The 72,089-nt window shown below is 41.4% G+C and overlaps 2 protein-coding genes and 1 long non-coding RNA gene across 6 annotated transcripts in view; 2 read left to right on the forward strand and 1 right to left on the reverse strand.

Moving 5' to 3' along the window:
• Positions 1–13,475: 13,475 nt before the first annotated feature.
• On the reverse strand, positions 13,476–45,770 carry LOC126262948 (uncharacterized). 4 transcript variants are annotated; one of them, XR_007546787.1, is made up of 4 exons: positions 45,614–45,770; positions 15,665–15,936; positions 15,235–15,430; positions 13,476–15,052 (listed from the first exon to the last, which is right to left on the reverse strand). It is a non-coding gene; the product is annotated as an uncharacterized LOC126262948 (long non-coding RNA). The 4 variants fall into 4 exon arrangements; XR_007546788.1 differs by lacking the exon at positions 15,665–15,936 and adding an exon at positions 35,297–35,362; XR_007546786.1 differs by lacking the exon at positions 45,614–45,770 and adding an exon at positions 16,105–16,278.
• Positions 43,656–53,357, forward strand: LOC126262946 (chondroitin proteoglycan-2-like). Its single transcript, XM_049959888.1, has 3 exons — positions 43,656–43,726; positions 48,655–48,734; positions 51,917–53,357. Exons 1-3 carry the CDS (start codon positions 43,660–43,662, stop codon positions 52,991–52,993), a joined length of 1,224 nt encoding a protein of 407 aa, XP_049815845.1. The 5' UTR covers positions 43,656–43,659; the 3' UTR covers positions 52,994–53,357.
• Positions 53,358–67,858: 14,501 nt separating this feature from the next.
• Positions 67,859–72,089, forward strand: part of LOC126262947 (probable chitinase 10) — a 4,854-nt gene continuing 623 nt past the window's right edge. The window contains exons 1-2 of the mRNA XM_049959889.1: positions 67,859–67,934; positions 69,162–69,241. Of these exons, the coding sequence (XP_049815846.1) occupies positions 67,910–67,934; positions 69,162–69,241 (105 nt within the window). The 5' untranslated portion in view covers positions 67,859–67,909. The remainder of the gene's footprint in view (positions 67,935–69,161; positions 69,242–72,089) is intronic.

A 72,089-nucleotide genomic window follows, 5' to 3' on the forward strand; every position in this document is an offset into this window, starting at 1 on the left:
TTTTTGTCTCCTTGATGTCCTGGAGCCGTTGTGACCGAGCGGTTCTAGGCGCTTTAGTCCGGAAGCGCGATGCTGCTACGGTCGCAGGTTCGAATCCTGCCTCGGGCGTGGATGTGTGTGCTGTCCTGAGGTTAGTTAGGTTTAAGTAGTTCAGGGGACTGATGACCTCAGGTGTTAAGTCCCATAGTGCTCAGAGCCATTTGGTGTCCTGGTGGAATCATTCTCATTGTCCTGCACTGAAATCACCACTATTTGCATCAACAAGAAATCAATCTGTGACTGTAGAAAATGAAGCTTCACTCACCTGTTACACTTTAATTTCATGAAACTTTGCGACATTGTTTTAAACACGATTTTAAAATTTGGATGTTTGATATTGCCAAAATTTGGCTACTAGATTCATTGGACTTTCAAACAAATTGTCTTTTATTAAATTTCTGATCTGCGACCCCACAAAGATCACTTCCTGAAGTTTCTCATAAGATACTTTTGGAAATTTTGTTTCCAAGTACACCAAGCAGGCACCATCTTTTGGAGGCGCTTTAGTTGATCTGAAGAGAAGGCAATAAAATCTTCTTCGATTGAAGAATGGGTTGATTTAACATATTCTGTGAATCGGATTGGAGGGTAATTCTTTCGGGCCATTTGATTACCTTCCAGTGCTTGTCTTTGGCTCGACTGTCCGATTCACATATGAAACAGGAAATTTTTGTGTAGTCGGATTATTAACCAAATAATATATCAGCTGCTTTCAAATCCCCACATTTTTCCAAGAGTGTTTTTAAGGATTAGGAACCTCAACACGGCTTGAGATTTTCGTACGTCCCCTTGCGGTGTACTGAATGTACATTTCTTGTGTGGTACCCAATTTTGGTTTTGACCACCAAGAAGTGACTAGTAGTAATTTTTCACGAAACATTTAACGTGCGGCCTTTGCTTGGCAACAACGTAGCTACCACAAAAATAAGAGAATACGTTAGAGTTATTCGAACACTTTCGGAATTCTCTTCTAAGAAATTGGAAAACAACATTTAACAGCCCATGTATTCTCTCCGTGGGAATTAGGTTTAAATGGAAAGTAAGTTTCTTCAAAAAAATGGTTCAAATGGCTCTGAGCACTATGGGACTCAACTGCTGAGGTCATTAGTCCCCTAGAACTTAGAACTAGTTAAACCTAACTAACCTAAGGACATCACAAACATCCATGCCCGAGGCAGGATTCGAACCTGCGACCGTAGCGGCCTCGCGGTGCCAGACTGCAGCGCCTTTAACCGCTCGGCCACTTCGGCCGGCAGTAAGTTTCTTGATTTGTGATAAAACTGTACTAATAGAAAAAAAAAACGAGTAAGAAATCTGAAATCATGCGGAAATATGCTTCAGGAATAGTGAAAATTATGCAAACATCAAATGCCATGTTGCGCTGTGTGATATATAAACAGTGACAAACTCCTTCTTGGACAAATCACGGACGATTGTTTAATGTATTTACGAAGTCGCTCAAGTGGCAGACAATTGCTTGTTATGAAACATAACCAGCTTACAAACTCAAATTTCATATGCACTGTCCAGTCGAGATCTGATAATGCCTCAAATAATCATTTCCGATCATGGTTTCCTGATCGTAAAATAGTTTGGTATCCACTACTTCCCGTATGGACCTTAAAAAATATTATTGCACCTTTACATGGCCATTTGCTTACCGTCAAGATCGTGTCTTCCATACCGATAATACTCCAGTGCGAACTGCTTGCGTTGACATTGGCTCCAAGAAATTTCGTTGAACAGGGTGTTTACCTGCTTTCCTATAACCTTGTATTAAATACACCATCACTTCTATTATGTGAAAATTGTACGTATGGGTAACGTTTCTAGGCGCGCAGTCCGGAACCGTGCGCCTGCTACGGTCGCAGGTTCGAATCCTGCCTCGGGCATGGATGTGTGTGATGTCCTTAGGTTAGTTAGGTTTAAGTAGTTCTAAGTTCTAGGGGACTGATGACCACAGCAGTTGAGTCCCATAGTGCTCAGAGCCATTTGAACCTTTTTTTTGGGTAACGTTTCTGGGTACTCAGTTTTCGTTTACTAGTACATATGTTGATGTTTCTTTGTAACTCTAGACCCTGACACAATGATGATACACTACTGAGATGGACAGAGAGGGTTGCTGCAGGGATTAAAAACCTGGACTTATACTCCGGAGGACAGTTGTTCTTATCCCCGTCTGACAATCTAGAGTAAAATTTTCTTCGGTTCCCCACTTTCTTTGTGTGATTTCAGAATGAAAACAGTCTTGGTTGAAAGTCATTTAATGTCAATAATGCAATTCGCCCTTTTGAGGCATCATAAGATTGTGCACAACCCATCTGTCATAAAGAGATATAAAATGGATTGCGGACGCAAAAGTAACTGGATATGTAACCTAGCCGTCATAATATCATATAAAATGGGAAGTAGACCTTTAACACACCAGCAGACGCTGCCATAGGAACAGAGGACCAGGCTGACAAAATGAAGGCGGTATCAGCAGCACACAGCATATAATGCCTGTTTGGCAATAACACGAGTATTTACGTCGACTTTCCATATTAAGTGATCAGCTTCCCATTTGATCTCCATGCACTGATGATCATTTCAAGGTGTTACAAGGTCTTCCTCTACTTCAGCATCTATTCCTTGAGTTCCACCAAAGTGCTGATTTAGAGATTCTTCCATCCTTAACACGCAGACCATCCCTCTAAAACTTCAGTCTTCTTTCAGCAAGGATCTTGTACAGCGTTCGTAGAAAACTTCTTCTCAGCACTTCATCATTTGAAATGTGATTATATACACACCAAAAACAAGTTTTGCATCACCTCGGTTCCGCGAGTTCCGGAACCTGTACAAAAAATTGGAATAGAGATCAACGTGAACATCATTTCCGCCCTTTTTATTGCTCATGAAAAGCACACAATGCATGTTGTACCATCATACAGGGAGACCTTCATAGGTGGAGGTCCAGATTGCCTCTAACACCCAGTAGCACGTCCTCTTGCATTGATGCATGCCTGTATTCATCGTAGCATACTATCCACAACTTCATCAAGGGACTGTTGGTCCAGATTGTCCCACTCCTCAACGGCCCTTCACCGTAGGTCCCTCAGAGTGATTGGTGGGTCACGTCGTCCATAAACAGCCCTTTGCAATCTATCTCAGGCATGTTCGATAGGGTTCATCTCTGGAAAACATGCTGGCCACTCTGGTCGAACGATGTCATTATCCTGAAGGAACTCATTGAAAAGATGTGCACGATGGGGGCCCGAATTGTCGTCCATGAAGACGAATGCCTTGCCAATTTGCTGCCGATGTGGTTGCACTATCGATCGGAGGATGCCATTCACGTATCGTACAGCCGTTACGGCGCCTTCCATGACCACCAGCGGCGTACGTCGGCACACATAATGCCACCCGAAAGCATCAGGGAACCTCCACCTTGCTGCATTCGCTTTACAGTGTGTCTAAGGCGTTCAGCCTGACCCGGTTGCCTCCACACACGTCTCCGACGATTGTCTGGTTGAAGGCATATGCGACACTCATCGGTGAATAGAACGTGAAACCAATCATGAGCGGTCCATTAGGCTTGTTGTTGGGCCCATCGGTACCGCGCTGCATGGTATCGTGGTTGCAAAGATGGACCTCGCCATGGACGTCGGGAGTGAAGTTGCGCATCATGCAGCCTATTGCGCACAGTTTGAGTCGTAACACGACGTCCTGTGGCTGCACGAAAAGCATTATTCAACTTTTATGGCGTTGCTGTCAGGGTTCCTCCTAGCCATAACCCGTAGGTAGCGGTCATCCACTGCAGTAGTAGCCGTTAGGCGGCCTGATCAAGGCATGTCATAGACAGTTGCTTCTCTCTATATCTCCTCCATGTCCGAACAACATTGCTTTGGTTCACTCCGAGATGCCTGGACTCTACTTCCCTTGTTGAGAGCTCTTCCTAGCATAAAGCAACAATACGGACGCGATCGAACTGCGATAATGACCGTGTAGGCATGGTTGAACTGCAGGCAACACGAGCCGTGTACCTTCTTCCTGGTGGAATGACTGGAACTGATCGGCTGTCTGAATCCGTCCATCTAATAGGCGCTGCTCATGCATGGTTGTTTACATATTTGGGGGGGTTTAGTTTAATCACTGAACAATCAAAGGGACTGTGTCTGCATAAAATATCCACAGTGAACGTCTTTCTTCAGGAGTTCTGGGAACTGGGGTGATGCGAAACTTTTTTTGATGTGTGTAATAACTGGTCGTATAAGTTCACCTTAAGTACAAGGCGTTTATAAATGAATAGCGGGGTTTTTACGTTTTATAATATTTATTACATTAAACTTACAGTTTTAAATGATACGTCAAATGAAAGAGCAACTCAAACAGTTTTACCAAGAACCTTATAAATGTTCAATGTGAGCACCATTTGTCACACAGCACACATCAAGTCTATAGCCGAGTTCTTCCCAAACGTTGATAAATGTGTCTTCAGGGACTGTAGTAACAGCTGCTTCAATCCGGTTTCTAAATTCAGGGAGATCTGCTGGTAGCGGAGGCACGTGCACACGGATCTTGATGAAGCCCCAAAGGAAAAAAATCACGTGGCGTTAGATCGGGTGAACGTGGAGGCCATGCAAAGCAAGCCCTGTCACTGGACCCATTTTGGCCCGCTTGGGCAATAGACTTGATGTGTGCTGTATGACAAATGGTGCTCACATTGAACATTTATAAGGTTCTTGGTAAAACTATTTGAGTTGCTCTTTCATTTGACATATCATTTATAACTGTTAGTTTAATGTAAAAAAATATTATAAAGCGTTAAAACCCCAATATTGGTTTATAAACACGCTGTATTGGATGTGAAAAGCATTATTCAACTTTTTTGCTGATGTTATTGAAAATTTTCACAAGGTCTCACACACGTGTGTCGCCATCTGTAGGATGATAGAGACGTGCAGCCGAAGTTTTGTGGACATACTTATAGAGTGTAATTGACATATGACTGGTTTCCTAGTTGTACTGTTGATGTCTGCATGTACGTTTCCATTATTACGGATTAGGTTGCCAAGATATGGAAAACTTCCATGTCATTCTGTTATACTGTTCTTTGATTAGATAGATTTCCGATATTTATGCAGAGTATGTTTATCTTATCATCCATCTCGCTCTACGATCGATTAATCTGTACATCCCTATATATGTACTATTTTCAGCACCCTCCATAACCCGTTCTAAATTTTTATTCTAATCTACATTCAATTTTAACGACGACTTCTGACTGTGTTACCCTTGCGCATCTAGACCTGTCGTAGGACTGCAGTCACGCTGACTCAAATTCGTTGGAATTTCTTCCTTTGGAGCACCTTATGTGGCGAAATGCAGTACTCGATAACTGAACTGACTACACATCGTGTGATGGAAGGAAATGATTGGGACTACCTAGCCAATAAGGAGCAACCAAATGTTATTTATGGATGTTGTCGGAGGGCCGCTTGAACTAGCACTGAATAACAGTGGAAAATCACACCGGGGTAATAAAGCAAGAGATAACTTCTGCAGGAGTATAAAGATAATACACTTATCACATGACTGGCATATACTTCTTTGAATGTCAGCTCTGACGCACAACTTTCTCGAAGTAACTGATTCCATTTATAGACCCCAAGAGAAATTTATTTTTGCTAACAAAGATACTGAATACTTTACGTCATATTTAAGAAACAGTAAAAAGAAATGGTAGTGAAAGAAAGGCACATACCCACTAGCTCATAAAAACTCAACACCTACAAAGAATGAGCTGAACATTTTTTAATTTATTTTTTAGACAGTAAAAAAGAATAAATGATGAGACCCGAAAGCGGTACTAGTAGATTTGTGGTGCGCCACTTCAGTAAGCTGCGCTAACATTATTGCTCGACGATTAGCGCTCTCGTATGGTAGTCATGAGATTCGTGATACTTTGAACTTCGATATTTCGAAAACGATTGAGTAGTGCATTGTACTGGAAGAAAATTTGTTTTGCAAGGTATCCCAAGAGGAATAGTCAGTATTTGGGGACACGACAGCAACGTTCATTCGGAGCGAAAATATCGAGTAAACATGGCCACTAAAACTCATTCATTAAGAGCTATGAACAGTTCGCATCTTCGATGTTGTAAAAAAGTCACTCTTACTGCAAGGTCTTTGCTTTTCATATTTTGGGAGAAGTTGATATAGAGAGCTATGCGCACTAGTTCAGTAGAAGTGATATGTTTCAAAGTAGCGAAGATGAATATGTGCTCGTAGCTCATAAGGTTTGCAGTTAAAAGTCCATGTTTAGTGGAGATTTTTTTTCTTGCTTTAGTCCATAATCCGTCTCTCAAAATATCGAAACCAAAGAGTTTACAGTAGAACAATCTGTTTGAGAGTATGGAGTACCAAGAAGAGCTGACATCTCTTATGGTATGCATTTTAGAGTCCATGTTTACTAGACTTTCTTGCTTCGAATGATAGTTACTGTTATATCCCTGAATACTGACCACTCATCTTGGGACCTCCTGTAACTACTAATGTTGTAAATCCGTGAAAAAGATAAGCAAATGGGTGTGCTTTCTTTGTTGTGTGTGGATGTGTGCTTTCTTTGTACGTCACCTCTGACGTTATAGAAAATTCGCTCCTGTTTCGTGTCTTGATTGGTCAGCTAAGATTCTTTGTACCACCAAGCGAATAAGTTCTCTTAAATTTGTTGTTCTTGAGTAATGCCCTTTTCATAAGTTGAATGCACTTATTTGATAAAAATGTTCCATTCTAAAAGCAGCAAACAATAATATATTGACTGCATCTCTCTCATAACGACTACAAACTCCATGTCCTGTACAACAATAAGTCGTTGAAGGTGCCTTTCCTCATAGCTGTGCCCTGCCCATTGTGTATTATCCTTAATGACCAGCTGGGAAAATAAAGGGGGTTCATTCAGAACACGCAATTGTGTTTAGGGGCTTGACTAGAGTGCTATCTGTGAGAGGCAAGGTTCCCATCATGCACACACATTACTTGCTTCGTTATCAGGAGAAACAATGAGTCAAGTGAAGTGAAAAGAAGTTATACTGTTGGTGTAAGAGATTAAGGAGAAAGGAGGATTATGTTTACATCCTTACAGTGCAAGTCTGCTGATAATAAATAATACATAATTGGTAAACAGATCATAGACATAAAAATGCTGTATTACGCAGTTTGTAAAAGAGCTTTAACACACAAAATAGTAGTAACGACAGATATAGCGGTGTGAGAGGTACACCATTCATAATGTTTTGACGACAGCTTTAATTCATGACGACACTCCTCGAATCATTGAAGTAGGTCTGATTTTTAGATGGAAAGGATAAACATTAATCAACATCTCTAATTGTGGTAAACAATTATCATCATACATAAAGTAATGCAAGTACATTACATCACATTATTAATCTCTTTCGCACAATGATTACCAGGTGTCTCGGTTGAGAAAGGGCACTGAGGAATGGCTTTGTGGTCTTCTGAAAGCGATGCGTGTGATGTCTCCGGGTATACATAGAGAAAGAAAGTTGTGAATTTCACCAGTACATACTCTCTGGGAAAACGGAGGTCATTTACGTATTCCATAGCGAGTAGTAATCACTTATCCCATCTCCACAGCAAGTAATAATATCCATTATTATAGGAGATAGATACTGTTAAACACCGATGCAATAGGCATAAGAAATATGTTCTTATTTTACATGATATTTAAAAATATTAGGACAGCGAAGATTACAGCCAAATATTTCGTCAACACGGCGGTGTTATCTGTGACGAAACGCTACCACAAGAACATTACAATGAATGTCAATCAACAAAAAACTTTCTGTCAGTACAATCGATCTTAATTTGTATATCCTTTCAAAACATTACAATCTGAATATACTTCGCGATATTCTAAATTTAATAATTCTATCTAGTTTATTTTTAAGCAGGTATGACATGAAATAACATCCATTACACTAGGAAACATTGCACCGTTACGAAGAGAAGACGTCGCGCATTGTCCACTTTAAGTGACTACCGACGTCTCGTTTTTGTAACTTAGCAAGAATGCATCTGAATGTGAGTACAGCCTTAATTGAGAGAGCACATCCTTTTGGGTACGTGAGACGATCTTCACGAGTGTGACAATACATAAATGATGAACCTACAGAACAGTACTTTATCCTCGGCTTCGAAAAGATAAGAACGACTTGAATTCCACGCGATCACAGCTTCTAATCGCAATAAAACGGAAATAAAGAGAGCTTTTACTTACATGTTCCTTTTATATCCTTCAGCTTGCCGTAAAGGTGAAAATCGTATCATGTAAGTTCTTGACTTCCCGAGCAGCATCACTCAGGTCTGTGCAGCCCTGGTCAAATTCTTGGCACCAACTCACTACGGCTAAACGCGAGATTGCGTTTGCTTCTTGTACTGCTAGAACATCACCGTGAATCGGTGTCTTGTTGAATCTTCTTAATTTAATAATTTTTTTCTTATTTGGACTGAAATAACTGAGAAAGTGAAACTTCTAAATTTGATTTTTCTTAAACTGCTGAATGATTCCTCAATGTTCTTAAACTGCTGAAGTACTGTCACTTCGCTTGTTTTTATCATTTCATACCTGACCTACAGAATTATTCCTGACAAATACAACTCAAACACAATCTAACTGCTGAAATAATTAACACAAAAGAATGGCCCTGAGTTAGAAGAAATCCTAACAATAACCTATTCATTTCATGAGACACTTACCTCACAAAAAATCTTCATTACACGAACTTCAGCGATTCAGCAAGCAGCAATACAGCCAGCTCAATAAAAGATCCTAACTACTGTAGTCTTTAACTACTAATAGGCAAGTGGCTGCAAAGGAAAGATTTTGTTGCAGAGCAAACAATGTATTCAGCAAATTTTACTTTAATAATGTGACATCCAGATCAAAAAATTATGCAATCGTCCATGACATCCAGTTCCAAAAAAATTATATTAAAGTAGTAGTAGCTTTATTCATCCTTAGATCTCTTTTTACAATGATATAGGAAATGTCAAAGTGTTTACAAGTTTAGACCAATTTAAAATAAGATAATTCGTATTCACAAACACATACAGACTTCTAGTTAGAGACAAACAATAGATTTACTCCTGGTATACAATAATATTTGTTACATAATGTAATGCCACACTATTCCCTCATATCTCACTACCAGTCACTGCACACACTATACACACGTTGTTTCATAGCACTTGACTTACTACACACACACACACACACACACACACACACACACACACACACTGGTGATCTCTGGGCCATTTTCTGTACCACAACCTACCGTTTGCTACCCTGAAAAACTGAGTCAGCTTCTCTTTATAATGAGTAAGATGTTGAGCTCAGAAAGAGGAAGGTGTGTTAGTATTTTCGTATGCATAGCTTGGGGGTAAGTTTTCTAGAAAAGGAAAAAAAGGAGGAAAAAACAAAGTGTGAAGGTGTTCTGTGGAATGTTCGATGTTTTATAATCATTATTATTACTTCTTTATATAAATTTTTTAACCAGCCCCCTACTCTGTTTTGTCTAAGCAGTTTTTCAGTGTATAAAATGTGTTGCATAACAAGTACGTTTTAGCTGCCTTTTCAAATAAGTGTATTTTTGAAATTTCTTTAATCTCGTTTGGTAATTTATTCCTTGGTAGAAAACGCTGTTTTGAGTTTTATGTTTATTTTTTCTTGTTAAATGTAAGTTGAGTCTAGCTCTTGTTCCATGGTCATGGACAGAGTTGTTTGTGCAGTAATTACCAATGTTATATTTGATGTGGACAACTGACTGGTAAATGTATTCACACAGAGCAGTTAAAATCCTCAGTGTTTTGAACAGATCTTTACAAAGAGTTCGACTACTATTTTTGGTTATTATTCTTATGGCTCTTTTCTGGAGTTTGAAAATAGTGTTCATATTTTGTGAATTTGTTCCCCCCAAAAAATGCCATAGCTAAGAATTGAGTGTACATATGGATAGTATGTAACTAAAAGACACCTCATGTTACACACTGATGATAGGATTCTAAGGGCATAACATGTTGATGACATTCTGTTTGCAAGTACCTTTGTGTTCACACCACTTCAACTGGGAATCAATATTCATTCCTAGAAATTTTGCGTTTGTTACACAGTCTGTAGAGGTACCATTTACATTTAATTTAACATTATCATTTTCCCTCTTCAAACTGAAATTCATGACTTTAGTTTTCATTATGTTCAGCGTCACTTTATTGCTTATTGACCATTCGTAAACGTCCTTGAGAGTTTCATTTGCTTTCTCTGCAAGGAGTTCTCTTGTTTTCTCAGTGACTATGATATTGCTGTCATCAGCGAAGAGAATTTTTTCACCATGAGTAACACTACTGGGAAATTTTAATAATTAACAGCCTCAGTAGCACCGTTTGCCTAGAATTTACCTAGGTTTCAGTCGGGATAACTCAACCTTCTTCAGAATAACAGTAACTACCGTCTTTCCATAGTGTACATCGTCAAACTAAAACTACAAATCCATAAATTATCGTCAGACTATAAAACTTATCTGGAACTGGCTCGGCCCCACTTCGCGACCGCGATGCGGCAGCCATGAGTGCGTACTGGAACTGCAGGATTTGTAGTTCTAGATAAACTGTGCAACTGAGGCTGTTAATTACTAAAATTAAAATTAATACTTACACAGTTGCTGTCAGGTCCGCGAAATGTTGAAGATATTTAACTACTGGGAAAGTCATTGATGTATACCAGGAATAGTTTTGGTCCTAATATGCTATGTTGTGGAACCCCTATATTAATGTACTTTGGTAAGATATAATCATCAGCAATCCTACATTTCCATGACGGACAGACGTCCAGACCATCCGCTCGCGCCAACACTTCAAACCTCTAACCTCCATCACTGCTAACTATTAACTTCCAACCTCCATCGCTGCTAGCTATACACTCCCAAGTGCGAGTCCGACCAGCCACAGAGCATCTCTTACAGAGGGCGCACTTCGCTGTCAGAGTTATTAATGCAGAATATCGCGCTGCCAACATATAAACAGGTTTTACCCCCAAGAATCGCTCTACCATGCGTACTTTAACTTTGAAGTACGTTTTTAGTAACTGTGTTAGTTGAATCGCACCATGATATGCGCATGTTATCCGCACAGAAGCAAATGTTTGTCTGCAGGTAACCTGGAACATACACTTGCTTGTGATAAAGGTCTGCTTCTGTTGCGCTGTGGTCTTGACATGGGGCGCTAAGTGAAATTTACTTTTTGAAGTCCGTACGTTTGTTGTTCTGCGCATCCTCTTTGTTTCGTTAGGCCTATTTTTCCAGCTATTGCAAGGTCACAAACGAGAGTGTAACATTAGTAAGGTATCTCGTATCGGACGTTTCGATGATGATGAAATCTCAATCTGGCCGCTTAGCTCCGTTGAGAATGCTAACTTCGAACACAGATCGACAAGGGACGCGTGAAATGTGAAATTTATGAAGAATTCGTCGTAATGCAGCCCAGTATTATCTATTTAGTAAAACAAACAGTTAAGTGCAGAGGGGTGGGGATAGTGACCGTAGGATCCTTAGTTTATGACGATCTGCCAAGAATAAACAGATTAAATGATGTAGTATGTGGAAATGAATTCGAAACCGAAACCTAGAAGATTTTCAATTTGCATGAAATATTATACGTTTCGACTGTTCCAGCTTCGAATACCATTAGGAAGCCTGTGCTGTTCGCACTAGCAAATCCTGCCTCGTAAAATTAAATAGCAAGCAGCTCAGTTAAAGAACCTTACACTGATACATGCTTCTTAACAGATCACGGCCAGGGAGGGAAAAGGTGAAGTATCAAATGAAGGATGGGTGAAAAAGACGGACACTGTTTAACAATGAAAGCTTATTTTCTCAACTGATTATTCCAGGCCTTACGCATTATGACTGCATGTTTCAAATACATGGGTTCTTTCTTCATAACACTAAAAAATTGGTTTTATCGAGACACAAAATAAATTATTAATGTGTTGTTATGCAACCCCGTTCTTTTGAGGTAAGGAAATGATAATATTTACTTGACGAAATCAAACTCAGAAGTATTTCACTAATTCCAAATGTCCATAAACGATAAATATTTAGTAGCTCAATTAGACCAAAAGTTGAAATAAGTATTTATCTGTAGGCAGAAATAGAGTCTTTCAATACTTTCCTTATCAGACCCACGCATTGTTCAAATACATATACATAAAAGATAATACTGTTCTTCATTATGATGAGTTGCCAACTCGTTCAGTAGCTCTTGAATTTCCAATAGTCACATCAGTTACACAATTATCCCAAGTAACAACTGTAGTCTACACTTAGTTATTTTGATTATTTATCGCGCAGCGCCAAAATCTTAGTGGCTTGGTTACTGTTTTAGTCTTTTATCTGAAATGTTGGGATAAAAATTAATTGGTCATAACATTTGAGCGAACGTTAAATGGGAGTTTCAACTGGATAGGGCCTACAACGTGTGCGTTGCAAACGACGGAGTAGGTGCGAGAGTACAGATGCCACCGCATCATGGGTATCTTAGGACCCAATATCGGAAGCCACGTCAATGGGGGAAGATATTGTCGGAAGTACACCAACAGGCCGTTCGGGACAGGATTACAGGAGATTATGAAGACGTCTGTATTCGATCGATTACAGGAAAAAATTGGCACGTATTAGAGTAGTTGCGCACATGAGATACCTGCGTGTGCGACAAGAAAAGTTTATTCTCGTTATTTTATGGTACAGTATATTTGTTTCCTTCTTGTGCGATAATGGTCATTGTTAACTACATCAGCATATATTTGTAAGGAATTCTCGTGAATATAAATTTGCGGCCAATGTACTCATGCATGTCTGTACCAGTCTCAGTCTCACTTTCGCACAGTTTATTTACGGAATACTGCAGAAGACAGTTCTTAGTTCACTTTCTTTACTAAATGTTCTGTCTAGGGATAACTAGTCACAGATGTAGCATACAGTGTCTTTGTGCAACGTTTTGTAATTTTAAATAACTTTTATTGGTCCGTTGGACGGTAGAGATACAGGCTTCTGAATCATAACACGGACAACAATTGAGGCGTTGAGATCAAAAAGGGGATATGTCACTCAATTGAAATAGCGTTATTCCCAAACCTTATAGTTAGTCCCACAGACTCTTGAGGGAGAATGCAATGTTATACTACCAATCTGTAATCATAGGGTGAAGGTAACTAATAGAAAATTGTAATAGAAAATGTATGACACATCCCCTTTTTGATTTAAACAACAGTCATTGTACTGAAATGTTGTATAACGAAATAAAATACCACATCTACAAGCAAAATATTATTTTTAATCATTTCAACATGGTCATTCACATGTAACATGGAAGAGTTAATTCCACACGTTTTACTTATTAAAAAAACATTTTTGTATTGACAGAGATATATGTTCATAAATTTGTCACTCTTGATCACTGTCCCAAACTTCACTTCCAGATTCACTCATCCTCTCAACGAGGCAGTCTGTTAATGTCGCATTGATATAGATGCCTATCAAAATACCCACGAAACTGCAAAGGGATAACGTCAATCATGCGTGAAATATCCTTCAGTTTCTCAGGTTTCACTGGAATGACGTCCACGTATGCTCTCGGCACATTATGGAAATGGGGGACTGTCCCAGCCTTAACCAAACAAAAATCATATTTGAACATTCCACTGCTATTGGGTGAAACAGAGACGCATTTTGACTGGTCAGTGTACTCAAAATAGTTTGTAACGCGTAACAATCCATTTTTCTCCTTTCACAGTTACAGATTTCTTAAAAAATGAATCTAGATGTTTCTGATAGTCAAGAAACGCGCCTTGTGTGCATAGTTCAATATGAATTCGTTTCCTTGCTTCCTGTAGTACTGTGAACCATTGGTGGGGAGTATACACTGTGTCCTGTTTCCTTTTCCGTAATTCCATACCCGTTAAGTCCCTATCACAGGCATTGTAGGAATGCCCACAGGTTGGGAACATGTGGAAAACGTTGGAAAATCTACCACTATGAACTGAAGTGTACCAAAATTGAACCACTGTGCGATTCCGATTCTGTCCTGTACTGACATCTGAAAATGGATACAACCTTTTCACACTAGAAGCCACATGTTTAGTTATGAAATCCATAAGGAGAGAAACCACTGCATTGGGACCTTTCTTAGCGGTTACTTCATCAAACATATAAATGAAAGCTTTGTTATCAGAAAATCTATGAATACCAAATATAAATACCCATGGATGCCGCAAATAGAACATATCACATACCGGTAAGTCTGGGATAGGTACGTTCTGCATGAAAATGAATGTGATTATTTCTGATTCTCCCACCTCTTCTCCTTGTACAGTTTTTCACAACGTGACATGTTATCATAGAACTGACGTGCCCAAAGCTTATGGAGTTTCAACTCATTTTGCGCTGCAATCTTGGTAGCAGGGTTGTTCTTCTATTATACATGTTAGCCTTTCACATTCACCACAGACCTCGACTCTAGGACGACCAAAGCCACAGTTGTAATTATTCTTGAAATAATCATAAAAATAAAAATATCGAACCTTTGGTTTGAACAACCCTGGGTCAGTAGTGTTACTTTGAGACCTATAAATTATGTACATTTCGGGGTTGTATTTTTCAAGAAAGATTTCCCACACGGTTTTCACAGATAAAGAACTTGAGAGGGATCTCTTCTTCCTACCACAACGTCCATAATGTGCTACCCTTACTGGAAACGACTCAATGAATTCCGCTACCATGACATTGGTATTTTCTGGAACGGAATAATTGTTTTGGTGTCACCCACGACCATCATGTGGCGAAGTCACTCCTCCTTGACTTAAGTGGTACAGTCTCTCCACTCGTCGTTTCGTTATGCCATGGAGTGCACTAAAAGGTTTCTTGAATACCACAGTTTCCTTGAAGCCAACTTTAACCTGCAAATACAAGTGAATTAGTATCATAAAACAAAAATCTGCGTGATCGTAATACTGTAACCATATAAAAAATACGCCTTAACTATTTGCCTTAAAGATTTTACAAAACGTGGATCAAAGGTGTACATAATTCGGGAACGAAGTTGTTAATAAAATAATATTACAGTTGTCATGCCAGTTACCTTATAACAATAGTTTACTGTCCTTCCACGATTGGTAATGAAATTTAGGCGTGGTCTCCTTGCTTTTGGAATGAAGGGAGGAATGTGAGCACTCAAGTACCCATCCTGTCCATCTTTGTTGGGCATATTGTTGAATTCTGTCAACAATAGTTCCTTCTCAGCAAATGATAACTTCCCAAAACATTTACGCCGGCATCTGTAAACAGATATTAGCGTACTATTAACCTGTATACTCGGCGAATAACATATTTTTGGCGATTTCCTGTATTACAACTAAAACATAAACTGCAACTCTGCGTCCATGAAAGGAATTTATATTCACATTTTAGTACAATGTTCCTACACAACTTGCCTGTGCTACAGAATATTACGTTATGTACACAGAATTAAAAAAACGAACATTGTATTACTATTTATCTGCAATCTGCACCTGTTTTCCTCCTAGGAACAATGTTTCCTTTGCAGTTGGTATGCTCCAAACCCTAGACCTTCTTTTGTTTAATCACATTCGTCTTCCACAGTTCGGGGCGCCTTTTCTTCCTTCTAAATTCGTGTAAATCGTCTTCAGACTCGTCTGACGGTTCCATCACCAAAGTCATTTTGAAATCTCACAGCTCATTACTGCAAACCGCTACAGTGCTGCCCTCACGCCACACGTTCTTTCGTGCCATATATGAACTTTTCTCTTGAGAAGTACTCTTTCTGCAAGAAACATAATTTCAACACTGGTTTTGACAGAGAATAAAACACTGAACACGTCCCATTTTAGATGCGGAATCGTGTGAAAGTACCAACTACAGTAATAACACATATACCCCAAAAATGATGACAAGTCCCGTTTCTGATCTCAACGCCGCAATTGTGTCTTACCTCACCACATCGGGCAGCCCACTGTTTGGTTTGCCACACGCTGCCACGCTGGCGCATATACAAATGGCGTTGATTTAGTGATTTTTCAAGATGTGTATATCACCAGCAATTCACAGTATTTGGCGTCATTCAATGGACGAAGCGAAGATTCCTTTTGTGACTGCAATTGCCGTTCGCCTCTGCAACGTGTCACCATCGGCAAGTGAAATTTGCTTTCAATTCACATAGTTTATTCAGAATACAACACAATTACTTCACACCATCACATATCGCAGTTTTACATTTTATGCATCACAAACAGTCTTAGATCACGTAACTCCGTTAGTTGCAAAGACCGAATCAAACGAATTTATTCTTTGCTCCTCACCTTACTTATAGAACATTTTATGCGCTTTTAGGCCTCACACCAGAGTAGATGACTATTATGTAGCTAAGAGTTCATCTGATACTTTTACATTACGTTACAAAATTTTATACATTTACGACTTTCTTTTTCTGTGCGGAGAGGTCATCCGAGTGTTCGGAGTATTAATATTTCGCACTTCAATTCCGCTGAGATGGGGACACAGTATAGTAAAAATATCGTACTCATCAATTATACTTAGTAAGGCAATACATCATCATTGATTTACTGAAAAGTGAGGACAATAAATTGTCAGTGCGCGAACAAAAGAATTGCAAGCATTTAGGTGTGCAAAAATCGGTCTCAACAATTGAAGCAAAGAAGGAAAATTCATGCTACAGAGCATACCGAAAGAAAAATAGTAAAAAGTCTAGTTATATGAGACTTGTACATGGAATTTCGTAGTACCTCTCATTTACTCATTTGTCTCTCTGGATAAGTAGGAAAACTAGTATAAGTTTATTTCATCTGATTATTTCCACTTAGCATTTTAAAACCATAACTTACTCACGTATTGGGTGCTACTCTAATAACAATTCTAATGCTTTATTATGTACTTATTAACCACACACACACACACACACACACACACACACACACACACACTTAACATACCTCGTGGAAGTAAGAGATACGTCAGTCATCAACCTCCGCACTGATGTTGTACACTAAGAATGGTATTAAATTTTCCTTCTTACAGTGAGGTGACAAAAATCATGGGATAGCGAATGCACGTATAAAGATGGCGGTAGTATCTCTTGCACAGAATATAAAATGGCGGAGCTGTCATTCGTACTCAGGTGATACATACGAAATGGTTTCCTTCATTGTTGACAAACTGAATCAGATGATAAAGTTGCTGAAAGGTTCAAAGAAAGCTTGAGTTTGACTTGAAACACGTACCCGACTCATACAATTATACTAGGTGGTGACGTTAATTTACCGTCGATACGTCGGCGAAAATACATGTTTAATTTCGGAGGTACGCATCAAACATCATCCGAAATTGTGCTAAACGAACTCTCTGAAAATTTTCGAGCAGTTAGTACATGAGCCCACGCGAATAGTAAACGATTGTGAAAATACACTTGACCTCTTAGCAACAAATAATCCTGAGTTAATAACGAGCATCCAGCCGGATACAGGGATTAGTGAACAAAGGGTTGCTGTGGCAACATTGAATATTGTAACCCCCAAATCTTCCAAAAATAAACGAAAAATATATCTATTCAAAAAAGCAGATAAAAATTCCCTTGACGCCCTTACCGAGAGACAATTCCACTCCATCCAAATTAACAATATAAGTGTAGACCAGATGTGGCTTCAATTCAAAGAAATAGTAGCGGCAATAATTGAGAGATTTATTCCAAATAACTTAACAAACGACGGAGCTCATCCTGCTTGGTACACAAAACGGGTCAGAACACTTGCAGAATCAACGAAACAAATTTAAAGAGACAGAAAATGCCCAAGATTGGTGATGTTTTACAAAAGCTCGAAATTTAGCGTGGACTTCAATGTGAGATGCTTATAATGGTTTCCATAACGAAAGTTTCTGTCGAAACCTGGTAGAAAATCCATAAGAGATTCTGGTCGTATGTGAAGTATGCTAGCGGAAAGACACAATCAATGCCTTCTCTGTGCGATAGCAATGGAGATACTACTGAATACAGTGCTGCCAAAGCAAAGTTACTAAATACACGTTTCCGAAATGCCTTCACATAAGAGTACGAAGTGAATATTCCAGAATTCGAATCAAGAACACCTGCCAACATGAGTAACGTAGAAGTAAATATCCTCGGAGTAGTGAACCAACTTAAATCACTTAATAAAAGCAAGTCTTCTGGTCCAGACTGTATACCAGTTAGGTTCCTTTCAGAGTATGCTGATGCAATAGCTCCATACTTAGCAATCTTATACAACCGTTCGCTCGATGAAAGATCCATACCCAAAGACTGGAAAGTTGCGCGGGTCACACCAATATTCAAGAAAGCTAGGAGAAATCCACTAAATTACAGGCCCATATCATTAACGTTGATATGCAGTAGGATTTTGGAATATATTGTGTTCGAACATTATAAATTACTTCGAAGGAAACGGTCTATTGACATACAGTCAACATGGATTTAGATAACATCGTTCTTGTGAAACACAACTAGCTCTTTACTCACATGAACTGTTGAGTGCTATTGACAAGGGATTTAAGATTGATTCCATATTCCTGGATTTTCTGAAGGCTTTTGACACTGTACCACACAAGCGGCTTGTACTGAAATTGCCTGCTTATGGAATATCGTTTCAGTTATGTGACTGGGTTCGTGATTTCCTGTTAGAGAGGTCACAGTCCGTAGTAACTGACGGAAAGTCATCGAGTTAAACAGAAGAGATTTCTGGCGTTCCCGAAGGTAGATTTATAGGTACTTTGCTGTTCCTTGTCTATATGAACGATTTGGGAGACAATCTGAGCAGCCGTCTTAGGTTGTTTGCAGATGAAGCTGTCGTTTATCGACTAATAAAGTCATCAGAAGGTAAAAACAAATTGCAAAACTATGTAGAAAATATATCTGTATGGTGCGAAAATTGGCAATTGACCCTAAATAACGAAAGGTGTGTGGTTCCCCACATGAGTGCTAAAAGGAAACAGTTAAACTTCGGTTACACTATAAATCTGTCAAATCTAAAGGCCGTTAATTGAACTGAGTACCTAGGAATTACAATTAGGTTAGGTTCAAGTCTAGGAAGTTCGGTGGCCAGCGGAAGCGTTTAAACTCAGAAGAGTGCTACTAGAGCCACTTTGTAACAATTATGCATGTGTGATGTATCGCATTGTCCTACTGAAATTGCCCAAGCCCGTCGGGATGCACGATGAACGTGAGTGGATGCAGGTGATCAGAAGGGATGCTTACGTACGAGTCACCTGTCACAGTCGTCTCTAACCGTATCAAGAATCCCCTGTCACTCCAACTGCACACGCCCCACAGCACTACAGAGCCTCCACTAGCTTGAACAGCCCCCTACTGACATGCAGGGTCCATGGATTCACGAGGTTGTATCCTCGATGCAATTTGGAACGAGACTCGTCCGACCACGCAACTTGTTTCTAGTCATCAACAGTCCATTGTCGGTGTTGATGGGCCCAGGCGAGGCGTAAAGCTTTTTGTCGTGTAGTCATCAAGGGTACACGTGTGGGCCTTTTCGTTGAATGCTTCGCATGCTGCCATTTTTTGACTGCTCAGCTTTGAAATATGCAGCGATTTGCGGAAGGGTTGCACTTCTGTCATGTTGAACGATTCTCTTCAATCTTCGTTGGTCCCGTTATAGCATAATCTTTTTCCGGCAGTAGCGATGTCGGAGATTTGATGTTTTACCGGATTCCTGATATTCACGGTACAGTCGTGAAATTGTCGTACGGAAAAATCCCCACTTCATCACTACCTCGGAGATCCTGTGTCACATCGCTGGTGCGGCGACTATAACACCATGTTTAAACGCACTTAAATCTTGATAAGCTGTCATTGTAGCAGCAGTAACCGACGTAACAACTGCGCCGTACACTTATTGTCTTATACAGGCGTTGCCGACCTCTGCGCCATATGCTGCCTATTTACATGTCTCTGTATTTGAATACGCTTGCCTATATCAGTTGCTTTGGCGCTTCAGTGTAATACACGCTATAACACGCAGCTATCATTACATATGCATGGTATCGTCCTAGAGGATGTTACTGTTCCTCATACTTCATGCCCCAGCGCCCTCTTCGTACTGTTGTGTCCGATTCACTTCTCTTGCTGACTCACCTTGTAGTTGCAGGCCGGAGTGGCAGAGCGGTTCTAGACGCTTCAGTCTGGAACCGCGCGACTGCTACTGTCGCAGGTTCGAATCCTGCCTCTGGCATGGATGTGTGTGTCGTCCTTAGGTTAGTTAGGTTTAAGCAGTTCTAAGTTCTAGGGGACTGATGACAAACAAATGTTAAGTCCCATAGTACTCAGAACCATTTGAACCATCACCTTGAGTAGTTGATGTTATACAATGGTTCAGGATTCGAATCGAGAGCTTGGCGACATGGTGTTTACATATGGAGAGGGAAATACCAATGGGCGGCAGGCAGAAAGGTCGTATCAGGAGATCTATCCCCGCCGACAACAACCTCAGCATTCAATGTTTGCAACAGTGTTTCATTGGTTATATGAGACAGGGTCGTTTCAGGAAACAGGAAATGATGAAGGAGGTACCCGAAATGTTCGGACACCAGACTGGAGGACAATGTGATTAACACTGTGGAACGCGACCGCCACACCAGTATGAGGCAGTTGGTTCGCCATTACATGGTAAGCCAGACGACCGTGTGGAATATTCCCCATGAGAACTGGTACTATCCTTATCACTTACAGCGTGTGCAGGACTTACTAGTAACAGATTTTCCATATCGGAAGCAGTTTCGTCACTGATTTCTTCACCAGGCAACCACGATTCCGGGATATGTGTCATCCATCCAATTCACAGATGAGGCCACCTTTACACGGAGTGTTATAACTTTCAAAACAATCATCTGTGTGATAGTATGCAGAACCCCTATGGCATGGTGACAGCGAATCATCAGCATCGTTTGAGCCACAATGTGTAAGCTGGGATAACTGGCGACCGTATTTTAAGACTAGTCTTCCTTCCATGTCGGCTAACTGGCCGGGACTATTGGTGTTTTTTGTGGATGACCCTACCGGAAGAAATATCATTGATGATGCGAAGGGGTATGTAGCTGCTACATGATGCAGCTCCAGCCACTTCGCCGTTAACATTCGGACGCATCACAATCGTGTCTTCCCTGGTCGATGGATCGGACGAGGGGGTCCCATTGCATGGCCTGCTCGTTCACCGGATCTCAATTCGTGCGATTTCTGGTTATGGGGCCATCTCAAAAGTATCGTGCATGCAGAGCCCATTCCAGATGTAGAGACACTGGTGCAGAACATTCAGCTGCCTTTGGAACTGTTTGGATGCAGCGTGGCCGATCCGAACATGTGGGACAGGACACGCTATGGTGCGTACACGCATCCGTTGAGACATGTAGAAACCATTTTCAACACATACTCGTACTGTAACTGTAGTTGCATCGTACAGCGCATATTAGACAGCAGTCTCTGAAAATAAAAAAAAGTTCAAATGTGTGTGAAATTTTATGGGACGTAACTGCTAAGGTCATCAGTCCCTAAGCTTACACACTACTTAATCTAAATTATCCTAAGGACAAACATACACACACCCATGCTCGAGGGAGGACTCGAACCTCCACCGGGACCAGTTGCACAGTCCATGACTGCAGTGCCCCACACCGCTCGGCTAATACCTCGCGGCTTTTTCTGTAACTATGTATGATTGAAGAAATGGTCTTTAGCATGGAAACCATGCATTTCCGGACAAGAGACCTTTCTTGTTCCATATCCTCTCATCGATCAATCCCTAGAGTTTGTACACAGTTGAAAAAATCACGTCGCATAATAATATATCTGCTAGACAGAGCACAGGTTGCTCCTACTAATTATAATGACTTAAGTCTGTTTACCCTCTTGATTTTTTTTTTTTGGTCATCAGTCTACTGACTGGTTTGATGCGGCCCACCACGAATTCCTTTCCTGTGCTAACCTCTTCATCTCAGAGTAGCACTTGCAACCTACGTCCTCAATTATTTGCTTGACGTATTCCAATCTCTGTCTTCCTCTACATTTTTTGCCCTCTACAGCTCCCTCTAGTACCATGGAAGTCATTCCCTCTTGCCTTAGCAGATGTTCTATCATCCTGTCCCTTCTCCTTATCAGTGTTTTCCACATATTCCTTTCCTCTCCGATTCTGCATAGAACCTCCTCATTCCTTAGCTTATCAGTCCACCTAATTTTCAACATTCGTCTATAGCACCACATCTCAAATGCTTCGATTCTCTTCTGTTCCGGTTTTCCCACAGTCCATGTTTCACTACCATACAATGCTGTACTCCAGACGTACATCCTCAGAAATTTCTTCCTCAAATTGAAGCCGGTATTTGATATTAGTAGACTTCCCTTGGCCAGAAATGCCTTTTTTGCCATAGCGAGTCTGCTTTTCATGTCCTCCTTGCTCCGTCCGTCATTTGTTATTTTACTGCCTAGGTAGCAGAATTCCTTAACTTCATTGACTTCGTGACCATCAATCCTGATGTTAAGTTTCTTGCTGTTCTTATTTCTACTACTTCTCATTACCTTCGTCTTTCTCCGATTTACTCTCAAACCATACTGTGTACTCTTATTATTCCCTCTTGGTTGTACATATTGCATATGACCCGTCTCTCCCTATAGTTTACCCCTACTTTTTTCAGAATCTCGAACAGCTTGCACCATTTTATATTGTCGAACGCTTTTTCCAGGTCGACAAATCCTATGAACGTGTCTTGATTTTTCTTTAGCCTTGCTTCCATTATTAGCCGTAACGTCAGAATTGCCTCTCTCGTTCCTTTACTTTTCCTAAAGCCAAACTGATCGTCACCTAGCGCATTCTCTATTTTCTTTTCCATTCTTCTGTATATTATTCTTGTAAGCAGCTTCGATGCATGAGCTGTTAAGCTGATTGTGCGATAATCCTCGCACTTGACAGCTCTTGCCGTCTTCGGAATTGTATGGATGATGCTTTTCCGAAAGTCAGATGGTATGTCGCCAGACTCATATATTCTACACACCAACGTGAATAGTCGTTTTGTTGCCACTTCCCCCAAAGATTTTAGAAATTCTGATGTAATGTTATCTATCCCTTCTGCCTTATTTGACCGTAAGTCCTCCAAAGCTCTTTTAATTCCGATTCTAATACTGGATCCCCTATCTCTTCTAAATCGACTCCTGTTTCTTCTTCTATCACATCAGACAAATCTTCAACCTCATAGAGGCTTTCAATGTATTCTTTCCACCTATCTATTCTCTCCTCTGCATTTAACAGTGGAATTCCCGTTGCACTCTTAATGTTACCACCGTTGCTTTTAATGTCACCAAAGGCCTGCACTTCCTATTTATTTAATTCCTCAGCGACTTGTATTTCTGTATTCCTGATTTTCCCGGAACATGTTTGTACTTCCTCCTTTCATCAATCAACTGAAGTATTTCTTCTGTTACCCATGGTTTCTTCGCAGCTACCTTCTTTGTACCTATGTTTTCCTTCCCAACTTCTGTGATGGCCCTCTTTAGAGATGTCCATTCCTCTTCAACTGTACTGCCTACTGCGCTAGTCCTTATTGCTGTATCTATAGCGTTAGAGAACTTCAAACGTATCTCGTCATTTCAGAGTACTTCCGTATCCCACTTCTTTGCGTATTGATTCTTCCTGACTAATGTCTTGAACTTCAGCCTACTCTTCATCACTACTATATTGTGATCTGAGTCTATATCTGCTCCTGGGTACGCCTTACAATCCAGTATCTGATTTCGGAATCTCTGTCTGACCATGATGTAATCTAATTGAAATCTTCCCGTATCTCCAGGCCCTTTCCAAGTATACCTCCTCCTCTTGTGATTCTTGAACAGGGTATTCGCTATTACTAGCTGCAACTTGTTACAGAACTCAATTAGTCTTTCTCCTCTTTCATTCCTTGTCCCAAGTCCATATTCTCCTGTAACCTTTTCTTCTACTCCTTCCCCTACAACTGCATTCCAGTCGCCCATGACTATTAGGTTTTCGTCCCCCTTTACATACTGCATTACCCTTTCAATATCCTCATACACTTTCTCTATCTGTTCATCTTCAGCTTGCGACGTCGGAATGTATACCTGAACTATCGTTGTCGGTGTTGGTCTGCTGTCGATTCTGATTAGAACAACCCAGTCACTGAACTGTTCACAGTATCACACCCTCTGCCCTACCTTCCTATTCATAACGAATCCCACACCGGTTATACCATTTTCTGCTGCTCTTTGTATTACCCGATACTCATCCGACCAGAAATCCTTGTCTTCCTTCCACTTCACTTCACTGACCCCTAGTATATCTAGATTGAGCCTTTGAATTTCCCTTTTCAGATTTCTAGGTTCCCTACCACCTTCAAGCTTCTGACATTCCACGCCCTGACTCGTCGAACGTTATCCTTTCGTTGATTATTCAATCTTTTTCTCATGGTAACCTCCCCCTTGGCAGTCCCCTCCCGGAGATCCGAATGGGGCACTATGGCGGAATCTTTTGCCAATGGAGAGATCATCATGACAGTTCTTCAATTACAGGCCACATGTCCTGTGGATACACGTTACGTTTCGTCGGCACCTTGCGTCACAAGGCGTCACACGTGGTTTCCATTGCCTTCCGCATCCTCATGTCGTTGATCATTGCTGATTCTTCCACCTTTAGGGGCAATTTCCCACCCCTAGGACAAGAGAGTGCCCTGAACCTCTATCCACTCCTCTGCCCTCTTTGACAAGGCCGTTGGCAGAATGAGGCTGACTTCTTATGCCGGAAGTCTTCGGCCGCCAATGCTGATTATTTATCAAAATTTAGGCAGTGGCGGGGATCGACCCCGGGACCAAAGACGTTTTGATTATGAATCAAAGACGCTACCCCTAGACCACGGGTACGAAGCCGCTCTTGATTATCACTCGGGGTTAATTAGAAATGCTTTTACAGCTTTCATTTGTTAACTTGAGGTAGGTACTTATATATATTTATCAAAGAGATCCTCATATCACTACAAGATAACATTCCATAATTAAATTACTCCCATTTTAATTGGTTCTATATTTTATTACTGTTTGGTCAGAGTCTTGCATGAATGTATAGTGTAGAAATGGATTATTTTCGAAAATAACCTGTAAATGAACGTCACTTGAAGTTTTATAATCAAGGCTGCAGACTCTTTATTCATATTAATTTTATCAGTTGACACAGTTAAATCTAAATCCATACGGGTGTTTGTTACCGTATTACGTATTCATTGAGACGTCTGAAAATGCTAGTATTTACATTTAGCCATGGCAGATATGAAACCTTACGTATCCTACATGAGACAACACCTGTTTTATTAGGCACTCATTTAATAAAAGTCCTTACATATCTGTTTACACGTCCCTTAGTTATTTTTAAGTCCTTGTGGAAGGTCAATCCATTCTACCCTCCCAAAAATTCTATACTCTCAACCAACGTGCACCATAATACCTAGTTGGGCCGTGTTGTTTGACTCCGATTCCATTTTACAAACTCATCTTGAAAATTACAGTGGCTGTATACCTATTCTTACTCAAGACAACAAGTGTGTGCCTACTGAATAACAGAAGCTAGCCACCAATGTATTCTAGTTACTTAGAAAACAGTATTATGATTCACTTAGCAAAACATAAGGAAAGTTTCACAGTGCCAACATATGGCGTTATTCATTTCATTTGAGTTAGTTCAGCCATAATTTGAGACCATTCAGCAGTGCCTAACTGAACAAGTAACACATAAACAACTGTAATTTCAGAGTCCATTATTCACTTTCTGCTTCTGTACTGCATGGAAGTATATCTTAAGGACTCTGAGTTAATGAAGACATTTAATCTTTTTAATAATGGGATAAGCCAACAAATAACTGATTTAGGCTTAAATTGCCCACAACCATTCTGGTGGTTCGTTGTTCGTGGAGGCGTCATAGCATGTATAACACGTCATGTTCAGTGTATTGTATCATAAAAGGGAGCATGGTAACCATAAGAGTTCCCGTCAATCCTCTTTTATTGATACAAGACAGGCCGCGCTCTGCGTGTCGAGTGTATCGCAGTGGCTGCGTTATCGCTCGCGTCATCCAATTGCCACTTCCGCCTTGTGACGCAGGGTGCCAAAAAAACTTTACATACAGCTGCAAGAAATAACTCGTACTGCAACTGTTATTGTAGTTTTCGACATTGCCATTTTTATTCTTTGTCATAAAGGTGAACGTTTGGAGTTGTGTATATTTGGGTAGAGTTTTGTTCGGCATAATAACAGAAAAAGCTGGCTCTACCCCCATCATCCTAGTCGTATGGTTTTGTGGCAGCTGGTTCCTATAATACTTTTTATCAACGTAAGTATTATTATTGCGTACTGGACTGTGATAAATATCACATACCTCAGCTATCTGAACTGCCTGGGATGTGTCACTCCTAACCTTCTGTTTTACCGCGTTTAACATTTTTCTTAGTTACCTATCTTACGATCCGAGTAAGTTTGGACATTTACTTGCCATTTAGGTAAATATTTGTCAAATTTTTTTGCGAATGGGCTATACAGCTATTGATCATTGGTATAAAAGTGTGTCATTAGAATGTTTCTGTGAGCTGTTGGGATTGATAGTCATTCGCTTTGGAAACTTGTATGTCCTGACAAGTGAAATCATTGTATTCGTTAACCAAATTGTTCTGCTACTGAATTGTTGTAGTATAGGTAGTATAGTAATGAGTTATACTGCCTTATTGTCATACGATATTATCGCAGTTTAGGATCATCTTATTCGTCTACTGTTTTGTAGTGGACATACTGTTTTCCATTCTGAACATACTGTTTTCCAACCTAACCAAATTTTGTTTCACAGTAGTCATGTCATCAGCCTTAGTCTCTACGTTTTGTAATATTACTTTCCACCGTGGATCTGTAGCAGCATATTTAGCATCATTTCTCAATGTAGTCAACGATGTGACTTTATTCGTTCCAGCTGTCATATTATTCCAATTGTCGGTGGTGAGTTAGCCTACAGATATCTGACTGTTTCTGTGTGTGAGGAATCCATCATTCTGAACTTGTTACGGGTTATTATACACTACCGTACAATACAGTTTGACAAATTATTACTTACCGTGATGCTGCTCGACACCATAGAGCACTGTGTGAAACAAATGTTAAACACTACTGCAAGCTGCGCACTTAGTTACGAGTGTACGCCATCTTGTGGTCTTCTCTACAATATGCGCAATAATTACAAAATAATTACCAAATTTTCAAATGATTAACCGTTTCGGTCTACGCGTCTACTTACGTTGTAGCTGTTAACAATGCTGTCTTCTCACAAAAATTTATCGGTTTTAATATCTACTTATTTCTTGGCTTTTGTCTTGATTTAATTGGTTTGAAATCGATTTCGGTCTCTTTTTAAAATGGATTTTTCACCCTTCAATATCTCACAGATGAGATTAACGTCGCACTTACGAGTCATTGCCATACATGGAAAAAGAATCAGACAATCATGAAACATACATGGTTTGATATGAAATTACTTATACAGCATATTAATGATCTGTTTCGCTAGTCCTTAGGGTAGTCGCCAGTTTAACTCCACTGGAGAGCTAAATTGACGATGAATAGAAAAATCTCCAATTTGCAAGAAATATTATACATTTCGGGAATAATTACCTTGTTTTCTTATTTCCGCGACCGCGTCAGCTTTGATTTTCTCATGTGCAGCAATACTGTTCGTTCTAGCAATTCGGAGTTCTTAAAATTAAACAGCAAGCAGGTCTGAAAAATTAGTGTAGTTTATAGTAAGTTCAGTGGGATAGTCCTGGTGTCTAAACAGAGCGCCCAAGCCGGTTATTTGTCTTCATACAGTTATATTCACCCACAATTCCACTGTAAAATCTGTATAAGATACCAAAGGTGTTTGTGGTACAATATAAAAGAATATCACTCAATGTTTCAACGAAAATGACTACTTATTCTCACTTAAAGAGACATACAGTGATACATGCGTCTTACCAGATCACAGCAAGGAGGACAGATGAAGAGATAGTAGCAAGTGAAGTATGTCAGACAAAAGACGGATATTCTATTACAACGATAACTTTTTTTATAAACTGATTACTGCATACTTAAGGCATGTTTCATATACACGTGTCATTTCTTCATCAGAAATAACACATCTATAATCAGATTGTTGTATCAGCTCTAAAAAAAATAGTTTTACTAAAGCACAAAAAAGAGAAAATTATTAATATGTTGTTACAAATGTTACGCACAACTGTAAGGAACGTGAGCCAAAATGAATAACGAAGAAAAGAGCTTGAATCATCCTAAACAACAACACAAACCAAAACAATGTTCGTAATGAGCCTCGATATCCAGAAAATTGGTGAATTGTCCTAAGGAATTCTCCGAAGACGAGATACGAACAAGCGATGAACTCTCCACGTAGCGTTATTTTTTTCTTTTTTCTTTTTTGTAGAGTTCGAAATGCCATATCCATGCGACGTGTTTGCCATAGCCCATTGAGTCACAGCAGCAGATATAGGAAATAGTCTGCAACGTAAATAATATCACCTCTTCTTTCCAGGTCTGTCTCCACATCACTGGAATAGTAGTAAATTAGAAAACAAATCACTAATGTCGATTAGAAAACATTGTAATTACAGACTGTGTCATGTATGACATAGTTTTTGTGAGCCAGAGAGTAAGAAGAAAAAGGAATGGGAAAATAACGAGAGATAGAGAGATGTACACACTTTGTCTGAGGCTATGTCACAACACTAAAGGCTTCACTGTTATTTTAAATGTACATTAAAATGTCACAGTGTGATCCATTTATGTGCTAACAAGTAAGCCTGTTGAAAGACAGCACTTATTAGTCATTTCTTCTCGTAGGAAACTTTCGTTCCAATAACCTCGCAGCCATAGCTTGAGAACGTAGCGTCTGTTGTCGTATGTTTCCTGACAACATTCATCTGAAAGCTATTTAAGAACATCATCAGTCGAAAGGTCACATATAGGTCCACTTATGACACAGAACAATTACCGAAGGAACGCAGTATATGGTGTTGAAGAAGAACTATTATCTCTATAAGAGAATAGATTAACATCAATCAAAACAACTTTCAGAACCACTGGGCCTATCGGATCGTGCTTCAACTGTCATTTCTCAGCCTATATTCCCTGTTCTAGATCTTGAGCAGAGCCACCTTTCATATTATATTATTTTTGCTCTAGGGAAGCGGTTGGTTGGGGGAGGGGGGGGGGCGCAATGTATATATGTATATTTGGCATCCATGTGAAGCTCTAGATCGTCACACGTTTTTTTTTTTTTTTTTTTCTTTTCCTCGTCGATGATTAAGATTAGGCCCTCTTGTCGTTCACAGAGGATGTGAAGTTCTGTATTTTTCTCCTCTGGTACACAGCAGTGTCTGTACTTCGAGGCTTTAGTGTCGTAAACCACATGTGGCCGCTTTGCGTAGTGGTATTCCTAATGACCTACACGAGCTGGAGTGTGAGGCCAAAGTTAACCTAAGATTTCGCCGGTCGCTTGGATACCGTAGCAGCATTATTGTTTGCGGAGAAATCAGCTGATCCCAGGGAGGAAAACTGCCAGACATTGAACCATTGTGTGTTTAGAGAACCGAGACGATGCCTCGTAACTGACCATAAACCTTTCATCACTGTTACAAGCGCCTAGTACGTTCCAGGTGATGTGTAGAGTGACACTATACATATGGCGGTAGTATCGCGCACACGAGGTATAAAAGAGCAGTGTATTGATGGAGCTGTTATTTTTACTCAGGTTTTTCATGTGAAAAGGTGTCCGATGGGACTATGGCCGCACTGCAGGAATCAACAGACTTTGAACACGCGATGGAAGTTGGACTCATAGGGCCGTGCATTTCGGAAAGCGTTATGGGATTCAATACTCCAAGATCCACAGTGTCAAGAGTATGCTGAGAACACCAAATTTCAGGTATTATGTCTCACCACGGGCAACACAGTGATGGCGGCCTTAATTTAACGACCGAGTGCAGCGGCGTTCGCGTAGAGTTGTCAGACAAGCAACGCTATGCAGCGAGGTGGCTCGTGGTTAGCACACTGGACTCGCATTCGGGAGGACGACGGTTCAAATCCGCGTCCGGTTATCCTGATTTAAGTTTTCCGGGATGTCCCTAAATCGCTTCAGGCTAGCTCCTTTGAAAGGGCACGACCAACTTCCACCCCCAGCCTTCCCTAATAGGATGGGACCGATGACCTCCCTGTTTGGTTCACTCCCCCAAATCAACCAACCAACCGTAGTTGGACTCGCCGAAGCAACGCTGCTGAAATAACCGCAGAAATCAATGTGTGACGTACGACGAACATATCCGTTAGGGCAATATAGAGAAATTTGGTGTTAATGGTCTATGGCAGCAGACGACGGACCCAAGTGCCTTTGCTAGAAGCACGACATCGCCTGCAGCGCCTGTGCTGGGCTCTTGACCATATATGTTGGACTGTTGGACTACAGACGACTGGGAAACAGTGGCCTGATCAGATGAGTTGGGAAGAACTGATGGTAGGGTTTGTGTGTGGGGCAGACCATACGAAGCCATAGACTCGAGTAGCCAACTCGACACTGTGCAAACTGGTGGCAGCTCCGTAATGGTGTAGGCTTTGTTTACATGGAATGAAGTGGTCTTCTGCTCCAACTGATCTGATCATTGACTGCAAATGTTTTTTCATGGACTGCATATTCCCAAACAACGAAGGAACTCTTAAGGATTACAGTCCGCCAGGTCACCGTTCCACAATTGTGCACGACTGGTTTGACGAACATTCTGGACAATTCGAGAGAATGAATTGGCCACTCAAATCGTCCGACATGTATCCCAGCGAACATTTATAGGAATGAGAGAGAGGTCAGATCGTGCAGAAAATCCTGCACCGGCAACACTTTCGCGAATATGGACTGCTATAGAGGCAGCAATGTTCAATTTTTCTGCAGGGGTCTTACAACCTTTTGCTGAATCCATGCCACGTCGAGATGATGCACTAAGCCGGGAAAAAGAAGGTCCGACATGATGTTAGGAGATATCCCATGACATCTTTCACCTCATTGTACTTGCTCATCATAAAAGAAACATGATCACAGTTATAAGCGTGGAGCAGGGCAGTGCTAAATTCATTACTCAAAACAGGAGCGAACTGTAGCCGTATTTTAGGAGGGCGTTCAGAAAGTATAATTCATTTAGTAGTCGACAGAACATTATGGGACTACATAAATCTTTCGAAAATACATACACACAGCTTTCGTACTTCTGTGATGCTCTCAGCATCTTAAAGATGGTCGTTTAAAAATCAAAACAAAACACGTCTCCTTTTTCACACTACGACGGCGACGCGTTGATGAAGAGAGTTTACGAGGAAAAGCTACCCAAAGTTTCGGTGCAATTGAGACGCCCGTATTACTATTCCACAAAATACAAGAGAAACGTAGGGTATAGTGCTGCAAGTATTGATACACGTCATATGTTTATGAGGAAGTTCTATTCATATGACGTGCCCTGTTTGTACCGAAATAGTGGCAGGTCTTGACGCTGTGATATATGACGTGTCAATGACGTCAGTCTTCTCACAAGATTCTGAAAAAAAAGCTGCCGCTTTGATTCTTATGAATCGCGTTGCGTGCTATGAGCTGCAGGAAGATCCTTAATCGCGTCGCCGCAGATAAAACGTCAGTGAGACAGGTGCTAGACGCGAAGCCAATAAAGTGTTATCTCGATGTCAAAATATCACATATGTCCATTTCTCACAAACATATGTTATCGGTTGTGACGCGACGTTTCATGTGATTCAGAATTCTAGCAAAACGCGTGCGAACTTTTGCATTTGACTCGTTTCTGATTTTCTCTGCTTCTGATATGTTTCTTTACACTATTAGAACATTTTTGTTGTATGGAATATTTTACAGCAGTACTGTCAACAAATTAAGATCTGTGTATTGTAAGGATTTCTAGATTCATCTCATTGTAGGCCATTCTTAATATTTAATGGTAATGAAACGACATAGGAAAGAGTTAAAGAGATATTGATTCTTTTATAGCGTTAAATGTTACGTTTTAGTAAATCGATTGGCAGTTCAGACGAAGGGAGCTACATTTCGCTTAAAGTAAGACTATGCATCGTGGAGCATTGCGATGAGTTCACCAATTCTCGCTACGATGATTGCATTACATCTGTCGTTTTTATAATCTTTGTACGAGACTTGCAAACACTTTTATATAATTCTTTCAAAGCGTAATTTTGGACAATTTTGCGGGGAACAATTTTATGTAAACTTCTTGTACTACATTTACCGGTTTGTAAATGATTCCCCGTGTTCTAGCTGCTTCAATTGTAAATCGTGTTTTACAGTAATCTGTCTTTTCGTCAATGGCTCTGAGCACTACGGGACTCAACATCTGAGGTCATCAGTCTCCTAGAACTTAAAACTACTTAAACCTAACTAACCTAAGGACATCACACACATCCATGCCCGAGGCAGGATTCGAACCTGCGACCGTAGCGGCCGCGCGGTTTCGGACTAACGCGCTTAGAACCGCTCGGCCATACTGGCCGGCCCTCCTTTCGTCAAGTGTAAAAATGACTGTTTCCATTTCTGTACATACGTTCGTAAACAAGGGTTAAGCATTGACAGATCGGGTCGCAGTCATCGTAAACAGGTTAAAATTGTCGAATGATAAACGCAGAACGTTGCCTCCTCCTTCCCACAATCTCTCTGATGAACGCTGTATGAGGGTTCTGAGCATTATGGGACTCAACTGCTGTGGTCATCAGTCCCCTAGAACTTAGAAGTAATTAAACCTAACTAACCTAAGGACATCACACACATCCATGCCCGAGACAGGATTCGAACCTGCGACCGCAGCAGTCGCACGGTTCCAGACTGTAGCGCCTAGAACCGCTCGGCCATCCCAGCCGGTACTGTATGAGGGATTAGAAGCCTCAAACAGTACTGAAATCTCAATGGATTTTAATTCTTGCATAATTCCAGTTTTTTTTCTCAGTGAAGTTTAGTATTCTTTTTCTTTCCCCTGCTGTTGCTATCTTTGGGTAGCTGTATTTTTTCATTAAGTAACTGAAATTTAGTTTATTTTTGTACAGTATGAATCAAAAATGCTGCACTTGGAGGTCGTATTAGAATCCTCATCCCAATTTGGGACAAAAGTTTATCTGCTAAATCTAGTCCCGCCAGTAGATTTAATAGAAATGTGATTTTAAAAACGATACTCTGACAATGCTCTAACTATGCGCAGCGTGGCCAAGATTAGAATAACATGAAATCGGCGCAGTTCGATCAGTTAAGTGAGCCGAGGCATTGCCATGGAGAACGAATATGCTGACCCGCCAGTGTTTGAGTATCGTTGGCGCCAAATACTTCTCCGGTTAAACCATCAAATTGTATCCAGTGTACAACTCCACAATGCAATATCTTGTGTATTTCTTTCAGTTAAATATAAAGACGTAACATAAAACTCTTACATAAGGAAACAACCACTTTGTTTTGTCCATGACACAAACAAAGGTAAGAAAAAATAATATTGGATCCAGTGAGCTACAAAAAGCACAATAATTTGCTATGCATAATAATTCGCTTCTGTAGGTTTTACGTCCAGACTTATCTTCTCAGATCCGGTACATACACGTACTAGCAACCTTCACTTTAGAGAAGATGTTCAAAGCGACCAAGTTTCATTTGCAAACACTTCGCCACTCGCTAGTGCATGTTTTACAGGATATTATGCAACACACTTGCATCCACCGCAGTTGTCAGACCGGCATGCACGCGAGCTATTAGGTCGTGTAAATGTATGGATGGAGTAATATAAACTCGATTCCCCCACAAATAGAAATATAGACCAGAACATTGAACCTCCACCACAAACCCATTTCCCTGGAAATGCTTCATTTAAATAGTTACGCTCAGTCGTTCCAAAGTGTGAAACTGCAGCGTCATGCTGAAACTATAGCTGTTGCCGAGTACCAAATGGGAAGTATTATAATACGTCATGCAAACTACTGGGAAAAAGTGCGATACAGGGGCGCGCCGGCCGAAGTGGCCGTGCGGTTAAAGGCGCTGCAGTCTGGAACCGCAAGACCGCTACGGTCGCAGGTTCGAATCCTGCCTCGGGCATGGATGTTTGTGATGTCCTTAGGTTAGTTAGGTTTAACTAGTTCTAAGTTCTAGGGGACTAATAACCTCAGCAGTTGAGTCCCATAGTGCTCAGAGCCATTTGAACCATACAGGGGCGCACTCTTCACACGGTTCCAACGCGCGCGCTTAAACCAAAGCTTGTCTGAGAGCCACGTTCACGGATAACATGTAGATTGTGTTCCGACCAGTAATGGTTGTTGTGGACATTGAAAATATCTTCACGAATCAAGCTAAATTTGTCAGTCCATATCATGTTATTTACGAAATGTTCGTGACCTTCCACTTCGTACAAAAGCCATTTAGAAAACTGTATTTGTCGAATGCAGTTTTCTGGCCGCTGGTATGAAGTAGCGTGTAATTACATGGGTGTAGATATCTGGAACTGGAGACACACGCGCGAGTAAGAGCAGCAGCAGTTAGGGTTGCAGCAGTTAGGATTGTAGACGCACCTTGCACAAAAAGCATATCAACGTACCCATCATTTGCATCATTTGTGTACTCCATCGGGAAGCTACCGTACATGACGTTGACAGGACCAGTTACAGCTTTGCATTGCGCGATTAGTAGACATATGATTGCAGTTGAATGGATCCCACTGTCATGTGATGCGCTATTGTCATGTGACAAAAGATGTCCTTTTTACAAAGGGCGAGAACTAGGGAACGGACATCTAAAAAGATAAAAGAGCAACCTGATGAGAACTCGAAACATAGCTCTATGGTGAATGTGGACTTGAGCCTCCAATAGTATACTCATCTAGGCACGATGGCTAATATAGAAGTGCGGCGGCGTACTGCCTCCTCTGTACATTCCAATGCGCTCCGGGGCGAGACTGTTTCGAGCTCTTCGTTTTCGTACACGTGCTTTCAAAATACACCAGATCTGATTTTGCTACATACACTTTTGTCTTGAATCCGGATAAGGGATCGCATGGTGACCTCCAAGTGCGGCAATATTTCTTCACACTGTATAAGTAATAATTGTAATTAGTACACACAAAGATCAACAATAAAATTTTAAAATTATGATTGCAAATATCATATTAATAATTTTTAAACATTTCAATTGTTTTGGCATGAATCTAAAAGTCAAAGCAACATTTATGATGACTCAGTAAGTTAATTAAGTTTTCGTCATACTGAGTTATTATCAAGAAAAATGTAACACCTATACTAATCGTAATTCTGTAAAACCATCATGTCTGTTTGTTAGTCTTTGAGTATACTAATCTCCATAACTACTAGACATATTTTCATAGAGTTTCCGCAGGTAGCATGATAGTTTGAGGTACTGTATAGACTTTATTTCATCAAAATCGACTCATTTAAATAAGGTATCCGTACATATTATAAAAATTTATTCATGTATCTATGTATGTTTCACATCTGCTCCGAAACCACTGGACCGATTTCAACAGAACTTGGTACACACATGACTTACTGTCTCGAAAGAATCGCTGTAGGGGTAGGAACTAATTACGGATGAAGGTGGTGGGGGCGGGTGTGAAAAAGAAGTGCATGTTACGACGCGTGAATAGTCATTTCTGATTCATCCATTATTTGAGAAGGAGATCACTTCGTGACTTGCAATGGACTTAACATATAATGCGTGTAGTTACTTACGAAAGAAAACGGTAGATATTTCAACAGGAAAATGCTCTCGTATGTCATATAATCACAAAACATCATACAGAACATAACACATCAGAAATGTATGCCACACCAGTAGGGAAAAAAAAAAAGTTCAAATAGCTCTGAGCACTATGGGGCTTAACTTCTAAGGTCATCAGTCCCCTAGAACTTAGAACTACTGACACCTAACTAACCTACAGACATCACACACACCCATTCCCGAGGCAGGATTCGAACCTGCGACCGTAGCAGTCGCGCGGTTCCAGACTGTAGCGCCTAGAGCCGGTCGACCACTCCGGCCGGCTACCAGTAGCAATTTAAGGTAGTTTGCAATGGCATAATACCTGAGCAAACTATAAAAATCACTATTCTACAAATACTTTGATGTGTGTTATATGACGTAGGCATTTACTTCTTTTAGTATGTATTGTTTCCACTTCTAATGTGTGTCCTGGGCTATTCGACGAATTCTGTAACGTCCATTGTACATTAAGAAAAACTTATGACTTAGTTGCTTACTTTTATGTGACGAATGATAGGATTTCACAATAAATTTCTGACCAATGTATAGCTGCTTGACACTTATCTTAGCGTGTTGTGACTTCTACCTTCATTCTACCCAATTCTTGAAGTTACTTATTGTGAAGGTTGTTATCTCTTTGTGACGTAGCTTGCGTGAGTTTGTAAATCGTGTAAGCTCTCTGATTCAGTCTGGTGGCTGTTCGTACAAGTAGGCGAGGCAATGAAGTAGAATCATGTGGCAATTCTTTTAAAATGCTCTGAAACATGTGTGTGCCTGTCGAAATTCTAATGCCGTCGGTGACATTATAACCTGCAAAGTTTATTGAATTCGTGCATAAGGCGTTCAGAATTATTAGCTTGTGGTCAATAGAAAGAGATGAATAAGGGTTTAATTTTGTGATTTCTTAAAGATTTTGCCCAGATGTCTGACTGAAACTGGGAACCGTTACCCGAAATTACTTTATCAAAGTGTCCTACTACAGGTAGGAAATATTTATAAATGCATATGATGCTGTTTTCCCAGCAGCTCTCTGTAAGGGGTGAGAGAGACACATTCAGAAGTCAGCGCTTCGGCAACAAAAACATATGAACATCCATTCTTAGTCATTACGAGTGGACCTAGAAGATTTATAGCTGCTAACTCTTTTAACTTTGTAGGAACCATGGAAAGTAGTCGAGCTCAGTGCGTAACAGTGGTGGCTTTGCTCTTAGAAACAATTTGCATAAAGATAAAACTTTTCTGATTCTTTTTTCCACGTCATTGAAATAACAGGTTGTGTGGAGTTCGTCGAAAGATTTATTTGCTCTAACTGAGATGCGTGTACCAAATGAGTTGGTTTATCAAACATCGCGAATACATGAGACCCAGAGTGAGTCGTTGATAGTACACCACTTACAGAGAATGTTCTTGCATACAAGGGAATACTAATACTGTTTCATTTCTGTGGTTTTATTATCGTGTCACTTATATTATAGGGATCTCCAGACGGGATCCTTATCCTCTTCCTGTGGAATATCTTTTAAAGAGCAAGCAATAAAGTTCTCAAAGGCAACATTCTATGTGTACAGTATAGTGAAGTTTTTCTCAAGTTTAGTTTCCATATTACCTTCTTCTAAGCCAGTAGATACACGAGATAAAGTGTCAGCGACAACATTTTCTGCGCCAGGAATATGAAATATATTAAAACGGAACACTTGAAGATACAGTTTTAATCTGTCGTGATTCAATTTTGAAGACATTAAAAATTCTTGGGCAGGATGGTCTCTGCAGACTTAAGTCTGTTTGCCAAACAAGAGAAAAAGAAATTTGGAAAATACCTAAAGGATAGCTTCTAGTTCAATTACTGACTAATACTTCCTGATTTCGTTAGAACAAAGCTAGCAAAATCTGTAGCAGTTCCCTCAGATTTTTTGAATAGATAACTATCTAATCCAATCTTTAACGAATCAGTAGCTAAACAAAAATCGCGTGACACGTCTCCATGTGCAGGGACTGAAGCATTCAGCATTTAGGAACTCTACTCTCACCTGTTCACCACAATCTCATATTATGTTTTTATCAGTAAGAGAACAAAGTTTTGGGGTGGCAAGAATTTTCTCTCTTGAGGAAAGACGACAAAAGTTTATTAAACCAAGGAAGCTACAAACTTGTCTTTTGGTTGTAGGAAATCGAATGATTCAAGATTTTCGGAATCAGGTGTTATACCTCCAGACGAGATGATTTGTCCTGATTCTTCCAAAATCTCTAACAAATTATGGAGTATATGGTTATGTTGTGCCCACGATTTTTCAGCTATGAGGATGCCATCAACATGTGAAGTAATGTGTCGCTTCAAGTACTCAAGTAAGATGGAGTTTTAAACTGCGACTGAAGGCTGCAGAAGAAATGTTAAGACCGACATTCTTTCTTAACAGACTAAGGTTTTATTTTACTCAGTATCAAGGCTACGTAGATCGGCCTCAAACCTCTTAGGTTGTAATTCATTTCTAGCGTCTTGTCGGATTTCTACAGAAAGGTTTTGCTGTTTCTTTGATTGTAGCTTTCCAAATTCATGTTTACTGAGTGCGTATTGTTAATACCAGATGTAGGCTAGCGTATGGTTTCATTGAATAAAATGGAGGTAAAACGCGAAATTTCGAATGACTGAGACGATTTGTCACCTGCCGATTCGTCTTCCGATATTCTTGTTCACTGTTGGGAATCTGTTCTGTTGCGTTATCTGATAGAAAACTCATGTTTGTTGGAAAGTTATTTGCATTCTCAGAAATCTTAAGTAAATTAATTATGTGTAACGAGTGTTATGCTTGTTTTTTCATTAATTATATAGTCATTACTTTGTGACATGATTTGCCATCTGACAGCATGAGAGAATACTTCGTTGCTAGCCGTAGTGTTTCAATTTGAAAAACTGAATTACCAAACAAAATTTCTAGTTTAGCTAAGTGAATTCTTAGTTAAAGAACCCGAAAGTGATAAATTCTTTTACGCAGTAGCAATATCTGCGAAAACACCTAATTAACACGGGAAAAAATCTAATTAACAATGAAATATTTCATACAGTTTGCACTATTGTGTGCCTACGTAACAAAGATTTTCAAATTCATTATTTATGAAAAGAATACACAAAATCATAAAAATCGCAATGAAATTACAATAGCTGAAAGAGAAAATACAAAAAGTTTGTGCATATATGCGCAGCCCTGACTTGCTTTGGAGAACTTGTGTTGCAAACTAACTATGTAATCATAGAAAAACCAGAGGGCTACCCTAGGTGAACGTGTAAGCTTTCTATAAAAAATTATCTGTAAATGAAAATACTGAATATACTGTTTCGAAAACTCTTTTCGTGTAACGTGTGTCTTAGATATCATGTTCAAATGCTGAGCAATACGACTCTTGGCTGGCCCTGTGTTGAGCTTGTTAACAGTGTTGTGAAACAAAACTTTAAGCTTAGTGAAATACTGAATCTGACATAGTGAAAACTAATCTAATTAAATGCCAAAAGCAACTAATAGCGTACTCAGTGAAAACTAGTTAACTGTAACTCAATGCAGAAGGACATTATGAAAGTTATGTGACTTTAAGTGCAATTTCTGACTTGAAATGTCCAGAAAAATAGAATAGCGGTCTTCTCAGAAGAAAAATAACTGTCTCAGATTATCTACGCTTTCTTTCTTTCTTTCGATTATGCCATAGTCCCGCAGCGATCACAGGGTCGGCGTGGTTACAACGGATTTGGCAAATGTTAGTTTTTAGGGATGGCCGGATGCCCTTCCTGCTGCCACCCAAGATGGAATCAGTGTACCCCAACTGTCTGCATCTAGTGTAAATAGTGAAATAGTGCGGACGTGTTGTAAATGTCTGACATGCGTTTAACTGAGGCGGAACGTGGGGACCAGCCCGGTAGTCACCTAGCAGGATGTGGAAAACCGCCTAAAAAGCGCATGCAGGCTGGCTGGCACACCGACCCTCGTCGTTAATCCGCCGGGCGGATTCGATCTTAGGCCGGCACGCCTACCCGAGTCCAGGAAGCAGCGCGTTATCACTGTTGATATTAGTAGACTTCTCTTGGCCATAAATGTCTTTTTTGCCATAGCGAGTCTGCTTTTGATGTCCTCCTTGCTCCGTCCGTCATTGGCTGTTTTACTGCCTAGGTAGCAGAATTCCTTAACTTTATTGACTTCGTGACCATCAATCCTGATGTTAAGTTTCTCGCTGTTCTCATTTCTACTACTTCTCATTACCTTCGTCTTTCTCCGATTTACTCTCAAACCATACTGTGTACTCATTAGACTGTTCGTTCCATTCAGCAGAGCATTTAATTCTTCTTCACTTTCACTCAGGATAGCAATGTCATCAGCGAATCGTATCATTGATATCCTTTCACCTTGTATTTTAATTCCACTCCTGAACCTTTCTTTTATTTCCATCATTGCTTCCTCGATGTACAGATTGAAGAGTAGGGGCGAAAGGCTACAGCCTTGTCTTACACCGTCCTTAATACGAGCACTTCGTTCTTGATCGTCCACTCTTATTATTCCCTCTTGGTTGTTGTACATATTGTATATGACCCGTCTCTCCCTATAGCTTACCCCTACTTTTTTCAGAATGTCGAACAGCTTGCACCATTTTATATTGTCGAACGCTTTTTCCAGGTCGACAAATCCTGTGAAAGTGTCCTGACTTTTCTTTAGCCTTGCTTCCATTATTAGCCGTAACGTCAGAATTACCACTCTCGTCCCTTTACTTTTCCTAAAGCCAAACTGATCGTCACCTAGCGCATTCTCAATTTTCTTTTCCATTCTTCTGTATATTATTCTTGTAAGCAGCTTCGATGCATGAGCTGTTAAGCTGATTGTGCGATAATTCTCGCACTTGTCAGCTCTTGCCGTCTTCGGAATTGTGTGGATGATGCTTTTCCGAAAGTCAGATGGTATGTCGCCAGACTCATATATTCTACACACCAACGTGAATAATCGTTTTGTTGCCTCTTCCCCCAATGATTTTAGAAATTCTGATGGAATGTTATCTATCCCTTCTGCCTTATTTGACCGTAAGTCCTCCAAAGCTCTTTTAAATTCCGATTCTAATACTGGATCCCCTATCTCTTCTAAATCGACTCCTGTTTCTTCTTCTATCTCATCAGACAAATCTTCACCCACATAGAGGCTTTCAATGTATTCTTTCCACCTATCTGTTCTCTCCTCTGCATTTAACAGTGGAATTCCCATTGCACTCTTAATGTTACCACCGTTGCTTTTAATGTCACCAAAGGTTGTTTTGACTTTCCTGTATGCTGAGTCTGTCCTTCCGACAATCATATCTTTAACGATGTCTTCACATTTTTCCTGCAGCCATTTCGTCTTAGCTTCCCTGCACTTCCTATTTATTCAATTTCTCAGCGACTTGTATTTCTGTATTCCTGATTTTCCCGGAACATGTTTGTACTTCCTCCTTTCATCAATCAACTGAAGTATTTCTTCTGTTACCCATGGTTTCTTCGCAGCTACCTTCTTTGTACCTATGTTTTCCTTCCCAACTTCTGTGATGGCCCTTTTTAGAGATGTCCATTCCTCTTCAACTGTACTGCCTACTGCGCTATTCCTTATTGCTGTATCTATAACGTTAGAGAACTTCAAACGTATCTCGTCATTTCTTAGTACTTCCGTATCCCACTTCTTTGCGTATTGATTCTTCCTTACTAATGTCTTGAACTTCAGCCTACTCTTCATCACTACTATATTGTGATCTCAGTCTATATCTGCTCCTGGGTACGCCTTACAATGCAGTATCTGATTTCGGAATCTCTGTCTGACCATGATGTAATCTAATTGAAATCTTCCCGCATCTCCCGGCCTTTTCCAAGTATACCCCCTCCTCTTGTGATTCTTGAACAGGGTATTCGCTATTACTAGCTGAAACTTGTTACAGAAAACAATTAGTCTTTCTCCTCTTTCATTCCTTGTCCCAAGTCCATATTCTCCTGTATTCTACTCCTTCCCCTACAAATGCATTCCAGTCGCCCATGACTATTAGATTTTCGTCCCCCTTTACACACTGCATTACCCTTTCAATATCCTCATACACTTTCTCTATCTGTTCATCTTCAGCTTGCGACGTCGGCATGTATACCTGAACTATCGTTGTCGGTGTTGGTCTGCAGTCGATTCTGATTAGAACAACCCGGTCACTTAGTAACTAATAGTTATATAAGTTAAAGGATCTATCACGGAAGAATCGATCAGAGCCGCTCTCTGTGACGTGATTCGCGATCTGGTTCAGATGCCTGTGTATGCAGAGAAGGTAAGAATAGGGTTTTGTATTTCGCTGATTTAATGAGAGACGTAACTGTAGTATAGTTGGTCAGGATGAGCGAATAAATGAGCTGTGGCCTAAAGTGATGCAGTTAAATCACGTAAAATGAAAACGTGCGTGGACTTTCTTCTCGAACACGAATCCTGTTTCTTAACCACCACAGCAGGTCGTTCGACTATGTATAAAGATATCTAAAAATGGGTAGAGGCAGTCGTAACAGATGTTGCGGAGGAAGCATACTACAGTAAATACGAGGGGCGTTCAGAAAGTAAGCTCCGATCGGTCGCGAAATGGAAACGACTATGAAAATCCGATAAATCTTTGCACAGATGTGTTGGGTAGTGTCTCTAGTATAACCCCAGTTAGCATCACGTCGCTCTTCTCATTTCTGAGCTCGCAGTGCGTGCGTAAAGATGTCTAGAAAATAGTGTCTGCCGCCAAGTACGAGGGCCTGGTGAGAAATTTCGCCTGAAGGTATGCAGCTAAAATTACATAACTGTCGTGCTGTTTCTTCTTCAAGACAATTCTCAGCCGCATTCTGCAGGGGCAATGAAGATGCTCCTGCATCGTTTTCAAATGGAAATGTGAGATTACCCACAATACAGTCCGCAATTGTCTCCCCCTGGGTTTCATCTCTGGTCACATGAACCGCTGTCTTTGAAGACAACATTTTGACACAGACAACGAGGTGTAGGCCAGCGTGGAGAATTGGCGGAAAGCACTGGCGGCTGCCTTCTATGATGAGGCTATTGAAAAGTTGGTACAACGCTATGACAAAAGTCTAAGTCAGAACGGCGACTACGTAGAGAAGTAGCTGAAAGGTGTAGCTAATTGTTACAAGTAAAACATTTCTGATGTTCACTGTGGTTTCAATTTGGCAATCAATCGGAGCTTACTTTCTGAACAGGCCTCGTATATGAGTATCGACGCTGCATAAAGGAAAGTGCATTAAGTGAATTGTTGTTCCGACAATCAAAAAGGTTTAGAACTTTGGATTAATCGGGCTGAGCCCTCGTAATAAAAGAGTCAGATGCCTCCTAAGCCATAATTTGGGTGTTCTTACGCATTCAGAAACAATGCAAGTGAAACTATGTTATCGGTTGCAATGTGAAATTTGTTATTGGTGCGGCGTACAGTGGGCGGTACAAAACCTCAAGCGAGATCAGTCACTGCCGTCGGATGCTTAGATAAAGGGATTAAATAGTATTAAACACAGTATAATCTGTGACGACGAAGCCCGTCGTTCCCAGAACACAAACCTCGGAATCCGGCGGAGAGCACGTGTACAGTAGACATGTATTTAAGCGTACGCGAAGCGACACTGAGCCACCTTCATCGAACGACAGCTGACAACATGGGAGGTGAGTACCGTTGCCACAGCTTTCAGTGTGTCTCAGTGTTTCTGTGTGGTTTAAGCTGAGTTTATGCTTGCCTTTCTCTGTCACAGATTTACTGAAAAAATAAAATGTAATAAAAGCGATGTAAAAGTGACGAAGTTTGATACTGTTGTTCGTTAGAAGGAAACAGCCTATGTTTAAGTGTGGCATCAAGACGGAGTCATTAGTGCGTTTCGTTTCCTTTGCTCTCTTTGTTTAGGGCACGCTAAGAGGAGAAGTGCTCCTCTCGTGAAATATGTTTCTTGCCTCAGACTACAAGTAATCTCGCAATCCATAGTTATTTTGACGAGGAGCAGTGTAATGCAGACTAAAGTTCCTGAAAGTGCACTGCTTCAACACTTATTTGTTTTCGCTGAGGACACTTGGTAGTATACGGTGTAGAGTGTACCACAGATTTCTACAGTTGTTTTTCAGCGACTACAATACTTAAGAGTTAGTAATAACGAACTACGGTCAGAATGTTTGTACTAGTAGATGAGTTTTTCTTATATTTTACTATTCAATCAATACATTGTTGAGCACTCCGAGCCACTAGTCACTTTCTGCTCCCCAAAATGTATCATATTTAAGTATAATGGTCTCTTTTGTTTATTTACAACACTTAATTAGTTTTTTGCTGGGTAACCACCATTGTCTAGTGTACAGAATTCGCAGTTTTTCATGTTTCTCTACAACAGCCTGTGCTAGTACATACGGCACGGAGTGAAAGTTCAAAGCAAATATTAGTAAATTTTAACGAAAAGACAGCTTCTAAAGGGAAGTTCGTGTCGTCGTTTGGTATAGCTGTGGACACAGAAGACGGAAATACAACGCTTAACCTTTTTAATCAGCCTTTTGATGGTATTTCGCTATAATCCACCAAAACTGACATTTAGTCAATATTTTCACGCAGTGTAGTGGTTATTAGCGAGAGTTCTTGGACAGATAACCGAGAAACGCATATTACCAGTATTTGAAGGTAACATGTTAGCCATTCCACATAAGTTGTATATTTAAATAAACACCAACAAAACAAATGTGGCTTGCAACGCTAGCTATTCGTTCTTTTAAATTAGATGATACCGAGGTGGTGCGTGAGCAAAATGATCCCCACCGTCACTGGATACTCACCGGGGCCCACAAGAGATACGGGCCCCACAACGAACTTGTGACATCGCACAAATCGCCTTGTTCGCCGTGCTTCGCGAACGCTCGGCTCCGTTCAGGGTCCACCACAAATCAATCCGTCAATGGAAAGGTACCCACTGAAGGTCTTAATTTTTCCGTGTGCTATGGAAAGCTTGCCTGCATTAAAATGCGCATCTAAGAATTGTTAAACTCGTCTGAAAAAGTTACTCGCTCCCTGCTGGAGACTGTTGCTGTCACTCGTAAGACCAACAGGGTCACGTGCAATGACGAACCCGCCGCAGCCTGTTCATCTGGTTGTCGTAGATACATTGTAAGTCAGACTCTGTGCACGAGAATACGTAAGCATAGAGCGACAACAAATTATAGGGAACCAGAACTTCGAGTATTCCGTCGGAAGATACCACGGGAGTGACTTTCGCGAAGCTCCGCTGATGGCGATGATACTGTGACGTAAAAATTCGAAGCGCGTACCGAACATAGCTGTTGGTGTGGTCGGCTTTAGATTTTAACTTGTGAGGGACAACGTGTTTCGGAGTGGTCCACACATGGCAGTTGTCCAACATCCTTCTTTCGGGCACACCTGTCAGGTGCACTTCTGGTATATGTTTTACATAGGACAGTGACTTAACATCTATGGTCATCAGTCCTCTAGAACTTAGAACTACTTAAACCTAACTAACCTAAGGACATCACACACATCCATTCCCGAGGCATGATTCGAACCTGCGATCGTAGCGGTTACGCGGTTCCAGACTGAAGAGCCTAGAACCGCACGGCCACACCGGCTGACAGTGACGCAAGGAACCAACAGCAGTTTCAGAACTCTCGTTTCTTAGACATGCCGCTTCTTAGAGGTCACTGACAAGACTTAATGCGCGTTGTCCGTCAGTGCGCTACTAACAACGCTGTTGCTGGCCTGTGGTGCAGTAGAGGAAGGGTTTACTGTTGGCTGAGTCATTACACGACGTGGTAATCAGATAAGAGTGCGTCTGCGCAACCGACAGATACCTGCCGAGTAGTATTTACCTGTGTCGGGGTGACAGTGGCGTTCAGTCGTTTTATGACATAACTTGCGCCTGAACGCTACTGCTATAGTGCTGCACTTTTCCCATATAGTCCTTTAATCACTTCACGGCAAACCTGATTTCTGAACACTCCACTCACAATTCACGATTTCTCAGTAACATCACACCTCTAACGTTTCCATTCTCTTCTTTCCCAGGTTCCCCAAAGTCCTCTAATCACTACCATATGCTGGTGTGCAGCCGACGCACATTCTGAGAAATTCATTTCGCAAAGTGAGTCACAGGTTTTGACACAAGTGTCTCTGCCTGCGCTCATCTGCTTCCTATACACTTGCAAGGTAATAAAATATCTCCACTTCGTCTACTGAGAGACTACCTGATTCTGAGGTTACTTTTTCGGTAATCTCATTTATGTTTTACAACATTTTTTCTTTCTTTGAATTACTCTGAATTAAAATTCCGTGATTTGTGGTCATTATATTCAACAGGTTCTACGGGTTTTCGTCATTTTCACAAGGGACAGGAATCTTATCAACAAATCTGGTCGTTTATATCCATCTGCCATGAATTTTAATAGGTCTTCTGAACTCTGCATTCATTTCCCTCGTTGCTTCTTCCATAAAAGGATTGAACAGTAGGGAAGAAATGCTAGTTACCTCTCTTACGCCCTTTTTCATCCTAATATTTCTCTTTCAGTCTTCTATTCTTATTCTTCCCCCATATTTCATGTAATTTTTGTGAGATTTCCCAATACTTTGGGCCATTTCGAACAGTTCAATGCTTTCTCTACATACAGAAAACTTATAGCAGTGTCTTATTTTTCTTAAATTTTGTTTCCATTGGCTGGCATAATAACAGAACAGACTCTCAGTGACCTCTGTTGTTTGGGTTGAGCACAAAGACTGGTTCGATACAGCTCTCCACGTTATTCTGTCTTCCGCAAGCCACTTCACATTTGCAACATAGATTGTTTGGGAAGTTGCTTATTGCTGTCAAACCTTGAGCTAGCTGTATGCGTTTTACCTCCATACGTTGCTCCATTACCAAACTGACAATTCCTTGACACCCCAGGATGCGTCCTGACGTCCGATCCCTTTGTTTACTGAACGTGTGCCATACATTTCTTTTCTCGCCATTTCGAATCAATACCGTTACAATAGTATCCCTCCAACAAATTTTCAGTATTCCTCTTACTTTCCCTAAGGTCTAACTGATATTTATATTTCTTCTGTATAGTATTCTCACTGGCCACATGGTTGCATGATTTGTATCAACGTAATAATTCTCCTTCATTCCGATTTGATGGCGGCAATGGATTGAACTGCTCGAAACGCGTATATGACCTATCGCCCTTGAACGATCGAAGCGACACACATCCTAGGGAACTGAACTCGCATTCAAGAAGACGACATGTGTCGTCGACAGGTACGTTTTCTTCGGTTAGCTTAAGGCAAATATCGGGGTGATGGAAATTTCTATGATGGAACCGTTAAGCTATCGCAACATTACAACAGAAGTTACCATCCAGAACGAAATTTTCACTCTGCAGCGGAATGTGCGCTGATATGAAACTTACTGGCACATTAAAACACTGTGCCGGACCGAGACTCGAACTCGGGAACTATGCCTTTCGCAGGCAAGTGCTCTAACATCTGAACTACCCAAGCACGACTCACGACCCGTCCCCACAGCTTCAGTTCCGCCTCTAACTCGTTTTCTACCTTCCAAACTTCACAGAAGCTCTCCTGTAGACCTTGCGGAACTAGCACTCCCGGAAGAAAGGATACTGTGGAGACATAGCTTAGCCACAGCCTAGAGGATGCTACCAGAATGAAATTTTCACTCTGCAGCGGAGTGTGCACAGATATGAGACTTCCTGGCAGTTTAAAACTGTGTGCCGGACCGAGTCTCGAATTCGGGACCTATGCCTTTCGCGAGCAAGTGCTCTACCATTTGCCCGCGAAAGGCATAGGTCCTGAGTTCGAGTCTCTGTCACAGAGACACAGTTCTAATCTGCCAGAAGTTCCAAATGTTATCGTATTCGGCGAAGCCTCGAGATATTGCAGAACTCTCAGTCTATAATGTATAATAGTGGTGCAGCCTATCCATAAACAGTCGTACATCCACAGTTATCCGACACTTCACCAGAATGTGGTGAGTATGTTATTCGTCGAAACGTCGCGATACCTTAACTCTGCCACTTGGCTGGCGACCCAAGAGCCTTTCGTCAGCAGTATACGCCACGGAAACCTAAATTTAAAAATATCCGAATGTCTCGTTTGAAACGGATGTGACCGATTTCGCCCGCAGTGAGTTTGTACTATATCTGTAAAGGCTTCGAAGTCGAGGCGGTTAATCCCCAAACTTCTCTCCTTTCCACTGACCTGCCAACTGGAACGTTGGTAAGATGCCAGAGATATTCGTCAAAATAAAGCAAATAATGCCTCTGGAAGGAGGGTGACTTAACAATAACGGAACGTATTGGGTGATAGGTTCATATCTGAAATGAACAGGACGAGACGCCCGAAGGCATTTGACCACATGCACTATTCTGGTCCTGGGGAAACAAGTCACAAATCTTTTTCTCTATTTCTTTGATCGATTTCAATATTACAGTAGCCCATGAGTCATGTAGGTGTCACACCGAACGTTTACGTGCGGTATATCGCGTAAAGAAACAGAACTCAAATCACCCGAACTGTCACCGTCTAATCGTTTCGTTCCTTTTCCTTTTTGCAGGTCTCGTGATACTTGTGACGGCTCTGGTGGCGGCGGTGGCATCTTTTGCAGATGCAGCGACTCTGCACACGAGAGAAGCGGTAAGTGTTTAGTGTAGAAGAGTCACTTGTACAAGTTATTGGGTCTCATTCGCTTTCTTGTTACTGAAACAAATGTGGTAAAAAGTTCCAGCGTGGCTCAGCAGTTTGTCGACTTTGATTTTGGTGAGCGATATTTCACACTTTGGGCATCCTTGACGGAAATAGAAAGTGTTACATCATGAAGCAGTGTCCAATATTTATGAAACGACATCAATTTGTTGTAGGATCATGGAACATATTTTGTGTTCAGACATAATGACCTTTCTAGACTCTGAGAAGCTCGTCTGCAGAAACCAGCACGGTTTTAGGAAACAGCGGTCATGCGAGACACAGATGGCCCTCTTTGTGCATGATATACAACAGGCTTTAGATACCGGCTCCCAGGTTGACGCCTTTCGAAAGGTGTTCGACTCAGTTCCGCACTGTCGCTTGCTACAAAAAGTGCGCGCTTACGGTCTATCCAATGACATATGCGGTTGGATAGAATGTTTTCTAACACACAGGGAGCAGTATGTCGTCCTGAACGGGGTAACTTCAATAGAAACAAGAGTTAACTTCAGGTGTGCCCCAGGGCAGCGTAATAGGTCCGCTGCTTTTTACGATTTACATAAACGATCTGTTTGATGGTATTGACAGCGGCCTTAGACTATTTGCCGATGATGCTGTAGTCTACAGGAAAGTAGTACCACACGAAAGTTGTGAACAAATCAATGAGGATTTGCAGAAAATAAATGCGTGGTGTAATGACTGGCAGTTTTCTCTCAATGTTTGTAAGTGTAACCTACTGCGTATAACAAGGCGAAAATCCCCATTAATGTATGAGTACAAAATAAATGATCAGTCTTTGGAAGCGGTAACATCCGTCAAGTATCTGGGTGTGACTATTCGAAATGATCTCAAAGGGAATGATCAGATTACACAAGTAACGGGTAAGGCGAACTCTAGATTGCGGTTTATTGGTAGAATCCTGAAGCGATGCAGTCCTACAACAAAGGAAATAGCTTAAAATTCGTTAGTTCGTCTGTATGGGACCGTTGCCAGTTGGGTCTGATTCAAGAGATTGACAAGGTCCAAAGAAGAGCGGCAAGATTCGTGACTGGTACATTTAGCCATCGCGAGAGCGTTACAAATCTCATCGAAAGTTTGAAGTGGGACACACTTGCAGATAGACGACGCGCTAAACAGAAATTGGCTTCTCTCTAAATTCCGAAATCCAATCTTCACCGAGGATGTAGAACATATATTATTACCACCAACTTTCAAATCGCGTAATGATCATCATTGAAAGATAAGGGAAATGGTACTGAGGCGTTCAGACAGTCGTTTTTCCCTCGCGCGATCCGCGAGTGGAACAGGGGGGGGGGGGAATATGACTTTGGCGCGAATTGTGCCCTCCGCCACACACCGCTTGGTGGCTAGCGGAGTATATATGTAGATGTTGATCATGTGCATCACATGACGGGTAATCGATTAACCTATCTTTTCTTACAGAACTGATGCCAGTCATCAACATCAGTATGAGTCTCTACCCTACCGAATACGAACACAAACACACCATTGAATTCGTTGTAACACATACTGTATCTGTTCACGAAAGTTTCGGTCTAGAAGCTAGTAGAATTTACACGTCCTCCCAGATATATTCTTTGGTTGATAAATCGGGGGGGGGGGGGGGGAGACAGGCCACTAAGTATCCATGCATATATGAAGGAGTTTCTGGTATGGACTGAAGTGTGGGATCATGCATTATCCTGGTGGCATATGCGTTTTGTTGCCCGCGTCATGAGGAATATCACAAGATATCACAAGAGAGTTTACCATTCTTGGCCGATCCTACGACCATTTAGGCTTTACAAATGGCAATTCTCTGTTGTCATCGGTAAACATGCCGTATCAACGCGAAATCCAAAGCCACCTTCCAGTAATACTTGTATTCTCGACTGTTTGTGATGACATCCTGAATATAACTTCTGACTGAATTTCGCTTGACATGTGGTGCTACAGATGAATGTTGGCAATTAGGTGGATTGATAAGTTGAGGAATAAGGAAGTTCTGCCCAGAATCGAAGAGAAAGGAATATATATAAAACACTGACAAAAAGGAGGGAGAGGATGATAGGACATTTGTTAAGACATCAGGGGAAAATTTCCATGGTAATGTAGGAGGCTGTGTAGGGTAAAAACTGCAGAGGAAGACAGAGGCTGGAATACATCCAGCAAATAATTGAAGACGTAAGTTGCAAGAGATACTCTTTGACGAAATGGGTGGCGCTTAGAGGAATTCGTGGAGGGCTGCACCAAACCAGTCTCAAACCAATAACATTTTTTTTTTAAATTCTTGGTTCAAAAATGGCTCTGAGCACTATGGGACTCAACTGCTGTGGTCATCAGTCCCCTATAACTTAGAACTACTTAAACCTAACTAACCTAAGGACATCACACACATCCATGCCCGAGGCAGGATTCGAACCTGCGACCGTAGCAGTCGCACGGTTCCGGACTGCGCGCCTAGAACCGCGAGACCACCGCGGCCGGCTAAATTCTTGGTGTTTATGTATTGATATGTTGCTTCATTGGTCTGCAACACGTCTCCAGATTCACTCTGTTCGCCTCACGACAGCAGACCATAACTCATTCATTGCGGTGCGTTCCACACTTCTGGTGACGAAATGTCACCACAAATTCGTGTAAATCGTGTGGACAAAAATTCTAGGTCGAGATTGAAAATTTTGTTTTCTGATTACCGGTTTCAGTTTATTACCGAGCCCTCTTCAGCTCAATCTAAAATCTTGTTCAGTGTGTGACGCTCATTACATATCGTCTTTTTAAGGACTAAGACGCCTTGGTAAATAAAAAAATACGACGAAATGTAATGAGTGTTACATACTGAACAGCATTCTAAATTGCTTTGAAGATGGCTCGTTAGTGAGCAAAAGAGATACTCAATGAAGAAAATTTTCTATCTTGGCATGGGGTTTTTATCCACACATATTTTAAATCAACAGATCACACCGCCACTGACAATATCAAAGAATAACAACTCGGATTTTTGATATCGGTTCATTCACAGAACGATTTCTGGTAATTGATTACATACTAATATACTCGCTGCCAATTTGCCATTGCTACTTGAAGAGAAATAGGTGAATGTGGCGCAATGAAGATTCTATGATATGTTTCAGGTGAAACCTGGACTCGTCTCATGCGCGCACGCAACCGGCCCGATCCCAAATCCACAAGACTGTGGCAGCTTCCTGCAGTGTGAACCATCAGGCAGGATAGTGACCCGCCAGTGCCCAGCGGGTCTGGAGTTCAATGCCTGGCGGCGTGTGTGCGACTACCCTGAGAGGGCTCGCTGCTCCACCGGTGGCTGGCGCCCACCTCCACCACCACCAGCACAGGATGAGCAGACTCCCGCGGAAGACGACAGTCCCGCAGTAGAGGAACCAGTTACTCCTCCAGCCGACGCCCCCGAGTGTCCAGCCGTGGAGAATCCCGAAGAAGCTGTTCAGCTGCCCAATCCGAAAGACTGCGGCAGCTTCTACAAGTGTGACGCGAGTGGAGTGGCCTGGCTAAATGCCTGCCCTGCTGGTCTTGAGTACAACGCGAGGCTCAGAGTTTGCGATTACCCAGAGAATGCTGGTTGCTCTCGGCCGGGCCCCGTTGAAGAGCCTGCCGAAGAACCTGCTGAGGAAGCAGAAGAAGACAACGCTGAAGACGAAGCCGGTGAAATTCAACAACCGGCGAATCCTCCGGCCGATGCCCCAGAGTGTCCAGCCGTTGAGAATCCCGAAGAAGCTGTTCAGCTGCCCAATCCGAAGGACTGCGGCAGCTTCTACAAGTGTGACGCAGCTGGAGTGGCCTGGCTAAATGCCTGCCCTGCTGGTCTTGAGTACAACGCGAGGCTCAGAGTTTGTGATTACCCAGAGAATGCTGGTTGCTCTCGGCCGGGCCCCGTTGAACAGCCTGCCGAAGAACCGGCCGAGGACGCTGCTGAACCAGCAGAAGAAGAGAACGCTGAAGCCGAAGCCGGTGAAGCTGATCAAGTACCGAGTCCTGCAGCCGATGCCCCCAAGTGTCCAGCTATCGCGAATCCGAAGGAAGCTATCCAGCTTGTCAACCCTAGCGACTGCGGCAGCTTCTACAAGTGCGACGAGAACGGAGTCGCCTGGCTGATACCGTGTCCTGCTGGTCTTCACTATAACGCAGAGCTGAGGGTGTGCGACTACGCTGCGAATGCCGGCTGCTCGTCAGCGTAAAACGGTAGTGATCGTCGACTCAAATACAAAGAGATGCAATGACGAAACAGAATGTACCGTCACCACATAACTACGTAATTTAAATAGTTCTGTGTTAATACCATTCAAAATGAGATAATTTTAAACAAAGTGCCTAGAATCAAAGGTAAAGTTTACAACTAACAGTATACATCACCATTTTGTTTTTTATTTAACCTGATGGGCTCTCTATTCAAAATAAAAGTTATTGATCTGGATTGCAGTTAAAATAAAATACTTCTTAAAAGCTGTACGTATTAAGGGAAATAAAATCTACTGATTATGCACTCCTATACATTATATGTCAATTAATGAGGGAAATAAAAATTAAGTGAAGCAATTTAAATATGTTGTGTTATCAAACTGTTGCTTCCATTCCTTTCCTGATAACAGCACTATGAGGAAGATAAACTTTCCTATTTCTTTATGCAACAAGAAGATGCAGCTGGCTACAAACATTCGTCGTAACAGAAATAGACATTGCTGAGCTTATTTGCAGTATTTGAACACTTGGCGCAGCCCGCTGTGGTCGAGCGGTTCTAGGCGCTTCAGTCCGGAACCACACGGCTGCTACGGTCGCAGGTTTGAATCCTGCCTAGGGCATGGATGTATGTGATGTCCTTAGGTTAGTTAGGTTTAAGTAGTTCTAAGTCTAGGGGAATGATGTACTCAGATGTTAAGTCTCATAGTGCTTAGTGCTATTTGAACCTTTGAACACTTGTCATGCACCAGAATCCACGTTTGTGTGCCTGTGTCACAGCAAACCGTTGCGATTGGCTCCAGCCACTGAGTGATAGCCATTTCGTCACAGTGGCAACGATGATTAAACAGGAATTTCGTCACTTGCAAAATACAATGAAATGCAATGGTCGACCAAATAATTTTCAGCGTAATACTTACTGAATATGTGACGTGCTTTTGACTTCTGATTGATATTCGGTGTTCATATTATGCTGCGAGTACCATTACTGAAATGGTTACTGATGATAAACATACAGTCTGTAGGGCCATACATACCACACAGTAGCTGCTAACATCGTATCATAGTAACATAAAAAATATCTTACTCTTTTACGTTCTACTATTCTTTTAGGTCATGTGTTCGGTGACGATCAGTTTGGCTTTAGGGAAGGTGAGGGCACGAGAGAGGTGGTTCTGACCTTGCAATTGATAATCGAAGCAGGACTGACGAAAAACCAAGACGCGTTCATAGGAACTGTCGACCTGGAAAAAATGGTCTACAATGTAAAGTGGTGCAAGATGTTCGAAATTCTGAGAAAAATAGGAATGAGCCATAGGGAAAGACGGGTAACACCCGGTAAGTCGAACGCTCAAGAGGGAATATTAAGACTGGAAGACCAAGAAGGGATCGGCTTCAAAAGAGTGTAAGACCAGAACGTAGCCTCTTGCCTTTACCATTCAGTCTGTTCCTTAATAAATACGTGTGGTCACTCAGGCTTCGCGAGAATTTTCACACTTGCACTCCAAGGTAAATTCTGGCGGAGTGCTTCGTTACGCCACTTACCTTACCCATGGTTTTTTTTTTTTTTTTTTTTTGTGAAGTCCTAAGGCACCAAACTGCTGAGGTCATTGGTCCATAGACTTCTAAACTACTTTAACTAACTTAAACAAGCTGAAGCTGAGAACAAGACACACACCAATGCCCAAGGGAGGACTCCAACCTCCGGCGGGAGGGGCCACCCAGTCCGTGACAAAGCGCATCAAACCGAACGGCCACTCCGCGCGGCTTTGAAGTCGGCCGTGTCCTTTCAAAGGAACCATTCCGGCATTTACCTGGAGCAATTTAGGGAAATCACGGAAAACCTTAATCAGGACGTCCGGACGCGGGACTGAAATGTCGTCTTTCCGGATGCGAATCCTCCTTAATCGCCAAATCTATTACGTTTTACTATCGGTTGCATTATCGCTTTTTTGTTTGTTACCGTTTTGGAATATCCTAGACCGCCCTTCGTGAACTACGTACCTGTTTCCTTAATATAGCACAAATAGTGTTCGCAGGAATGTGTCAATTTTACTGATCATACCGAAGAACTTCAGGACAATAATATTGGACACATTCCTGCTTTTCCAATAAAATACTTAAGAGTGTTAGTTAACATCAAATATGTTCTGGGTAGTGCTAAGGGAAAATGTAGATCCCTGAGGTGAAAGTCAATTTTGTAGATTTTCTTTTTGTCCTAACGAGTGCATTTCGTGGCGAAGTTTAAACTATGGAATTTAGTTTTATGTGAATATTTAGTTGTTACAGAGGTACTGTAGTTTCCAGAATGTAATTTTCAATTCTGTATTAATTTTTTAAAGTTTACTGTTTAAAAAAGCGCTCGAAAGCATACGATTTTGTGGGATAAGAAGTAAAATGCTGCAGGTTTCATTTAGTGTAATAAAATCAACAAGGATTATTTAAACAATACGGAAATAATTGTAAATGGTGTATAACCCAAATGAAAATTTTCAAATGATTTATCGCTTAAATCTCAGTTTGAACATAGGTGTCACACAGACAACTCCTCATAGCATACATTACAGAAAAGTCACCTCGCGAGTTAAGGGCTGTACATCGAAGAAGCTATGACGGAAATAAGAGAAAGATTCGAGGTGAAAGGAAGTCAAGGTTCACTGATGATATCGCTATCCTCGGTCTATGATTATGCCCCAGGGATGTGCATTTTCTAATGCGAAGTTATTGGTAATATTAGTGCAAAATTAGTATTCTATATTGCTGCAACACTTGAACGAAGTTACTTTATGATATTACTTTAAGATCGCCATTTTAATTTTCATGAAATTATCATGTAGGCTCGCACGATAGGTAAGGCAGTCTCCGACGCCAATCCAGTGGAGTATGGAAAAATTTCCTTGGTGAAAGTGCACCTGTTGTCTACAGCTTCGTACAGAAAGGTAAGGAGATGTGGGATACAGAGTGATGCGCAACTGTTATCGCAGAAAAGCTGGAAAACACCAGAAACGATAAGAGAACAAATTAAAAGAGCAAACAGAAGGTTTTCTTACCTTGTATTTCTCCAAGCAAACGAGAAATCAGTAGAAATGATACAACAAAGAATAGAGTCCACTTAGTACAAAAGCAACAACAATGGTAACGGGACCACACTAGGACATTTCTGCACACCTTCGTGTTGCGATTTCTTTCCGAGCGTGAGTGGGTTCGGTCGACGCCGCCAGCCACCCTATTTTTTTAAATTTTGTTTTTGTGTGTCCATCCTTTTAGCAGGAGGTCTCAGGGACGACATCCGTTTACTATCGTGACAAAAAATAAAAACACCTACAGCCGTCCTTATGGTTTTATTTTGTTTTGTAGCTACCAGTTTCAACACTTCATTGCGTCATCTTCAGGTTGTTTTTATGCGCTACGGGTAGATATGATCCCCATGCACAACCCATCAGTTGCCAGCATTACTTTATACGCAGATAATGTGTCTGCACTCCATCCATCAACTGCAGTGCTGACACATTATCTGCGTATAAAGTAATGCTGGCAACAGATGGGTTGTGCATGGGACACCAGACAAGAAAGAGAGTTAATACTGTATTATCGTACAGTTCTGAGCTATGTTGAAAGTCTGAAGTCTCTGGCTCATCGGGAAATGACAGCGATAAACAAAATACTTTCCGACACACTCCAAAGAAGAAAGCGAGTTAATATTACATAATCTAGTTCTTTGTTGAAAGTTTCAGGTCTCTAGCTCATCGGGAGGTTAGTTTAAAATCAATTGCAAAAACTTATTCCAAACAAACAGACAAGAAAGTGAACTAAAGAAAACGTATTAACATGTATCACGTAGATCAGATAGTACGGTGGTACAATGTTGTTAGAAACGTTATCTGTGTATGCGTTTTGTTTAAATAACTGTAAATTAATTCTGTTGATTTTAAATGTTCATTGTTGTCAGAAGTATATACGCAGACTGAAGCGACGAATGAAAATTTGTACCACGGCTGGGATTCGAATCCAGTTCTCCTGCATCTTAGGCAGATCAGATGCGCTAGCCACTATGTCAGCTTCACATATCACTCATGATCATGAATCCAAATTACCATTTACACTTCAGCCCACTTGGTCTCTCCCCTACACTCGAACAATATTGCAGAGGCTCCTCAACATCGAACAAAAGCCAGGCGTAGGCGTTTCAATCAAATAAAACTATATGGTTTTCTTTCCAAATCTCAAATATCTATGATATCTGCGGGATAAACATTAATATAGACGACAAAATCCAGGAACGGATTCCTGACTGACGAATGGAGGAAAAAAGGTTCTATAGATGTGTGTCCGGAGATGCTTCGTTGCCACGGCAGATGGTGCTGACGAACGACAGTTCCCCTGCCCTCGTGTCGTCCGTTTCTCGCGTGTTGAAGGTGTGTGATTAACGGAGCGTACTGTAAGAAACAGAATGGTCCGGTATTCAAGTCGGGAACAAGTTCAAAAAATGGTTCAAATGGCTCTGAGCACTATGGGACTCAACTGCTGAGGTCATTAGTCCCCTAGAACTTAGAACTAGTTAAACCTAACTAACCTAAGGACATCACAAACATCCATGCCCGAGGCAGGATTCGAACCTGCGACCGTAGCGGTCTTGCGGTTCCAGACTGCAGCGCCTTTAACCGCACGGCCACTCGGCCGGCTAATGGAACAAGCATAGATGGTGTTTGTGCACTGCCAGGCAGATGGAAACGGCCTAGAGGCAGGACGGCTATACCAAAACAAGTACCTTCACAAACACCAACCACATCACACAACGTTTCAAGCCCTTTTTGAGCGTTCGTAAGATCAAGGGTCCTTTCAGACAGACGAACACGCAGGAAGGCTGCGAGCTGTGCTTACATCAGATCTGGAGGACCTGGTTCTGCAGATGAACCGAAGTACAATCTCCAGCAAATGCCACCCCCCCCCCCCCCCCAACGGAAGTACGATTATGCGTAGCCTACATGACAACTACTACTATCCCTATCACTTGCAGTGAGTGCAAGGATTATCAGTAGTGGATTTGCCTCTAAGGGAAGGATTTTATCTGTGGTTCTTGCACCGGATCATCACAATTATGGGACTTCTGCCATCTACCTTCTTTATCACCGAAGCAACCTTTACAGAACTTGCATCATATGCATAATCGTCATCTGTGGGCTAAAGAGAATCATTGAGGAATAAATGAGGCGTCCCATCAGCATCGGTTCAGCATCAATGTGTGGGCAGGGTTTCTTGGCAACCACATACTACTTGGACCGGTTGTTATTCCACAGCGCCTCGTCAGAGCAAAGTACTGAGATTTCCTGCCGAATACTCTGCCTGGGAAGCTTGAGAATGTGCCTTTGGCAATACGACATGTTATGTGGTTTTTTGCATGACGGAGCACAGCTCACTTCCGCATTAGTGTTAAAAAAAATGGTTCAAATGGATCTGAGCACTATGGGACTCAACTGCTGAGGTCATTAGTCCCCTAGAACTTAGAACTAGTTGAACCTAACTAAGCTAAGGACATCACAAACATCCATGCCCGAGGCAGGACTCGAACCTGCGACCGTAGCGGTCTCGCGGTTCCAGACTGCAGCGCCTTTAACCGCACGGCCACTTCGGCCGACGCATTAGTGTACGCCGACACTTTAACACACTTCTCGCCCAGGCATTGGATAGGCCTGCTTGATCACCGGACTTGAGGCCCCTCGATTTTTACCCCTGAGGGTGTCTGAAACACGTACGATGAACAAGTTCCTGATGTGCACACCCTTCATCAGCGTGTTCACGACGTCTATGACGCTCTTCAGAGAGAGGCCGGAATGTGCGAAAGAGTGCGGTACTTCATGATTCGACATGTGATCGCGCGCATTGCATCCCATGGACGCCAGTTTGAACATCTATTGTGACGTGGATGCGATGTAGCTCTGTACTGTGTTCCGAGACGATATGTTATCACTGAACGCACACCGTCCATTTCTCGACGCTTGTTCATATGCTCATAAAAACATTTTTCCTCTATTTTCAGTCAGGAATCTGTCCCTGCAGTTAGTCGGTTGTATTAATATTCGCCCTGTATATATACATAATAAATGTTTGAAACTTGAAGACGTCTCTGGGACCATATACTTGCATTTCATTACAGTCAAATATAAAGTCTTTAATAGTCTGTTGCGTTTGTTTATTGATCTTCAGACCATTGCATTTGAACATTCATTACCAGTTCGTTGCGTTTGCATATTCTACGTTAGTCCCATGTGTTTAAATAATAAATCAGCCATGATATGTGCGTAAATATCAACGTTGATCAGTTGCTCATAAGCGCTCACTAAGTTTCAATAAGAGTAAATCAATTATTAAATTGTCGAGAGATGCATAAAATATCTGATTAATTAGACGAGAACACATTAACATCGTGAGGCTGAAATTCCACATAGTATTATTTTGAATATTTTCTTTTTGTATTATTTCGCAGCCACTTGTGACGCCTGTGTGCAGAACACGAGTTTGGGAAGCGTATAGAAAAGGTGGAGGGGGTACCTTCTATACATGCACCTCGGTTCCGCGGCTCTATAGTATAGAGTAAATATTGCACCAAAATCGTTTGTATGTGTTTGCCGGCAGACAAAACAATGATTTTAATGAAACGTAACACTAAAACTTGATGAAGTAAAAACACCAGCTCGAGATATTAGCGCATATTGGCTCATTGTTGTAGGTTATCCTCGTTTTAAAATCAACTGTGGGAAGTATAAATATCTCCCTCATAGTAAAAGCAACTGAGAAAAGCTCAATAAATATTTCACTCTGTGATAATTGTAGGTATGCGTTAGCTCTTTTGACATCCATCTCGCAGTCAGTTCCTGATAGCATAAAGTATGTTACGAATCTTAATAACCAGATTCCAGAGAAAAATTGATTTATTGTAAAGAGTTGAATTTGTTTCACATTTATGTTCACAGTGACATCGAGATCGTTAGTCTGGACTGCGGGTCTGTCACTACTTCTCTTATCATGTCATCCGAACATCTCCCGTTAACTAAAGACTCCACTGCCTCACTATTTTTTTCCTGCTGTAAATCCACGTGTTCATAGTTATTAGGGTCCGTCTTGTCGCCGATTTTGTAGCGTGGATGGATGAATGCTCATTTCGATTCCTGTGAATTTTCTCTTATTGCAAATTTCTGTGAGAATTTTACGGATTTTCTTTGCGATGTTTTGACCTTTGAGCTTCCAGATCTCGGAGATAATACAGTCCTCTCCTGGGGTTCTGCTAAAAAGTTGTTTTATGATTTCTTATCATTTGTTAATGTAGGCGGTTCGAATCTGGGTTTGGTACTGCTTTCGTGAAGTGCAGTTTTTCTTTAGGCTTCTCGCAATTGAGGTGTTTATCAAAATAAATACTAAGAATTTTGTAGTTTCCTTTATCATTTGTTTCCAGAGATCCGTCTTTTCTTTTGAAGGAGATTCCTCAATTTAATCCAATCTATTTTTGTCATATGTCCTTTTCACTCTCCTAATATCTGTCGAGGATTGTTTCTGGACTTCGTGGAAATCCTGCCATCTTTCTGTTGTTCTGTTACTGTTAAACATCTTCCAGACCTGGATTCTACGTTCAGTGGGCAGATCACAAATTGCGTTCCACCATCTACACTTCGTTACCTAGGAGGCTGACCGCAACGCAAGGCATTCTGAATTGTCTTCGCGAGGTCTGTCCAATTTTCTGTTGACCTTTTGTTAATTACTTCAATAATTTTCTCTTTGTTTATCTTCAAGTATTCTGGGTCCGGTCTTATAATTCTGTTCTGTGTTGTCTTCCTATTTCTTGGGAGTGGCTTAAATTTTACTCGTAGCAAGTTGAAACGTCCCCTTTAAAACAATTTATGCAAGACTGTGCTTAAACTGATACACAATATTTTTTAGCGCAACGCAATCTGACTTTCAAAAATCCCTACAAAAGAATGGGCCCTGACTAACATTAACCTATGCATTTCACAAATCGCTTACCTCACAAAAATCTTGGTTACTCGAACTACTGCAATACAGCGAGCGCCACTACTGCCAGCTAAATAAAAGATTCAAACTATGGAAGGCACTAACTACTGATAGGGATAGCAAATGAAAGATTTTAATAGAGAACAAACAATGTATTTACCTCAATAGTCATAATATATATAGCAGTTCATGACAAATTACAAAACTCCGCCATCTCTCTCCCCACATCCACCACTGCTGGCGGCTCACCTCCAACTGCGCAGCGCTACGCGCTGTTCACAGCCAGCTGCCTAACACTACAATGGCGAGTATTACAACAATGCAAAGCAGCCACAGACTGCACACAGCAGAGCCAGTGATTTTCATACAGAGGTGGCGTTACCAATAAAAAAACCTAAACAGCCTACTTACAAAGTGATGGTTGGACTCGAAGACTCCCTTACGTGTTCTCACATTCAGAAATTCTCTTGTACTTTTCTTTCTTATGACCCCGTGATCTATTTGGAATTCTCCAATCTGTTTTTGGGCGTCTTCCATGTTGTGAGTTTTCGTCCTGGAATTAGAAACTGCGTTGACATAATTATAAAGTGAAAATTTTGATAGTAAACTGTGAGATGTTCCCCATACCTCTTGATGCCTGTATGTGTTGTGTATGGACCTGTGATTTGTTTGCACTTCTTCCCTGATACAGTCTTTACATATCTTTTCGAAATTTTATTTGTTATTTCTTCCATGTCTCTCCAGAAGTCCTCGATTTCTTTTGTTTCCTGATTTGAGTGTTATTGTAGAGGTCTTTTCGAATTCTGAATTGAAATGTAGGATGTGGTCTATGATTGATTTGTGAACCGCAAATCACGTGCCAAAAACTGTGGATGTTGCACTTCTGAGAGCAGGATTTCCTTTACATATCATGTAGATTTCTGTGCCGACGAGGGTTTCGTCTGTGAAACGCAGCTCTTGTATTGCGAGGATTTTGCTGTGAAATTTTTTCAGATCATCCGTAATCTCTTTGAATTTGCCTGTCTTCACAAGCGTATTTGTGTTGAGTGTGCCAGTATAGTGTTCGCGAAGAGGTTTCATGATGTTCCTGGTCGCCCAGATCCGATGATCAGGAAATTCCAGTATATTTATTAAGGCCTGGGGTATTGGGTATTTTTCCTGTGGTTCCATCACGATTTTTTTCAAGTTAAAGGTGGTTGTGGTGATCTCAGTTGGAGATCACAAGTGTTAAAGACTTGACTGTTGAGATCAAAACGTATTTGTTGCAGCCTCACCAACTTGGTGACTAGACGCTGACCACTGGGTCTGGACGCCAGAACAGATACTGATTAGTTTCGGCCTATGTTAGTATTTGGTTCACTGTGGATATTACATTGCCCCAGTACCGCCCATATCTGGGAGGCTGTACCGAATCTACCACTTGTGGAGGTGGGAACCCTATATATCTGTTTTTTTAGTCATCAGTACTATACTGGTTTGATGCGGACCGCCATGAGTTCGTTCTCTTGCGACCACCTCTTCATCTCAGGTTAGCATCTGCACACTACGCCCTCAATTGTGTGTTAAGTATACTGCAATCTCTGCCTTCTCCTACAGTTTCTGCCCTGGACAGCTCCCTCTAGTACTACTGAAGTTAGTCCCTGACGTCTTACTATATGTTCCATCATACTGTCCCTTCTTCTTGTCGGTGTAATTAATACGTTCCGTTGTTCGCTGATTCTGCTTAGAACATCTTCAGTCCTTATCTTAACAGTTGACGTAATTTTCACTATCCATCTACAGCGACACATCTCAAACGCTTCGGTTCCCTTCCTTTCCTGTCTTTCCACAGTCCTTAATTCACTACCCACTGATCGATGTTGGAGCCAACGTCTTCCTGAATCAATAACCTTCCCATCATCCACGTTATGCTTCCCGCGGAGAGCATTCTTCATTTGGCCAAAAAGATGGAAGTAGAAAGGTGTGAGATCCAGGCTGTAGAATGGATGAGAGGAATCCAATGAAGTTTTGTGAGCTGGTCTCGCGTGTGCAGATTTGTGTGAGGACTTGTGTTGTCGCGGAAAAGGAAAAGTTCGTTTACATTATCATGGGGACGAACACGCCGATTTCGTTTCTTCAGTTTCGAGAGAGTAGCACTATACACTTTACAGTTGATCTTTGCACCTTGAGAGAGTGACCCCTTCAGAGTCCCAGAAGACAGTCGGCGTGATTTTAGCGGCTGAGGGCGTAGCTTTGAACTTTTTCTTCGGAGGGAAGGTGGTGTGGAGCCACTCCTCCACTTACGATTCGAAGTGATGCACTCGTCTTTCATCATCTGTGACAAAGTTCTACAAAAAATGTCACGATCAGCCTCGTAACGCACACACAAATCGGCACAGATGGTCGTTTGTTGCTCTATAGAGTCTTCTGTTAGGCAGAGGGAATACGGCACACGTCTTTGAATACCCCAAATGGTGGACGAGTGTGTCAGCCGAGACGCCCAGTTGTGCAGCGAGTTGTTTAATGTGATCAGTCGGTTAGCTCGAATGAGAGTATCCGCACGTTCCATCATTGCAGAAGTCACAGCTGTGTCCGGACAGTCGTTACGCAGGAGATCGGACACATTTGCGCGACTTTGTCATGATGATGACAGATTCTACGGGCCTTTGTCGTTTGCCGTGTCTCTGTAATCATTCTGCAAACGCCTATGAATGTCTGCGATGCTCTGATTGCTTGCCAAAAGAAACTCAATGACACCTCTCTGCATGGAACGCACGTCCAATGCAGACGCCATTTTGAAATCTACGAATGGCTCCGCCACCTGTCAGGTCTTCATGAAAGTATAGGGGCTGAAGCGTGAACATTTCACAATGTTCCACAACAAATTCCACAATTTTTCAACCAAAATCGGACGAGAAAAATGTGTCGCATTACTTATTGAACGTAGTCAGTACTTCTACTTAATCTGATGACAATTACTGATTGTTTGTTTGTAGTAGTGTGAGACCAGAGTTAAAAACAGTATTGACAATCTTTTTGAATTGCAACACTTTTAAATTTCGACAGAACATTTGTTCTTAGGTTGGCCTATATGACCATGTTGTACCTTCGAACATTGTTTTCATATTTTTAAAATCCATACTTTTCCGGAGTAATTCAGAAAAAGTCTGCAAACACATTTGTATGCCATCTTTAAAAAAAACGGAGTAAGAGGACATATTAAACTTTAATTACAGGACTGACTGCGGAAGTCTCAACAGTGTTCCGAGTCACAAAAATTTTCCCCACACACCTGCAGTCCAGATACAAACAGAAATCCTCGTATCAAAGTACCTTAGCCTACCGCTAGAGGAGCCAAAACGAAATGAGGCCGAACATTGACTACATGGAGTGTCTTGCGATTATTTTGTGTCTGACTTTGTAAGGGATAAACTCTGCAACAATTCATCATGTGACACAGTGATTATATGTCGTAGAAGTTGTCAGATACGGTAAAACAATTCTAAATCAAGATTGCAGAAAATCTTTGTGGCGAATCGGTTATCGCAATAAAAGTGGACGCCCTGCTGCTCCAAGACCGGTGTGTCACAATCGAGACAGCGGCGGGAAAGCTGCGACTCAACCATGATTAAGTTTTCAGCATCTTATACAATGAACTCCGGATAAACTCTAAACAGTCAGGATCGCTAGTAAAGTATTTATCTAGATGACTGTATTCTGTAAGACTGTGTTGTCATATTCTTACCGAAATCGGTCATCTAGATAAATACTTTACTAGCGATCTTGGATGTTTGGGGTCTATCCAGAGTTCAATATGCTACTGACCGTCACCATTATGGCAGTGTCAGCAATATATACTTCTTGTACGACATTCTGAACACGACTGAGATCTCTACCAGCTGGGTTCTGCGACTTCTCACATCCATTCACAAGGCCAGCCGAAGCGATGCAACTGCCAAAATGTAGCAGCTGTGGCAGGCCAAAGATTATTTATTTGGCCCACTAGTAACCATCGACGATTGCATTTTTGTATCACTTTTACCCATTGACAAAGGCTGGAAGAAACCTGTGAAACCATGATTCACCACCAGTGGAAGCGGTGAAGACATATCCAACATCGGACAAGGTGAAGCTGCCATGTTGTGGTGCTGCAGAAGATTTTCACAGGAACACACTGCCGAAACCTCCTAAAGAAAACGCCAAAGGCTGCCCTGGTGAGCTGGTGAGCAAAGCTGTCCCAGGGGGTGATTTCGCTCCGGGATACCACCTCTGTTAATGTCGCACAGGACACAGTCACACAAGTTGCTTCTCTGGGCTGTCAAATTTTGACTCACCTCCCGTTTTCTCCTGACATAGCTCCAATGTATTCTTCCTCTTCCATCGGACGAAGAAATCATTACGTAGTAGGCATTTCGAGAAAGACGGTTTTGGTTATTTTAGAGATGGAACGTTTCTTCAATAGCCAAAAGCAAACCTACGACAACGTAGTTTCATCAAATTCATTCCTCGTTGGGAAGAATGTGGCGCACTGCAGAGTGCGTAAGGAGAGGTGGTCTGATGCCATCACCAAGTTCCAAGTTTGCAGCTTGATCTTTTCGAGGTAATAAGTAAGGATCTATTACAGCTCCTCATGAACAAGGTTGCAACCCATATTAACATGCAAACACGTCCACCCACATCAAGAAATCCTTCTCTACTGATCTTGTCGTTATTAAGCCTCTCTTCCTTTTAATATCGATCTGGAGATAGAGGACACGACAGACATTAAATTTTTTTATATATGATCTTCATAGGATTGATAAATAAACGTAAATGTCGTGTGACTAGGGAATCCCGTCAGATAGATCGTTCGCCGGGTGAAAGTCTTCGATTTGACGCCACTTCGGCGACTTGCGCGTCGATGGGGATGAAATGATGATGATTAGGACAACACAACAACCCAGTTCCTGAGCGGAGAAAGTCTCCGAACCAGGCGGGAATCGAACCCAGGCCCTTAGGATTGACATTCTGTGGCGCTGACCATTCAGCTACCGGGGCAGGCATAGGATTCATGTTTATAAGTCCTTGAAGTTAATATTATTTTCAGTCCCAAAGTAAATTCTGCATGATATGCAGCCGGATCATTACGTCTTCATGACACAATATTTCCGCGGTCGAACTGGCCGCCATCTTCAGGTGAGAGTGCTGGTGCAGCGCGGAAATATTGTGTCATGAAGACGTAATGATCCGGCTGCATACCCGAGAAGAATATTATCAATTATTACGCCGGGAAAGCCTTCGTAGTAAATTCTGCATATTTATACTCAAGTGTGCAGGGTCCGGCAAACAAGACCTTCTGAATTTGGAGAGACCGCTGTGTGAGTTGTGGTGTAATTACTGATGTGTAGGAGGTATCAATCGATAGCGGTGTACGTGCCATTTTCATTAGCTGCAATGGATTGGCTAAGTGAGCATCGTGCGTTTGTTGTGGAGAAGAAATCGTAATGGTGGTTCTGTGATTACTACTCTGCGAGCGATTCACATTCGGTTACAACTTGGTCAACGTGATTCTGTTAATGTTTATAAAACTATTTGAAATGACTCTGTGCTCTGCGCTCGCTGTTGATACACTGCATCCTGTACTCGCCCACCGCGGCGCTCGTTGTCACAGTACAAAGCTATAACATTTGATGATGGGCATATAAGAGCCCGTGACCGGTCGTGTTTTAAATAAACGGACGTCACATCCGAAGCGGTACTTTCAACATGTACTATAATGCTCAGTTGGGTATCAAAGTTTAGATCGTCAGGTAGTGCACCGGAAAGAGAATTCAGTGGCCGACCTTGGGCTATAACAACACTGAGGATGTCCATCCAGCACTCTCCAAAGCTTGCAGCACTTAAACACGCAGCTGTCCTGGGATTTTTTATTTCTTAATAGGACTATCGCCAAAGAGATCTTCACATGTAACTCTACGAAATAATGGTTACCCAGGAATGAAGTGAGAGAGACTCTGTGTCCTAAATTCAACGGAATATTCCGCCAGGTGCTGTTTTGATTTCTTCTGACGAGACCCATTTACACTTATCAGACATTGTAAATAAAGAAAATTTGATCTGCTGGCTGACGAAAACCCTCAGGAATTTCAGCAGCGATCACTTGACAGCCATTGTGTGACCGTTTGGCGTGCCGTTGCTGAGTTAGGTGTGTGGGGTCTACATTTTTTCGAAGACGATGGAGTAACAATAAGGGTTAAGTCAACCTGCCTCTGTCCAAAGTTAAACCAGTGTGTTGGGGACCATGAAAACAGAAGGGTCTGGATCCTACAATACCGAGCCACAGTTCACGCCTCTCGGCGTCCGTTAGAAACTTTGAGAGAGTTGTTTCCTGATGTCTTCTCTCGTAGTGAGGAGACGTCACCTGGCCCCCAAGGCCACCCGATTTAGCACCTTGTGATTTTTATTCTTCCGGGAAAGTCTTTGTCAAAGTGTCAGCAATGGAGGACTTCACTTTACAACCAACTAAGGTAAACTGGCAGAGAGTTTGTAGTTCACAAATAAAAGCATTTTTTGCATGTAACCGGCTTTTGAAATACGGTAGGACTTTTCGACGGAACCTTTACATCTTTACGCTTCGTGTAATTGCTCAACTATGAACACGGCACTGTACAGGAATGAACGAGTGAGTCAGTGTCGCCAAGAATACATCACCAATACAATCAACGCCACGTCCTTTTGCGCAACACTTTTGCGATAGGGCTGTTTCGCGCTCTCAAGTGTTATGAAGCATTAAGTGGCTTTTGACATATTCGAACAGTAAAGATAACTGTATCTGTCGGTCTAAAACCGAAAGTCTTATCTTTCGGTATCTGTGCTTTTGTTCAACTCGGTCAGAACCCGTGATGCAGAAAATGGATATTTAAGCTCGCCAAAATCGAGCGAGTCAACCAGATGGAATGCAGAAAACGATCATCATGAGAGGTAAGTTCTCAGAGCATGCCAGCTGCAAGCCGCTGTCTTAATAAACTGCAACACGAGGGAAGTATTCAACGCATGTTTGGTTATCCGAAATTTTGTAACCAAGACTTTACTGGTGCAGGGTTCCAACGCTTCTTAGAAACTTTTTATGAGACTCTGGAATATGCCTTGTGTTATCTTGCCACTGATTCACTCAGACTCTGAGCAAGGCTATAACACAATAATAATCAATGGAACTCTTGCAACCGTAGTGTGTTCTGAACTTATCCATTATAAAGAAAAAAAGAATTAATTGTAATGATAAGTCAAGAGAATATTGACGGTGGCGGTAGCATTTTTCCTATACGATCTTTGTGCTTCACACAATTGACACTTCGTGCCGGTTTTAAAATTTTGGCAAAGGAATATTGTAACACCAGGTAAGAGTCAGTTAAGGAGACAGCAAATCAATACTAGTTGGCTATTACTTTATTTGTTTTGATCGCAATATAAGGAAGTAGTTAACACACCAATTTCAGTTGTTGGACCACTATTTCAGACTGTAGCTCCCAATTGAACCTGTACCATAAAGCTCACTGTTTGAAGTAACCAATGGGATTGCATTGCAAACGGAAAATTGTAAAGCAGAGTCCAATGAAATTAATGCAAAAAAATCAGCCAAGATATCTGATTGACGATAAAGTTCATGTACATCTAATTTTGTACATCTGCAGCCAATGGAAAATTTTCAGTGATGTTTAAGGTTTTATTAATGAGCAATTCCTTAGTTTCTATCACACTGTGTTACATATGACAATAGGTTTCGTCTGTGAACCAAATAACGACTAAAGACGATAGAGACGCCTACGCAGATCACTCCGTTTTCTGAGTGGTCTCAGCCGTTATTCTAAATATCAGAGAACATTCCCTTCAGTTCCATTCTGTTTTCAGTATACTGCGATTACAATTATCAATAAAATAATGAATCTCTTTAAAGTAATTTCCAGATTTCACTAAGGTAAACGTTATTCATTTATGCACATTTATCAAGCAATATCTACGTCATTCTCAAAGTACCAAGGCCACTCGTAAACAGGTTGATAATTCATTTATTTGACTGCCATGAGTATAGAGAGAAAGATTGACTACCCGACTGAGATATCTACTTAGAAAGAGACGTATTTGGAATTAACATTTTAAGATCACGTTTACATGTGAGAAATTGAATTGCAAATTTTATTTCCTTTGCAGGTGTTCTCCTGACTTTGAGCTGCGTGCTAACTTCGCTGTTTGTTGTTAGCCATGCAGCGCCCCTTAAACGTGACGATGTGGTAAGAAATTTTCTCGACAGCAGTTATCAGCCTTATGTCGTTGCATCCATCATTTCAAATGTTTCAAAACGTAGAATGTTATTCCTCCTGTTCCCTCCGAGTTTTAAAAATATTGCTAGGTGTCTCACCTGTTCTGAAGGCGAACTGAGTATGTAGATTGTGGATTTCTTCCAGAAACGAAACCTGCTTCCGTGGAAATCCGTGTTTTCTTACACTGTAGCTATATTTTAAACATATGTACGTTACGCGAGACGAGACCGGATCAGTAATTGTAACTTTTCGTGTGCAGCATAGAGTCAGCAGTGCTTCAAACAACTCACATCTTTCAACAGACACAGAATAGATTCGAAATGAGACTTTTCCAACGGAAATCCTATTAAATAGGTAGCTCACACACCGCCAAGATCGAGGCGTCTGGGAAAAACTTTGTATTTTGCGGTAAGTTGATATTTACACAGGGTGTCCGATAAGAAAAGCTCAATATTCAGTGATACAGCAGGAAGGATCGTACGACCCATAAATGTCTAGTAAAAATAGGCTCTAAAATCCACACTGAAGAGGTATGAGCGGTAATTCATCTTCAGTGCCGTGAAAGAAAAGTCTTCTATGGCAAGCTCTTTGCTTTCCATATGTTGAGAAGAGGTAGTATGCACCAAAACAAGAAAAATTTGTCTAGCAAACATGAGCCTCTCAAATCTATACCTAAAGAACTATGAGATGTGCTTCACATTAGCGAAGATGAACAGGTGTTCATAGCGTTTGAAGTACACATTTTGAGCTCGTGTTTCCTAGAGCTTTATTCTTTGTGTGGTCCATAATACCACATATCAAAGTATGGAAAGCAGAGATCTAGCAATAGAAGAAATTTGTTTCACAGTATCGAAGATGAAGAAGTGCTCATACCTCTCGAGGATTATTTGTCATTTTTACTTCGAATAATTCATCCCGTCATATCCCTGAATATTGACATTTCTGCTGGGACGCCCTACGTTTATCGAAGCCCCATTGTCGGTTGTGTTCTTAGAGATCTATACCGCAACAGAATTTTTTTGTACTCTTACTCAGTTGTTGGATTGTTTTACACAGTTTCTATGAGCCGTAATTCGGAATAACCTCTTTGTGCAGCTAAAATATAGCTCTCGCTTGGAACCAAATCTGACTCCGAGTTAGGACAATGGATTCACGAAGTTCAGTCCAAGTTCAGTCTCCGATACGCTTCCATATTACAAACAGTACTTGTAAACTCAACTAAGGTAATGAATGAAAATGCTCGGTTATACGCTGGTTCGTGTCTCCCAGGATAAGAAAGTATATTTGTGTACCGGTACATCATGAGTGTAACGCCTACACCGCAAGTAGACTGCGGCCCAGAAGAGCGATACAGTTAGACCATGAAGATAGTAATCGATGGTTACCATAACAGCTTTTTGGAGCTCAAAACGCCTCCTTGCCACAAATATGTTAAGATGCCATGAAGGTTGGAAGGGAAAACAGGTGGTGACCGTTGTGGACTGTGTTCTAAATTCCTCAAATTTCATGGTTTAAAGCCATTTCCATTATCATTTAAAGTGTCTGGGCCAAAACAACGTAGGCGTCAGCGCATATAGTGAAATGTACGAAGAAAGTTCTTTTTCTTTCGAAGACATGGACTTATTTCATGGTTTTTTTCCTTCATACGAGGTGCGACAGTAAATTAAGGAGATTGATGTGACAAAAAATGTTGCTTAGCGTCAAGTTTAGTGTCGTCTCCTTCAAAGTAGTTCCCTTCCGATTGCACACACTTTTTCCAGCGCTTCTGCCATTGATGGTAACATTTCTGGATCTGATCTTCTGTAATATTCTCCATAGCCTCGTCACAGCTTTTTGGACATCTTGTGTTGTTTGAAAACGGTGTCCCCTGACGCCTTTTGACTCTTGGTAATAGAAAAAAGTCGCACGGAGTGATATCTGGTGAATAAGGTGGCTGTGGTAGTACTGCAATTTGTTTTGAGGTTAAAAATTGCTGTACTGACAGAGCAGTATGGGGTGGTGCATTATTGGAATTCAGAAGCCAATTATCAGCAATGTTGGCACGGACACGAAGAAGTCTTTTACAAAATCTTTCTAAATTTACTTTGTAGTAATATTGGTTAACTGTTTGTCCAGGAGGCACCCACGCTTTATGAACAAGTCCCTTGGAATCAAAGAAGCACACAAGCATGCATTTCACTTTTGACTTTGACATGAGGCTTTTTTTGGTCAGGGTTATCCTTTTAGGCACCATTGCGAACTTTGGCGTTTTGTCTCTGGATCGTACTGAAAAAACCACTTTCATCACCAGTGATACCACGGCTTAACAATTCTGGATTGATTTCCGTTTGCTCTAACAGATCGGCTGCCACATTTTTCCGTGTTCTCGCTGTTGTGGTGTGAGATTTTTGGGGACCATTTTTGCACAAATCTTTCTCATACCAATATCTTCAGTTATTATTAGACGAACCGTTACTCGATTGATGTTTAGTTCTTCTGCAATCATTTTTAAGGATAATCTTCGATCAGATCGGACGAGTTCACGCACTCTGGCAAAGATGACATTCGTCCGTGAGATTGATGGTCGTCTACTGCCGTCTTCATCTTCAACATTCGTTCAACCTTCACTAAACATTTTATGCCAACGAAAACCTTGAGCTGTTGACATAACCTCCTCTCCAATAGCCTTCTGAAGCTTACCGTAAGTTGTCGTCGCGTTTTCACCCAATTTAACGCAAAAAAAGGGCTTACCGTTGCGCAATATTATGCGGTTCCATTTCCGTGACGAGAGACACAAACACCTGTTAACTTATTACAACGCAACTCACGACAGAGCAGT

Source organism: Schistocerca nitens, chromosome 6 (assembly GCF_023898315.1).
Source record: "Schistocerca nitens isolate TAMUIC-IGC-003100 chromosome 6, iqSchNite1.1, whole genome shotgun sequence".
Taxonomy (NCBI): domain Eukaryota; kingdom Metazoa; phylum Arthropoda; class Insecta; order Orthoptera; family Acrididae; genus Schistocerca; species Schistocerca nitens.

What these genes read in the sequence shown, in the direction of transcription:
- LOC126262946 (XM_049959888.1), top strand. Translation starts at nt 43,660, where the DNA reads ATGTATTTAAGCGTACGCGAAGCGACACTGAGCCACCTTCATCGAACG. An exon ending in GACAGCTGACAACATGGGAG is followed by an intron (nt 43,727 to 48,654) that starts GTGAGTACCGTT and finishes TCCTTTTTGCAG; the next exon opens with GTCTCGTGATACTTGTGACG. An exon ending in CTCTGCACACGAGAGAAGCG is followed by an intron (nt 48,735 to 51,916) that starts GTAAGTGTTTAG and finishes GATATGTTTCAG; the next exon opens with GTGAAACCTGGACTCGTCTC.